Source organism: Lepus europaeus, chromosome 6, assembly GCF_033115175.1.
Source record: "Lepus europaeus isolate LE1 chromosome 6, mLepTim1.pri, whole genome shotgun sequence".
NCBI lineage: Eukaryota > Metazoa > Chordata > Mammalia > Lagomorpha > Leporidae > Lepus > Lepus europaeus.
Genome location: NC_084832.1, coordinates 132,010,676 through 132,076,080, shown reverse-complemented (window position 1 = coordinate 132,076,080; position 65,405 = coordinate 132,010,676). Strand labels below are relative to the sequence as shown.

At 67.3% G+C, this 65,405-nt stretch overlaps 3 protein-coding genes across 15 annotated transcripts in view; 2 read left to right on the top strand and 1 right to left on the bottom strand.

Moving 5' to 3' along the window:
* Positions 1-7,752: 7,752 nt before the first annotated feature.
* On the top strand, positions 7,753-31,294 carry HDAC7 (histone deacetylase 7). 12 transcript variants are annotated; one of them, XM_062195134.1, is made up of 27 exons: positions 7,753-7,806; positions 19,486-19,535; positions 20,103-20,282; positions 21,330-21,520; positions 21,615-21,687; positions 21,835-21,946; positions 22,227-22,342; positions 22,439-22,564; positions 22,797-22,888; positions 22,991-23,101; positions 23,182-23,362; positions 23,470-23,627; positions 23,728-23,901; positions 24,046-24,265; positions 24,800-24,933; positions 25,010-25,130; positions 25,219-25,268; positions 26,129-26,236; positions 26,745-26,800; positions 26,899-26,986; positions 27,586-27,705; positions 27,796-27,893; positions 28,809-28,927; positions 29,223-29,356; positions 29,436-29,520; positions 30,288-30,423; positions 30,506-31,294. In XM_062195134.1, exons 1-27 carry the CDS (start codon positions 7,766-7,768, stop codon positions 30,825-30,827), a joined length of 3,396 nt encoding a protein of 1,131 aa, XP_062051118.1. In that variant the 5' UTR covers positions 7,753-7,765; the 3' UTR covers positions 30,828-31,294. The 12 variants fall into 12 exon arrangements, with proteins under 12 accessions (XP_062051118.1, XP_062051122.1, XP_062051120.1 ...); XM_062195138.1 differs by lacking the exon at positions 7,753-7,806 and adding an exon at positions 7,881-7,944; XM_062195136.1 differs by lacking the exon at positions 7,753-7,806 and adding an exon at positions 8,243-8,300.
* Positions 31,262-36,995, bottom strand: SLC48A1 (solute carrier family 48 member 1). Its single transcript, XM_062195142.1, has 3 exons — positions 36,793-36,995; positions 32,388-32,555; positions 31,262-32,124 (listed from the first exon to the last, which is right to left on the bottom strand). The coding sequence occupies exons 1-3, from the start codon at positions 36,926-36,928 to the stop codon at positions 31,988-31,990; spliced, it is 441 nt and encodes a 146-aa protein (XP_062051126.1). The 5' UTR covers positions 36,929-36,995; the 3' UTR covers positions 31,262-31,987.
* Positions 36,996-55,675: 18,680 nt separating this feature from the next.
* RAPGEF3 (Rap guanine nucleotide exchange factor 3) overlaps positions 55,676-65,405 on the top strand; it is a 14,491-nt gene continuing 4,761 nt past the window's right edge. For both annotated transcript variants that reach the window (XM_062195539.1, XM_062195538.1), the window contains exons 1-17: positions 55,676-56,005; positions 59,527-59,580; positions 59,652-59,758; positions 59,883-60,004; positions 60,103-60,271; positions 60,563-60,647; positions 60,730-60,790; positions 60,859-60,935; positions 61,023-61,169; positions 61,303-61,415; positions 61,605-61,693; positions 61,872-61,950; positions 62,960-63,110; positions 63,180-63,262; positions 63,730-63,769; positions 64,312-64,393; positions 64,585-64,731. In XM_062195539.1, the coding sequence (XP_062051523.1) occupies positions 55,928-56,005; positions 59,527-59,580; positions 59,652-59,758; positions 59,883-60,004; positions 60,103-60,271; positions 60,563-60,647; positions 60,730-60,790; positions 60,859-60,935; positions 61,023-61,169; positions 61,303-61,415; positions 61,605-61,693; positions 61,872-61,950; positions 62,960-63,110; positions 63,180-63,262; positions 63,730-63,769; positions 64,312-64,393; positions 64,585-64,731 (1,684 nt within the window). In that variant the 5' untranslated portion in view covers positions 55,676-55,927. The remainder of the gene's footprint in view (positions 56,006-59,526; positions 59,581-59,651; positions 59,759-59,882; positions 60,005-60,102; positions 60,272-60,562; positions 60,648-60,729; positions 60,791-60,858; positions 60,936-61,022; positions 61,170-61,302; positions 61,416-61,604; positions 61,694-61,871; positions 61,951-62,959; positions 63,111-63,179; positions 63,263-63,729; positions 63,770-64,311; positions 64,394-64,584; positions 64,732-65,405) is intronic.

The following is a 65,405-nucleotide window of genomic DNA, read 5'->3' as shown; positions in this document are numbered from 1 at the left end:
CGCCGATACAAAGCCAGGAGCCAGGAGCTTCATCTGGGTTTCCCATGTGGGTGCGGGGGTCCAAGGACCCGGGCCATCCTCCACCACATTCCCAGGCCACAGCAGGGAGCTGAATCAGAAGTGGAGCAGCCGGGACTTGAACTGGCACCCATATGGGATGCTGGCACTGCAGGCAGTGGCTTTACCTGCTACGCCACAGCGCTGGCCCCAGGAAGGCAGCAGTTTCTGTGGCTCCTCCCCCACCTCTGTCTCCCACCAGGCTCCAGGTCCCTGCTGCCCTGGCCCCTCACCTCAGGTAACCTGACCACAGCGGCTCTTCTCCCTGCCTCCACATGCTGCTCCCAGCACCTGGAGAGCCCTGAGGATGGGCAACGCCTAACCCCACACAGGTATACACACACGCTCACACGTGACATGCTTACAGACTAACACAGTGCTCACACACTCATACACACAAGCACATGCATGCTCACATGTACATATTCACATACACACAGTCACATGCAACACATGTATGTTCACATACATATATGCTCTCACATGTGGCCATACACAACCCCCACCGTGCTGTCACACACCCACACGTACACGCATACTCACACATGCATGTATCCAGGTGGTGGGGGCTGCAGGGAGGGACAGCCTGCGGGGCTGAGGGCTCTGGAGCTTCCTGCTCTGTGAGGTCGCTGCACCCCCTGAGGCTGACAGCCCCCCAGAGGCTGAGTTCTGGGCTGGGGCAGTGGCTGGGCGCAACGTGGACCACCCCGTCCCAGCCACTCCCCCAGAACCATTGGAGGAGTTGGTGTGGGGGCAGGTGGGACACTGGCTGGGGGGAGGCACTGGGGGACCCCCGGCAGCTGGAGCAGAGGGTCCGGCGCCTCTTGACTACCACTGAATTGCAGGCCAGTGATGAAACCATGGCTTCTGTGCCATGCCCACACCCCGGCTGCGGGCTGCCTGGACGTGGGGTCCACATAGGGCTGGGTTCCCGTAGGGGTGGTGGAGGGGCGACAGGCGGCCGAGCCGTCTGCACATCCCCTAGGCTCCTTGGTGACCTTACTGTGGCCACTCTCACCAGGGTCGGTTCTCTGGACTGTCCTTCCAGGCCAGGCCACGACCTGGACCTCAGCAGAAGCAGGGGGGAGCACCAGCAATCCAGACAGGGACCCTGGGGCGAGCATGTCCCTCAGCTGTGGAGGACCTGGGCTCCAGGCCCTGCACGCGTGCAGTGGAGGCTCCTTAACTGGTCACAGCCGTTACCTGCCTGGCTGCTTCCTGTCGGGCCTCCCACCGTGCGTGGCGTCCCGGGGCATACGCATAGCTGTCTACATGTTTCTGCCAGCTGCAGGGGTTCTGTGTGCAGGAACCCGATTCTCGTGACGAGGCCGAGCCTGCGGCGCTCAAACTGGTGTCCGTCCCGGCTGTAGGTGACACATCCAGGTCAGAGTGCGCGGAGCAAGGCGTCGGACAAAGCCAAGGGACAGGACGGAGCCTCCTAGGGCCCAGTCCCCTGGTTTCAGAAGTGCTCCGACCAGATGGCCAGCGGCGCCGGCGGCTGCCCGTGTGGGCTGGCTGCTGCCGTCCTCCTGGCAGGTTGGAAAGCACTGCCCCTGCAGCAAGAGCAGACGGAGCCTCTCTGCACCTGGGCCCCGCCCTGCCCCCCCGTGGGCCTCGCTGGGAACCCCTCCTCCCCTGAGCGCCTCAGACCACACCTGTCCACTGCGCCCCACACTCCCTAACTGAACGCTTCTGGGGTGGGGGAAGAGAGGAGGGAGGAGAAGGCCAGTTCTCAAGGGAGCCCCGACTCTTTCCTTGCCAGTCTGTGCGGTAGCACCCTCACCGGGGCCCCTCCAGCTGCTGAGCCTGTCCAGCAGGGGGTGGGGCAGGGTCAGTCTCAAGCCCGAGGGGCCAGAACCTGGCTGACCGGAACCAAAGCTGCCCTCGCCGGGCCTCAGAGACTTACTGTGAAAGGAGCACGTACAAGATTGTCTTGATGACATGCTGAGACGATATTTTAGATAGATCAGGTTAAACCAGCACACTGTGAAAATGAATTTCCTCTATTTGGGCTGTCGTTGGTGTTGGAACTAGAAAATTTAAAGTGGCTTCTGTCGGACAGCGCAGGTGCTGCCCACCCGGCCGACGCAGCCAGCAGGTACAGCACAGCCTGGCACAGCCCTGGCCCAGGGTGCATCCCTGGCTGCCTGGACTCCCCTAGGCCACTGAGCTGCTCTTAACTCCGCCCACCTGGCCCTGGATGCTGTCCAGCTGCCTGGCAGAGGGGTCCTGTACCAGCCCTGGTAGGCCCACCAGGCCCCTCCATCCTCCACCTGCAGGCCATGGGGGAATCAGTCTGGGCCTGGGTTCCTTCCTGATCCTGCCTGGGAGAGGAACAGGAAGGGCCGGGGGGGTGGCAGGCACAGCCGCGGAGTGCACTTCTGAATCCCAGCTCTCCCTTGAGGGGCCACAGAGCAGAGCCTGGGCTGCCACTCCCTGTCCTGGCCCAGCTGGCTCCACCTCTCCAGGTTTTGGCTGGGATCCCAAGGCCCTAGGCACAAGGGGAGGGGCCTCTCCTACTTTCCCAGCCGCTGCCACTGCCTCTTCCTGTTTTGCTGAAACTATGGCTCTGCACCCAACAGGGAGGGGACACTGGGGAAGGCCCCGCCCTCCCCAGAGGTCACACTCCCCGTTATTTATGGCCCCAGCCCTCTCCTCCCTCTGATGTCACAGCTGCGGCCGTTGCTCAGGGATGCAGCCAGATGTGGCTCAGGGCAGATGTGCATTCCCGGGCCGGCCCAGCCCCCGCCCCCCGCCCCGTCAGGCTGAGACACTTCTGTGGGGTCAGGCGGGCAGCAAGGTGTGGTGAAGAGGGGACACCTGCCGGGCCAGGCAGGCGTCTCAGGAGAGAACCGAGAGTGTCCTCTGCATCCAGACTGGGGGCGCTATGGACGGGAGTGTGGGTCCCCCGTTTCTCCTCCCCTCCTCCCTCTTCTGGGAAATCACGGGAGGGGGGGTTCTGGATGTGGAGTTCCTTACGAGAACAGCGTTATGGGACCTAGCAGCCCCCTCGGTGCTGCGCCCAGGGAGAGGCCTGGGACCCCTCCTCCAGGGTCACTGAACAAGCGCAGAGGCTGCAGGTGCACGTGCTGCTCTGCTTTCTGGGCTTGCGTCCTCGCTCCACCGTCCCAGAATTCAGCTTCCTGAAAAATTCGCGTTTTATTGCCCCTCTTCCACACAGAGGCTTTGTCTGTCGGGCACCTTCCCTCGAGAGCCGGCACTGCTTCCCAGGGCAGGGCAGCTGCCCCCTCGGCTGTCTCCTCCACGCCAGGCCCTTGACCTGCGTGGCAGGTGGCACCCTGCTCCCAGAGCTGACAGTGGGCCGTGGTTGTGCCACCGAGGACGAGCTGATGAAGCCAGGGTGCAGGCAGGTGCCTCGGGCCTTAGCAGCGACCCCCACTCAGCCACTGCCCTCAACCCCAGCTCACTCTCACCCCCGGCCTCCCCAGGGGAGCGGGTGTTCAGGAGCTCCTGAAAGTGCCTCTGCCACAGGGCAGGGTCCCGCCTGCAGGCAAGGTGGCCAGGGGCAGGCCGTGTCTGTGCTGCTGGCGTGCCCAGGCCGGGCCTGAAGCCAATGGTGGACACAGCGTCCCTGCAGGGGCCGGCGGAGCGAGACAGTGCGAGCCCCTGCAGAGAGGTGCTTTGTAACCCAGGGGAACCGGTACTCATTCAGGATGAGCAGGTGGCTTCCCACTCTCAGCTGGCCTGGAAGCTGCGTCACAGGACAGCCACAAGCAAGTAGTGAAAGGGAGTCTGATGGTGGGACTGAGAGGCTGTGGGTGACGGGGACCGGGGCAGGTGTGGGGGACTCTGTGGACCAGGGACTCTTGCCGCTCTGGGGGTCGGTGGCCATGAGGGACCTCAGCGGACGGGGCAGGCGGTTCCCATCAGAACAGGAGGCCAGCGTGCCTGGGGTTTCCCTCACAGCCTAAGGGGCTCCGCACTTACCTTGGGGTTGGAAGGGGTAGGGCTGAGGCCCTTCCCTCCCCCAGCCCTGCCTGCCCGCCCCCTCCACTCTGCCACGCCCTGCCCACCTGGAATGCCCCCCTCCCCACCCCCGTCACATTTCAGAGCTCCTGCACGGCCCAGCTGTGCTCGCTCCACCCTGCACATTCTGCCCTGTGTGCTCAGCTCTCAGGAGTAACAGCCTCGTAGGGCTCAGACCACATCTGAGGGCCACCCGGCAGGGGCTCTCAGGGTGGCTTGGTTTCCCCAATGCTTGCTGGCCCACCTGGGCAGGAGCTGGGATTGTGTGTGTGCACCCATGTGTGCATGTGGGGTGTGTGTGTACATGTGGGGTATGTGTGTGTGCATGTGAGGTATGTGTGTGCATGTGTGTAGGCATGTGCATGTGGGGGCATGTGTTTGTGTGCATGTGTGGTGTGTGTGCATGTGGGGGCATGTGTGTGGGCATGTGGGGTATGTGTTTGCATGTGGGGTATGTGTGTGCATGTGTGTGTGCATGTGCATGTGGGGGCATGTGGAAGGGTGTGTGTGTGCATGTGTGTGTATGTGTGTGGGCGTGTGTGTGGATGTGTGTGTATGTGTGCATGTGTGGGTGTGTGCATGTGTGTAGGCATGTGGGGTATGTGTGTGCATGTGTGGGGCATGTGTGCATGTGTGGACGTGTGTGTGCATGTGTGGGCATGTGTGTGCATGTGGAGTGTGTGTGCATGTGGGGGCGTGTGTGCATGTGGAGTATGTGTGTGCATGTGTATGTGCATGTGGGGTATGTGTGTGCATGTGTGTGTATGTGTGTGGGCGTGTGTGTGGATGTGTGTGGATGTGTTTGTGCATGTGGGGGTGTGTGTGCATGTGGGTATGTGTGTGCATGTGTGTAGGCATGTGGGGTATGTGTGTGCATGTGTGGGGCATGTGTGGGGCATGTGTGCATGTATGTGCATGTGGAGTATGTGTGTGCATGTGGGGGCGTGTGTGCATGTGTGGGGCGTGTGTGCATGCGTGTGCATGTGCGTGCATGTGGAGTATGTGTGTGCATGTGTATGTGCATGTGGGGTATGTGTGTGCATGTGGGGGGCATGTGTGCGTGCATGGGCGTGTGTGTGCGTGTGCATGTGTGTGCCTGCGCACAGGCCCTCTGCAGCTGCAGTACTTCTCAGGATGGTAATTCTGCGCCAGTGCTGGGAGGGAGGGAGCGAGATGTTGGTCCTTTATGGGGCAGGAAACTGACATCAACGGTGACCCAGAAGGCCAGGATAGCACGGGCCTGGAACCTGAGGTGGGCACCCAGCTCGGGCTGGGCCTGCAGAGCAGACTCCTGGCATCTTTGTCCTTAGGCCAAGAAGACCCTTCCTGGGCTTCCCACCCTCCATCCTGGCACAGCGGTTCTCTACATGCCCCCACCACAGACGCTCAGGGCTGCAGGTGTCTAGGGCAGCCGACCACAAGGGAAACCACGCCAGCTCGGCTGCCTGGGAGCGGGGGCAGGGAAGGTACTTGCTCCCCACCTGCCCCTGCCCCACGGTCATCCCCCTCCCACCTGGGTCGGCTGCCCAGCCCAGAAGGCTGTGGCACATCTTTGGCTCTGAGATGCTAGGTGTGGGTCTGCTTGCCTGCACCCCAGGGCCCTCCAGCCGCTCCCAGAGCAACAGCACAGCTCTGCTGACCATGCTGCTCTGTGCGATGCAAGAAACCTGAGTGGGGACCACACACCAATGCTGGCAGGACTGCCAGGGACCCAGCTTCTCAGTGGCAGGGCCCCCCAGCGTCTGGGCCCATGGGGACGACCCACGTGGGCTCCCATCAGACACCCGGGTGAAGTCGCCTACCAGCTGGGTGGCCAGGGACAAATCACTGCTGCAGGGGGGCAGATGCAGTGAAAGGGCCTTGAAAAGCGGGGGGGGGGCACCCAGAAGCCTAACTGCCCTCCTTGCTCTACTTCTGCCAGGTCCCCTGGAAGCCTTTGGAAATCCTGGTACCCGCACGCCCCGAGTCCTGGGAATTGGCATTGACCCCACGGAGCTCTCACCCCGGCCTTGGACAGTGAGCAGCTTCTGTCTGACCCCGTGGGGAGTTCGTGAGACCAAGTACAGGCTGGGGCAGCCCTGGGGTGCAGAGTGCCGCATGGAGCAGATGCCGCTGGTCAGGTGTGCAGCTGTGGCCAGTTCTCAACCGTCACTAGTGCTCACGGGCACGACAAGGGACGTTGTTAGGAGCAGATGAGCGCTGTGTGTCCAGGGGACAGCGTGGGGCAGTGGGACGTACACACTGGGTACTGGGCAGCCAGCTGCAGGAGGAAGAGGCAAAGGAGGCAGTGGAAGTCAGGCGGGCCTGGAACTCCTGGGGGTGCCCTGGCGCCTTTTCCGGGCAGGCTCTCGAAGCTGGGGCAGGTCCCTCGGGCCCAGCTCTTGGCAGGGTGTCTAGCGGGGCTCCCCACGTACCCAGGGTGCAGGCAGGAGAGGTGGCCCGCACTCCGTGTCTCTGAGCATCCTCTAGCAGGGAGCCTGTGGCCTGCAAACTCGTGGAGGACCTGCGGCGGACGGGGGTTCCTGGCTGCAGGCCCGTATGTGCTTCTCTCTGCCTGTATGGGGGCAGAGAGTCCAACAGGCCCCCGGGGGACCCTCACTGTTCAGCTCACTGAGAACTCACTGACCAGGCTCAGAGGAAAAAGGAGGTGCACACGGAGGCTGGGCATGGTGTGGATACAGCGCAGGAGTGCCGGGGTGGTGGGCAGCCGGCGCGAGGCAGGGTCTGCATTAACCTAGCAGCTTTTGGGAGGGGGTGACCTGCTCTGAGGTCACTTCTTAGGGCAGTGGGGCCAACCGGGAGGTCCGTGACCCTCATAGCCCATGTGCAGTGTGACCCATGGTGCGAGGTACTCCCATGAGTGTTCTGGCCCGGGAGCCAGAAAAGCATCCTGGAGAAGTTGGTGTAGGCTCAGCCTCTGGGGGGGGGGGGGGGACTGGGGAGCTGCTGAGCAAGCCCATGTGGGCGTGGGCATGGGCGTGGGCGTGGGCAGGGTCCTGCACCCGCCTGTGTGAGAGGAAGGCCTCAGAGCTGGGAGAGGAGGCTGTGGACCCTGTTGGTTGTAGAGGCACCAGGGAGGGAACTGAAGAGGGTACCCTGGGAGTGCCCAGGGAGTGGCAGATGGTGTGGCCGGGGCCAGGTCTCCAGTGCTCTCGGCCGGCCTTGCCCTCCTAGCCCACTGGGGAGGACGCTTGCTCGCCATCGGATCTGCCTCAGTCTCTCCTAAAGACATTGGCTGGGAGGCAGAATAGGTCCCTGGATGCTGCTCCCTGCCTTCCAGGGGGTGGCGTCTCTGGCCATAGGAGGGCGGGGGCGCAGACCTCTACCCTTCCCAGGGTCCCTGGGACCCCCACTGATGACTGGCAGCTGACCAGGCTGTCAGCCTGCCCCAGGAGGGGCCGTGGCAGTTCCCTGGCCCTTGACCCCTGGACCTGACTTCTCTGTAGCAGGGAGGAGTGTGGGGGAGGCGGGAAGGGCCGCGTTTATTAGCCAGGGAGGGCTGGAGGCGGCTGCATTCCGACCATCAGACTGGAACATTTCTGTGATCCGCTGTAATGCACTGGGGGACACTGGGCGCATTGCTGGAGTTTGACTCATAGGGACCGGGAGGGGAGGGCGGGCGAGGGGGAGGCAAGGAAATCCCTGGAGAAATTTCCTTTAAAAAAAAAAAAAGGAAACTTTCAGAGCGCGAACCACCCCCACCTCTTCTAATGGGAACAGGATGGGCCCTTGCTCTCCTCAGCAGGCTGGGGTGCCGTGGCGGTGAGGAAGCTGGGCAGTGATTCAGAGCTGCCCGGGCCACTCTTTCGAGGCCGGGCGCGCGCGTGGGAGCCCTGTGGACCCCGCGCCCGGCCATGGGCTCCGCGCGCGCCGCCAGCCCTGCACGGAGAGACCCGCGGGGTAGGCAACCCGCAGGGGGCGCGCGGGCCGGGGTGCACGGGACGCGAGGCCCAGGGCGCAGGGGGCGCGCGTGACCGGCGCGCGGGCCCAGGGTGCAGGGCGCGTGGGGCGGCGCCGCGCGGGCGCGGGTTTCCGGGACCGCGCGGGCCGGAGCGTCCCGGGCCGCCCCTCCCCTCGCGCTCGCAGCCGCAGATAAAGCGCTTCCTTCCATTGTCACCGCGCCCGGCCGCCGGCTGCCAGGGCCCGCCCGCCGGCGCCCTCCCTGCTCGCGCCTCCCGTCGCCGCGGCCTCGGCGTCTGGCCCCGCCCGCCATGCGCCCCCCGCTCTGAGCGCCCGGCCCGACGCGCGGCCCGCGGGTGAGTACCGGGCCCGGCGCTCCCGCGACTGCGCCCCCGGCCCGCACCCCGCCGGGCTCCGGCCGCCGCCGCCGGGCCGGTGCTGCGTCCCCGGGACGCAGGCCTGCCCGGCACCCACATCCGCCCGCCCTGGCGGCGGCGGCGGCGGCCGAGGGAGGGGCTGCGAGCTCGCGCCACGGGCCGCGGTTCCCGGAGGGCGGTGCCGTGGCGGGAGGTGGGCAGCGCGCGGGTTCAGGGCAGGACCCGCCGAGCTGGGGCCGGAGCCCAGTGCCGCATCCCGCGGAGCCGGGCGGGGCCTGCTCGCATCCTTGGGTGGGGAGAGCCGTGCCCCAGAGGGTCCCGGGCTGGGGGCGGGGAGGGCTGTGGAGCATGGGCCCGCGTTCTTGCTCGCCCGCTGGCCTGAAGACACCTGTGTCCAGGTGAGCTGAGGAAGGAAGGCGGTGCAGGAGCGCAGGAAGGTGCGGCCCAGGCTGTGGACTGAGGGGTGGGGACAGGAAGCGCCCCCCCACGCCGCGGGGTCTGTGGGTGCTGGGGAGAGTGAGGGCGGGTGCGGATCTGGCAGCTGGGTTCTCTCCGTCCGGTTGCTAGGCCTGGGGCTGGGACAGAGCCCGCTTGGGCCTGGAGGCCTCCAGCAGCCCTGTTGGCTTCCCTGCGGCCGCTGCTTGGCCTGAGCTGGCCAGCCATTGCTCCCCATTCCCCTCCCTGCTGGTTGTCTACGCCAGGGGCCTCCCAGCCTCTGCATCTGCTGCAGGTTGGACTCTGCCTGCTGGCGTTTGGGTGAGAGCCGCGTATTGGCTTTGCACCCCCTGGGAGCAACATCTGGACTCTTCTAGTGTGGCTTCCACTTGCCCGACCCCTGGAGCCCTTCGAGTCCCTCCCTGAGGCCTCCCTGAGGCCTGGACATCCCGCCCTGTCCCGTCCCCGTCTGCTGGGGAGCTTTCCAGTTACTTCTGAGGGAAGCTGAGGTGTCCAGGGGGCCCGGACTGCAGCCAGCTCCTGGGCCTCTGGTACCTGTCCCTGTCCTGGGCCAGTGGCCTCCAGGTCTCCTGCTGCGCCCCCGGGCAGGGAAGCTGCCTTCTGGGCCAGCGGCTCCCTCTGACCCTGGTGCTCAGGGGGAGGGGGGCTGACCGTCGCTGGGGGAGCGAGGACCCTCGGTGGCATCTGAGTGTGAGGGTCCCCTGGGCAGGTGGGCAGCTCCTGTGTGGGCGAGGACCCTCTTGCCGTGGGCGTGCCTGCCTTCTGAAGAGCTGGTCATCTTGAGGCTGGCAGAGGCCTGAGCGATGACCTCATGCAGGGCCCAGGGTCACCCAGCAGGGCCCAGGCCTCCCACCTCCGCTGGGCCTGGGGCAGGGCCTTCTGTGCTGTGTGCGTGCTGGACTCATTTCACGACATGGGCACTTCCTCTGGGCAGGAAGCTTGGATTTCCTGTGTGTGGGGGGCAGTGGGGATTAGAGGTGGGGGGCTCAGCTCTGGGCCATCCCTGAGTGGTTTGCAAACAGTGAGCAGTTCCTGCCCAGGAGACAGGAAGGAGGCCGAGTGGAGGGGCTCAGGCTGTGCTAGGGGTGGGGGCGGCGGGCAACCCAGCAGGAAGCCTGGTCCGCAGGTGACCCTGCCGGGTATTGTGTCTCCTTGTGCTATTTCCCCCGTTGCTGTGGCAACCTCCCTGGGGGCCCAGGCCTTGGGGCTGCAGGAAGGTGCCCCCAGACGGCCCTTTCCTCAGAGGTCCACAGACCTGACCCCTCCCTGACCCTTGTGGCTCCCGGGGACCAGGGCCTGAGTAGGCCCTGACTTCAGGGGAACAGGGGCAGGGAGGCGGTGCCACACTCTGGGACAGCTGGCCACTGGCCTCGGAGTCTGCTGCCCAAGGGGAGGTGGACAGGGGCTGCTGGCGGCAGCGCTAGAGGACAGCACAGGCAGGAGACGTCTGTGTAGTGTGGGCTTCTGTGTGCTGGGCCCCGGGCTGTGGCCACACGCGTGGGGGTTCTGAATGGGTGTGCATGTCACCTGCAGCGTGTGGGGAACATGTACCTGCTCCGGGAGGTGTGTGCCTGTGCAGGAGTGGCTTCTTAGTAGAGGTCCAGATGGTGGCTTTTAAAGCACTGTGTCACCTGTGGTCCAACAACACATTTCCTGGGGTCGTGCTGGAAACCACCTCCTGCCACCCCAGTCCACTCAGTCCAGACCCACTTTGTCTGCAGGGCTTTAAATTTTTATTTATTTTTGCTAAAAGGCAGAGAGAGAGCAAGCGGGCGCTCTTCCATCCACTTGTTTTTGCCCTCAATAACCAGGGCTGGGCTGGGCCAACATGAGGCGCTGGGAACTCCAGCTGGGTCTCCCGCGAGGGTGACAGGGACCCAGTGCTTGCGCCGCTGGCTGCTGCTTCCCGGGGTGTGTGTTAGCAGGGAGCTGGAAACAGAAGCGGAGCGGGGACCCAAAGCCAGGCTGTGTGGCCGGGAGGCGGGCATCTTTCTGGAGCTCCCAGGGCTTGGAGAGGAAGGAGCAGGACGGCACTCATGTCTCCCAGGACCTGGCCGGTACGCGGTGCTCACCCACACGCCCCCCGTGGGTGCTCGACGTGAGGGCAGAGCCCTGGGCTGGCCTTGGCACGGGGGTCTCGGCCGCCGCCCCGACCTTGCTCTTTCTGTTCTGCTTCTTCCTCCTCGGGAAATCCTGGAACTGCCGAGCCTCAGCCCTGAAGGTCAGTGCTGGCAGCCAGGGAGACCCAGTGCCTGAGGCAGCCTTGCACATACGGGCGGGTGGCAGAGAGGCCTGGCCGGCCCCGGCCGCGTCCACGCTGGTGCACGGACAGCAGGAGCCAGGTGGGATGAGTGGCTGCACACTGTGACAAGGCCTGGGAGAAATGCACTTCGCGGAGAGGGTGGCCGGGACAGCCCCTCACCGCCTTCGGAACCCTGCTTGGAATCCACCTGCCCCCTGTGGGGGACCTGGGCTGGGAGGGGCAGAGTTGCCTGTCTCCTGCCTGGCCCGGAGGGCAGCGGTCTCCTGTCCATGGCCAGAATCCAGCCTGCCGTATCTCTGGGGAGTGAGCTCCAGGCCCTGTGGCCATGCAGCATGTCGGGAGGGAGGTGCCTTCCTCCGGAGCCCCCGGTGTGGCCCAGCGCGACCCTCCTCGGCTTCACTGCCCTCCCACTCCATTCCCTTCCTTCCCTGTGCCGAGTCCCTCCGCTCTGGCACTGGCCTGGCAAGGACGGGGGGATCAAGGCTTAGGGGGACCGTGGGCCCTGGCAGAGGGGACAGAGCCAGAGAGGGCTGAGCCTCCCCTGGGGTGACACCGAGATCAGAGGGGCACCAGGGTCTGACTCAAGGCACTGGTTGCACATCAGCTGGCAGGAAGTACTTCCTCAGGCCCACCTGCGGCCCTGCCTGCGCTACGGGGGCCCTGCCCCGGCTCCTGCGTCTCCTGCCTCCGGCTGGCTGCGAGGCCCCTGCCGTAGGCCTGCAGGCTGGCTGATCCGCGCCCCTGCCCCGGCTCCTGCGTCTCCCACTTTCCCGGCTCCCGCCGCCAGCCCTGCAGCGGGGCTCCCGCAGGGGCCCCCACCTTGTCTGCACACCATTTCCTTTCCCCTGTTGCCCACAGGGATTGGAAACCCCGGTGGTCAGGGCCCGTGGGCCTGGAGGCCTGCGTCAGCCATGGGGAGGATGAGGGGAACCCCGTTCCCCTTTCGTCAGCCCTGCTCTCAGCTCAGCCCGTTCCCAGGAGCCTGAGGTGGCAGGGACAGAGGGCAGGCTGGGAGCGGCGGGCGGGGGCCTTGGGCGGTCTGGCTCTGGAGTCTTCACCCAGCAGGCCTGCGCGGCCCGGGCATCCGCTGCACGCTCGGGGCGTTCAAGTGCGGAACGACAGGCTGGTGGCACCCGGTTGGTGCAGTGGTGGGGGCTGGAGGGGGGAGCCCCAGGCAAGCGGGGGTGAGTGGAGGGTTAAAAATAGCAGCGGCCGGGTTTCGGTTGGCAAATGTGGAGGTGGGCGGGCGGTGTCTGCCTCCCCGGTCCCCTGAGTCACCCAGGGCAGCACCCCACACCCACCCCGCCCCACGGAGCAAGCAGTCCAGGGGCGTGTGACGGGGGAGGGGTGAGTGGAGGGGCACGTGCCCTGCCAGGCCAGTGAGCTGGGTTTGCCGACCGTGGGCCGTCACAGGGGCGCCCGCTGTTCAATAGCCCTCACCCAGGCTGTGGGGAGGCCTCTGCCCAGACCCTGGGGCCGCTAAAGCTGTGCCCACTGCAGAGTGCCAGGAGCCTCCCCCAGCCCCGAGACCTTGGCAGGCCCCTGTCTGTCCTGCAGAGGCTGAGGGGCTGGGGGCAGGTACACTGCCCTCTGTGCCTCAGTGTCCCCAAGAGCCACGTGGGGAAGACTGGAGGAGATGAAGTCGGCCAGGCCAGCTCCCAGCCTGGCGGGAGTGAGTGCACGCTGGGCCCATCCCTGCTGTCGGTGTTGCCATTTGTAGTTCTGAGCCGGGAGTGGGGAATGCTGAGGACGGAGAGCAGACACTGGGCCCAGCCCGTTCTCAGAAAGAAAGCAGGCCACACTCTCTGCTCCAGAGTCCTGCACCCACGAGAGCCCGGCGCGGCGGGTGGGCGCCTGCTCCTCCACACCCTCCCTTCCCAGGGAGGCCGGGCAGGGGGATCCTCGCCAGCTGGGGAGGGGTGGGAGGTGGGCACTCCCAGCATGGCGTCTCCGTACACAGTGGACAGGCATTTGCTGAGCCAGTCCTGCTGGGTGTCTAGCCCGTCCAAGGCCCTCAGCTGGACCCAGGGGACGCAGGGTGCTGGGTGGGTGGACGTGGCTGGAGGGTCACGTGGCCTGGTTTTCTGCCGCCTCTCGGGTTGTGACTGTCGCGTGTGGGCTCCTGCAGGTGGTCAGAGAGCAGCATGTCCGCCCTCACCACAGGGACGCTTGCCCTTGCTACTCTCGCCACGGAGGCCCCTGCACACCTGCAGGTTCCCGTCTCACCCAGTGCCCGCCTAGCTGTTGTCCTAGCATCCAAGCTGGGGAGACCCCTGCCAGGTGTCAGGGGCAGCTGTGGCTACAGATGGAGTCAGAACACCCGGAGACCCTGCACTGTGGAGTTCTGCTGCCTTCCAGTGACACCAGTTGGGCAGAGGCCTCCGGGTCTCTGTCCCGAGTGAGTGCCAGCATTCGCGGCCTCGGTCGGCCGGGTCTGTGCGTGGCCTCTCCCCACCACTGTCCTGCAGGTGCTGGTGTCCCCGCAGCCCTGCCCCTGCTCGGGCTGCACAGGGCTTCACAGCTGTGTCACTCACGCACAGCCAGGGAGGGCCGTGTGTCACTCACGCACAGCCAGGGAGGGCCGTGTGTCACTCACGCACAGCCAGGGAGGGCCGTGTGTTCTGTCGCGCTGTGCTGGAGGCAGCTCACAGGAAGCAGTGGCGTGCTGAAATGCACACCTGAAAAGAGGGAGAACGCAAGATGAAAAAGGAAGTGAAGGTAGGGGCCGCCTGCTGGGGACCAGGTGGGCACTGCTCCGGGCTCTGTTGCTGTGGACATCTCTGGACAGGGCCCAGACTGCCTGTGGAGCTGCTGGCGGAAGCAGGAGCAAGGCCAGACTCGGAGGCTGAGTGTGAACGCTCAGCCACTCCGCGGCTGAGGCCTCGACATGTTGCCTGCCCTGCCCGTCGCCAGCTGCCGTGAGCTCTGCCAGTCCCAGGGCCGTGGCAGCCGGCAGTGCGGCGCAGTCTGGGTCAGTGCCATTGCTGGCTCCTCTCTTAACAACATGGCCCCGTGAGTGTTGTCTCGGCCTGGCTGAGCAGCCTTGGGGGTGGCGCATCCCTGGCTCACCCCACAGCCGCGAGGAGGAAGCTTAGACTGGTGGGAGTTGGGTGCATGGGGAGCCAAGGCCCGGCAGACGAGGGCCCAACAAGGAGCCGGCGGACTTGTGAGGCCCTGGAGGGGAGAGGAACCTGCAGACGCAGCCCTGGGTGGCAGGTGCTGTGCCTGGCTGCAGAGAGGGGCTGCTGGCCCGAGGGGGCAGGGCGTCCCAGGCAGAGCCTGGCATACCTCATACTTGCCCCACGTTGCCACTGGGGCCACAAATCTTGCCTGCTTGGAATGTTTTCATGTGGCAGGAAAGAGGGTGGTAGTGAGACGTCGTGGTGAACTTCCTGTCGTAGGGATTGGAGACGCTGGGGGGCAGATGTGGACTTGGCTCTCCCAGAGCTGCCAGGGCCTGAGGACCCCAGGGCCCCATCAGCCTTCAGGGGGCAGGAAGCTGGTGCGTGGACGTGGGCCCTGTGGGTGCCACTGAGAACCAGCTGGGCCCTGCGCATCCTTGGGCAGGTAGTGCAGGCCCAGGAGCCAATGGCCTCGGGCCCCAGCCATGTCCCCTTCCAAGAGGGCGGCCCCCCGCGGCTCTGGGGAGCCGTGGAGCGGCCTCTCCCTTCCCCACCCCCCCAGCACGAGCTGCCGCTGCCATGGTTACATCTGCTTCCTGTTTGATTCATCTCAGCAGAAGGCGGGCGCAGCTCCGGCTCGGCCCCCACTCCGTGGAGCTGTTTACAGCAGCCGCGTGTGGGATTCCCAGAAAGAGACTCCAAACCGGACGTCCTGCGGCTGCAGAATACCCAGGTGTCAGGAGCTAAAAATAGCTGCCCAGCGGTGGCGGGGACAGGGGCGTGCCCACGGCCTCCTGCTCTGGGGCGCACAGCCACCCTCTGCCTCTGTGTTCTGGGCGCTGTGGATGCCCTGGTTAGATGGCCGGCTGCTCACCTGCCCACTGACCTCTGCCTGTGCCACAGACGGGTGGTGCCCGGGGGTGGAGTACGGCGGGGGGCGCTTGTGCCCAGAGCCAGACAGGCGGACGTGGTCTCTCCTTAAGCGGCCGCCCCGTGCCCGTGCATGGCTTGGGCACTGTGACCTGGGCCGTCGTGTTCAGTGGTGCTTGGGGCAGACCTCCCAGGTGCCCCTCGGCCGCAGCAAGGCCTCCGTGGGGCTGGCTGAGTTCCCCGTGTTTGCCGGATCCCACGTGGGGCCCATGTCGGTGGCCATGGGTGGGTTGTGGCTGTGCGTAGAACCCAGCTCAGCCCCTCTCCAGTGAGCCTGGGCAAGGTAGGGTCGCTGGACCTCAGTGCGCTCACCTGTGTGGGGGCTTGAAAACGAACTGGCTCAGAGGCTGATGACCAGCGTTAGGTGAGTTAGCAAGTGTGAGATGCTTGGAGCAACGCACACGGGAAGTGTGAGCTCACACGTGTTCACATGGAAGAAGGGAGGAATCCAGAGGTGGGCGCGGCGGGGGAGAGAAATGCGGGCGCAGCTGAGGGGAGTAGAGTGGGGAGCAGGCTCGGAGGCTGCGGAGTCGGGGGGGGGGGGCCCGCTGTGCCCCTCAGCTGCTCCTGGGACTCCTCCCCGCTGTCCCTGCTGGTCTCTGTCCTGCCAACCCCAGCCCTCTGTGCAGCCCCGCCCACGGGCCCGTGTAGGCTGCTGAGCGGTGGAGAGAATCCCTGGGAGGGTGCACGGGGAGCGGTGGAAAGGGCTGGTGCCGGGAGCCCAGGCGGGAGAGAGCCCTGTGCTTTGTGCACAGTGGGCTCTTGGAGTCCTCGTCATGTCTGCACCTGTGTACCTCTTAACTTTCCCTTCGAGGTGCGGGGCCGAATTCGAAACTCCTTGGGAGGGAGAGCCAGTTTCATTGGTTTCCCTGTCCCTTCAGCCCCTGCTCTGGCTGCCCATGGAGGTCCTGTCTGCCTGCGCTTGCTGTCAACCTCTTGGTCTTGTCCCCACTGGCCTGGCCCAGTCTGCCTGGGCTGGTGCCAGCCTGCTGGGTGGCTGTGACCAGCTCCTGCCCGCACCTTCCCTCTGAAGCCCCCTCAGCGGAGTGCGTGACCAGACACCTGGAGGAAGAGCCCCTCACCAGCCCTCCTGCCCTCCCCCCAGCCCTCGTCTGCCTCTCTCCATGTTCTTGGTTTATTCTTGAGTTTTCTGCTGGCCCCGTGAGGTGCTGGGACTTGCGGTGAAGGACCCAGGCCCTCCTGCTGCTTCTGTTCAGGCTGGAAAGGGAAGGGGCCGCCGGGCACAGCGGGAGGGCTGCACGGGGAACCTTGGGGGGCCTTGAGGAGCCTTGGGGGGCCTGTCCAGCCCAGAGCTCGGGCAGAGCTGTGGCGTCTGTGACTGTGCCACAGGTGCCAAGGGTGGGGCAGACCCCCTGGGCAGAATTTCTGGGGGGTCTGGTTGTGGAGCAGGCCGGGTGGGTCCAGGTGCCGGGCCAGGTAAGCTGCTTCTTGCTAGGCTGTAGCTGTTTAGAAAAATGGCAGACATGGGGCTGCTCCCTAGCCTGCAGAGTGCAAAGCCTCCTTGATCCGTTTCCTCCTCTGGCGGCTGCCTTCACCAGCTGCGGCCAGAGAGGGGCAGGAGTGGGGTGCAGGGCTGTTGGGTGCTGTCACCTGCACGGGACACACCGCCACCTGCCCCAGGCCCCGTAGAACGCGCTGGCCTCGGCACGGAGCCAGGGCGGGTGCAGGAGTGTAACCCTGCCGGGAGTGGCTGTGGAAGCCCTGCAGCTTTCTGAAGGGTACGGCACAGATCCTCCCCACCAGTCCTCCCTTTGGGGCCTGGCAAGGAGCCACACACAGTTCAGGGCCATTACCCCTTCTGTGCAGTGCAGTGTCCAGCACCAGTGGCCACCAGGGGCGAGGCGTGGAGAACCTGGGCCTGTTCTCTGTGTCCGTGCTGCTGGCCAGCCTGGGCAGGGGACTGATGCCTGGCATGGCCCCTTGGGACGTCCCCAGGAGTCCGGTCCAGAAACCTGTGCTGGGTGAGCAGACCCTGCAGGACAAAGAGGAGTTTCTGGGAGAACCCAGGTGGGTCCCTGCCCCAGGTGAGGGTGCCTGTCCGGGTGAGGTTGCCTGTCCCAGGTGAGGTTGCCTGTCCCAGGTGAGGGTGCCTGTCCCAGGTGGGTGCCTGTCCGGGTGAGGGTGTCTGTCCCAGGTGAGGGTGCCTGTCCGGGTGAGGGTGCCTGTCCCAGGTGGGTCCCTGTCCCAGGTGAGGGTGTCTATCCGGGTGAGGGTGCCTGTCCCAGGTGGGTGCCTGTCCGGGTGAGGGTGCCTGTCCCAGGTGGGTGCCTGTCCGGGTGAGGGTGCCTGTCCCAGGTGAGGGTGCCTGTCCGGGTGAGGGTGCCTGTCCCAGGTGAGGGTGCCTGTCCCAGGTGAGGGTGTCTGTCCGGGTGAGGGTGCCTGTTCCAGGTGAGGGTGCCTGTCCCAGGTGGGTGCCTGTCCCAGGTGAGTCCCTGTCCCAGGTGAGGGTGCCTGTCCGGGTGAGGGTGCCTGTCCCAGGTGGGTGCCTGTCCGGGTGAGGGTGCCTGTCCCAGGTGGGTGCCTGTCCGGGTGAGGGTGCCTGTCCCAGGTGAGGGTGCCTGTCCCAGGTGAGGGTGTCTGTCCGGGTGAGGGTGCCTGTTCCAGGTGAGGGTGCCTGTCCCAGGTGGGTGCCTGTCCCAGGTGAGTCCCTGTCCCAGGTGAGGGTGCCTGTCCAGGTGAGGGTGCCTGTCTGGGTGAGGGTGCCTGTCCCAGGTGAGGGTGCCTGTCCCAGGTGGGTCCCTGTCCCAGGTGAGGGTGCCTGTCCAGGTGAGGGTGCCTGTCTGGGTGAGGGTGCCTGTCCCAGGTGAGGGTGCCTGTCCCAGGTGGGTGCCTGTCCGGGTGAGGGTGCCTGTCCCAGGTGAGGGTGCCTGTCCCAGGTGAGGGTGCCTGTCCTAGGTGGGTGTCTGTCCCAGGTGAGGGTGCCTGTCCCAGGTGGGTGCCTGTCCCAGGTGAGGGTGCCTGTCCCAGGTGGGTGCCTGTCCGGGTGAGGGTGCCTGTCCCAGGTGAGGGTGCCTGTCCTAGGTGGGTGTCTGTCCCAGGTGAGGGTGCCTGTCCAGGTGAGGGTGCCTGTCTGGGTGAGGGTGCCTGTCCCAGGTGGGTGCCTGTCCCAGGTGAGGGTGCCTGTCCCAGGTGGGTCCCTGTCCCAGGTGAGGGTGCCTGTCCAGGTGAGGGTGCCTGTCTGGGTGAGGGTGCCTGTCCCAGGTGAGGGTCCCTGTCCCAGGTGGGTGCCTGTCCAGGTGAGGGTGCCTGTCCCAGGTGAGGGTGCCTGTCCCAGGTGAGGGTGCCTGTCCTAGGTGGGTGTCTGTCCCAGGTGAGGGTGCCTGTCCCAGGTGGGTGCCTGTCCGGGTGAGGGTGCCTGTCCCAGGTGAGGGTGCCTGTCCTAGGTGGGTGTCTGTCCCAGGTGAGGGTCTCTGTCCCAGGTGGGTACCTGTCCCCAGTGAGGGTGCTTCTCCCCGGTGAGGGTGCCTATCCCAGGTAGCTGCCTACCTCTGGCACAAGTGTTCTTGGGGCTCACCGACCCCGAGACAGCTTGGTACTACATCTTCCGGGTGGCCAGGAGAGACTGTGTGGATCTCATGTCCAGAAGGGTGTGAGGTAAAGGTGGGTGCTGTCGGTGGGCCTCAGGTGGGCAGAGTTGGAGAGGAGCAGTGGTGTCTGCGGGTGGTCAGCGTCTCTCCATGTCTAGCACTGCCCACAGGGGTCTCCCTGGCTTCTGTGGCTCAGATCCACAGTGCAGCCACCGCTGTGTCCCTGGGGTGACTTCAGGGTCCGAATGGGTCAGGGGTCTGGGAGGGGCTGCTGCACAGAGAAAGACTGCATCTCAGGGGTGCAGGGGGAGCTGGGTGGTCTCTCGCAGAGGAAAAATTGGGTCTCGGGTGCAGGAGGCAGCTAGGTGGTCTCTTGCAAAGGAAGATTGCCTCTGAGGGGTGCGGGGAGGGGCTTGTGGTCTCGCAAAGGAAGTGTTGCATCTCAGTTACGTGGGGGGGGGGGCTCGTGGTCTCTGGTGCAGGGGAGAGGATTGTGGGGTGGCAGTCCAGGAGGGTCCTCGGGCTGTGCTGTGCATTCTGGCTCCCACCAGCTCTGCTCTGACCACCAGGCCCTGCCCAGTCCCTCTCCCTCCTGGCCTCTCCCTCAGGCCCTGCCTGTTTCCTGCAGGCTGTAGGGGCCTGGCCCGGCCCCCAAGGGTGATGGTATCTGACCACACTGGGGCCGCTGATGTGCGAGCCTGATTCTGCAGGTGGATCAGGACGGGGAGGGCCCAAATGAGATTTGAAGAAAGGAAGGGGAGGCCTCACCAAGTGGGGGCCCACAAGGGATGCAGGCTTTGCACCCCCACCCCGTCCCTGCCTCTCACTCTGTCCTCTCTCTGCAGATGGGAGCCAAGTGAGCCAGGGCCCACTACTCCAGTGCCCCCCAGCACAGGTAAGAGGCAGTCTGAGGGAGCCCAAGGTGGGAGATGAAGAGGAGGGGTGTAGGGGGGCAGTGGCAAGAAGTTGGGGGAGGGGAGGAGCCAGGGGTCAGAGAAGCAGGGGATGGGGAGCCAGAGGAAGGAGGGAGCCCATGGGAGGGGAGGAGTTGGGGGGGATCAGGAGAGCCAGGGATGGGGGGTGGTGGTGGGGAGCCAGGGGAAGGAGGGAGCTGGGTGTATGCAGGAGCCAGCAGAGTGGGAGTAGCTGTGGGTGGAGAAGTGGGGAGCTGTTGACAAGCCACAGAGCTGAGAGGCTGGGGTCCCGGGGCTGGGGTGGGGTGGCCCAGTGCCCAGCAGAGAAAGGAAGACAGGGTCCTCTTGTCCTGGTGGGCCAGTGAAGCAAGAAGGACAAGGACGCCGGTGATGGTACGCAGACCCCTGTCCGCCCCGGGCCCTGGGCAGCAGGTGTGCGGGTTTGTCCACGGCTGCAGCCTTCCCAGGGGCAGCCCCTGTGGGAAGGAACGACTCCTCCTGGTGACACGGTGCTCCCTCTTCTCCCTACTCCCTCCCTGCTGGCCCAGGACATGCCAGGGGGCTAGGTCTCTACCGGACAAGGCCCGCCTTGCCTTCACTGCAGTCCATGTCCCCCCGAGGGCCTGCTCAGTGCAAGATCCCAGCCTGGCGTGCGGCGACCCCACGCGGCAGAGAGCATGGAAGGCAGGTGTCCTCTGCCCCCGTCGGGGCCGGCCAGAGGCCTACAGGCAGGTGCGGGTCAGGTGACGAGTGAGAGGGAAGGGCAGCGGTGGCCAGGGAGAGGAGCCTGAGCCTGGGGCCGCGCGTATCGGGGGTCCCTGCTCTCCTGGCCTCTTGTGCAGCGCTGGACATCACCCCAGAAAGCCAGGACAGCGCAGCCTGGACAGGGGCCTTTCCTGGGCACGAGCGTGCTGGTCTCTGAGACCCTGGCTCAGCCGCAGGACCCTGCAGGGCCCCTCCCAGCTCAGACTCTCTGCTGTGGCTCTCACAGTTCCCCTCTTCCTCTCCCGAGAAGATACAAGAGCAGGGTGTGGCCTGGGCAGGTTGGAAGCCGTTCCCATCTGCCCCTTGTTGGGTGACCTTGGTGTTGCATCTGGGTTAGCAGAATGAGACTGGGAAGATGGGCTGGCCCGGAGCTGTGTGCCTGGACCCCTTGCTGCTGGCCCTGCAGCCCAGGCTCAGAGGATGGTCTCTGGCTGTCCCAGCTAGGGGGCGCCCGGTGTTGGGACCCTGAGGGAAGCCTCTCTGAAGGCTGCCCACTAGTGCCGTCGTGCGTCCAGCCTACCCCTGCCCCCAGTGTCGCTGCTGGGCTGGCCTGGACCTGGCCTGCTGGTGCTTATGAGTAGTCCCCGTACCTTGGCAGGAGCTGGGCCCAGCCCTGAGCTGGTGTGGGAAGTGCCCACAGGCAAGCCCCTGGGCATGGGGACCAGGAGACCTGTGCTGGGGACAGGGCTCTGCAGCCCTACGGGTGGCCGGGGCTATCACCTCTTCATCCCGAGACCCGGGATAGATGGGCAGGGGAGCACGCTGGAGCAGAGGGCCCGCTGGCCTGCCTGGCTACCTGGCACGTTCTGCAGTCCCGGAGCAGGGGGGCAGCTCGGGTCTCGATTCAGATACCACCGGCTCTGGCTTGCGACTGCGCTTGGGGACAGTGGATGGGCAGCACCTGCCTTGTGGGACCCCGGGGAGGCCCAGCGGAGCAGGCCCCGGAGGGTGTCGGTTGCTGTGCAGCAAGCCCCGCAGGGCCACCTGAGGGCCCCCTTCCCTGTCCCCAGGCTGCCCCACGCCCTGCACGGACACGCCCGGTCCTCAGCGGCAGCCCATGGACCTGCGGGTGGGCCAGCGGCCCCCCGTGGAGCCCCCGCCGGAGCCTACACTGCTGGCCCTGCAGCCGCCCCCCCAGCGCCTGGGCCACCACCTCTTCCTCCCGGGCCTGCAGCAGCAGCGCGAGACAGAGCCCTTGAGGGTAAAGATGGAGCCCCCCCACTGCACCCCTCCTGTCCCCTCCCCTGCCCCTCCCGAGCTGCCAGCCCCGCCTACCGCTCTCCATGGATGTGCAGGTGCCGGCGTCACAGGGGCTGCGGCAGGAGCAGGAGCTGCGGCAGCTTCTCAACAAAGACAAGAGCCGGCGCAGTAAGGACGGACACGGCCGTGAGGGCCCGCGGGAGCTCCTGGCTCTGCCTGGGCTGGGACTGGGGGCCTGGGGCTCGGCTCTGGCCTGGGCAGTGGCAGCGTGACCCGTCGCCCAGCCCCGCCCTCTCGTGGCCCTCGGGCCTGCAGGTGCCGTGGCCAGCAGTGTGGTGAAGCAGAAGCTGGCAGAAGTGATCCTGAAGAAGCAGCAGGCGGCGCTGGAGAGGACAGCCCACCCCAACGGCCCCAGCACCGCCTACAGGTGACCATGTCCCGCCGGCCTCGGCTCCTGGGTGCTCCCGGCCGTGCCGTCCCCTTCTCCTCCGCGGTGGCCCCTCACCCTGCCCCCAGCTTCCTTCTGCACATGGAGCCCCTTCTCTGCGCCTGCTGCAGGGGACAGACAGCATCCCCCAGGGGCCTGCGCCCTGGCCCACGCTGGCCACTGCCCACGCTGCGCGGCCCAGCCCTGCGGGGGCCCTGCTCACGACCCTGCTGTGCAGAGCCAGGGCTGCGCCTCCGATGTGCTGTGCTGCTCTCCACAGGACGCTGGAGCCCTTGGAGACGGACGGGGCCACCCGCTGCCCACTCGGGCGCTTTCTGCCCCCTGTTCCCAGCCTGCCCAGTGACACCCCTGAGCACTTCCCCCTGCGCAAGACAGGTGAGCTGGGCAGACCACAGAGCCTGCAGGGGCAAAGGCCAGGGGGGCTAGGCTGGGTGGGGCTGAGCAGCTCTGTGCCCCCACCCCACCCCTCAGTCTCTGAGCCCAACCTGAAGCTGCGCTACAAGCCCAAGAAGTCCCTGGAGCGCAGGAAGAACCCCCTGCTCAGGAAGGAGAGCGCCCCCCCCAGCCTGCGGCGGAGGCCGGCCGAGACCCTGGGAGGTGAGGGCCGCCGGGCTGGGGCTGGCCTTGTCCTTGCCTCCCTGCCGCGCCCATGGGCAGGGCTGTGCGTTGGGCTGAGTGACATCTGCTCAGACGCTGTGGGCCAGTGGGGCACCCTCACCCCCTCTGTGGGACAAGTCCTGGCTGCAGAGGCTGCCTACCGGGGTCGGACGGCTCCCAGGCGTGCCCACACCAGCCTCTGACCGTGCTGCCCTTTCTCCCTGACCCCCAGACTCTTCCCCCAGCAGCAGCAGCACGCCTGCGTCCGGCTGTAGCTCCCCCAACGACAGTGAGCACGGCCCCAATCCTGTCCTGGGCTCCGAGGTAAGGCCTAGCGTGGCCCCCTTCCCTGGAGGACAGTTCTGGGGCTGTGCTGTCCCCCTGGGGGAGCAGTGCCAGGGCTCCTCACCCTGCTCCCCACGGCAGGCACTCCTGGGCCAGCGCCTGCGGCTGCAGGAGACCTCTCTGGCACCATTCGCCTTGCCGACCGTGTCCCTGCTGCCCGCCATCACGCTGGGGCTGCCAGCCCCTGCCAGGGTGAGTGGCGGCCCCCCCATCTCAGCCCCCCAGGGGCCCCGCTGTCTGCCAGCACCCCCAGGACCTCTGCTCTCCCCTAGGCCGACAGCGACCGCAGAGCCCATCCGGCTCTGGGCCCTCGGGGGCCTGTCCTGGGGAGCCCCCACGCTCCCCTCTACCTGCCCCAGGGCCTGGAGCCTGAGGCTGGGAGCACCCTGCCCTCTGGCCTGCAGCCGGTTCTCCTCCTGGACCCCTCGGCGTCTCGCGGCCCCCTGCTGACAGGTGAGTCCCCTGCCCACGCTGGGGAGGGCCCTGCTTCCCACACCCCAATATCCTGGCTTCCTCTCTGCCTCACGCTTACCCCTTATGCCCCACCCTGTTCTTTCCAGTGCCCGGCCTTGGGCCCCTGCCCTTCCAGTTTGCTCAGTCCTTGATGACCCCCGAGCGGCTCTCTGGGTCAGGCCTCCATTGGCCGCTGAGCTGGACCCGCTCAGAGCCCCTGCAGCCACACCTGGAGCAGCTCAGACCTCACCTGCAGCTGGCTGAGGTGAGCGCAGCAAGTGATGTTGAGGGTGTGCCTACCTGGGCTCTGAGGGCAGAAGAGGGCCTCCCCACACCAGCTTCTCAGCCTGTACTTCCCTCCCCAGAGGCCAGCCAAGCCCAGCGAGAAGCCCCGGCTCCGGCAGATGCCCTCAGCCGAGAGCCCCGGGACAGAAAGCGGTGGGGTGCGGCAGGGAGTGGACAATGGCCTAGAACACAGGGAGCCAAGCCACGGGCAGCCAGAGGCCAGAGGCCCTGCCCCACCTGCAGGCCCCCGGCAGGTAGGGTCATGTCTGACCGGCTTGGAATGGGAGGGCGAGAGGGCACCAGTGGTGCACAGCTCCAGCACATAGGGCCATCTGCCAGACCCTCAGGCCACATCCTGCAGTAGCAGGTGCCACAGGTGCTGAGTCCCCTTCCCTCAGGTGCTGCTCTGGGAACAGAAGCACCTGCCTGGACCCCCACCCCTGGGAGGCACAGGGGACTGTGTGCTGCTTCCTCGGGCCCAGGGCGGGCACCGGCCATTGTCCAGAGCTCAGTCCTCTCCAGCGGCGCCTGCCTCGCTGCCAACCCCGGAGCCCGCCAGCCAGGCCCGCCTGCTGTCTAGCTCAGAGCTCCCTGCCCGGACCCTGCCCTTCACCACAGGTGAGAGGGAGGGGCTCGGGTGCACTCCTTGGGGTGCAGCAGGACTTGGCTTGGCTCGTAGGGGGTGGCCAGAGGGTGGAGGTGGTGCCTCGGGCCAGCGTGAGCAGCCCAGTGGGGAAAGCGTGGCACTGCCGGGCTGCAGCCTGCCAGGGATTTTGAAAAACGCAGGAAGGCAAAAGATGGCACAAACAGTTGCCCTCCTGAATTCTGCCACACTTGGGCCCACGTCCACGTGCCGGAACTGCGGATGAGGTGCTTGGGAGGCCCTGTGGCCCCCGTACTGTGCACGCTTCTTGCTATCACCGGTCTCTGAGATGGAGACCCTGCGGTGGCCTCCTTGGTCTGTGGCCGAGGTTTCTGGTGTTCCCTGGCCCCTCTGGGCTGTGCTCATAGGGCCCTCCTCTCCAGCTGACCTGGGCTAGAGGTCCCTGTGGCTTCTGAGCCCCAGGTGTGGGACGTCCTTGGGGCTCCTGCGCCTCGGGGCGCTAGGCAGGCAGATGTGGCCGTGCCAGCTGCGATGGGTGCTCCTGGCAGGGCTGGTCTACGACTCCGTGATGCTGAAGCACCAGTGTCCCTGTGGGGACAGCAGCCGGCACCCCGAGCACGCCGGCCGCATCCAGAGCATCTGGTCCCGGCTGCAGGAGCGAGGGCTGCGGAGCCGGTGTGAGGTGAGGCGGGGTGGGCCTGGGGCCGGCGGCAGGGGTGGGGGTGGGAGCAGGGGCTCAGCGCCCTGCCCTTCCGCAGTGTCTGAGGGGCCGCAAGGCCTCCCTGGAGGAGCTGCAGTCGGTGCACTCGGAGCGGCACGTACTGCTCTACGGCACCAACCCGCTGAGCCGTCTGAAGCTGGACAATGGGAAGCTGGCAGGTAGGGCCCTGGCCGTCCCCTGCCCGGCCACCCCTGCCCGCCGACCCCCTCGGCTGCCCCCCTCCTCACAACAGTGCCCCTCCCCCAGAGCTCCTGGAGCAGCGCATGTTCGTGATGCTACCATGCGGCGGGGTCGGGGTAAGTGTGCCCAGCGTGCGTCCTCTGACCCGGGCCCAGCCTCCCTTCCCGCCCGAGAAAGGGGTTTGGGAGGTGCCCCTCATGGGGCTCCAGGAGCCCAGACAAGATCCCAGGTCGGTGGGCTGCCCGGCGTGGCCGCGGTGTGCCCAGAGGGTGCTGCTGACGCCCCCCTCGCCCCAGGTCTCAGCCCTGGCGGCTTTGCCCCCTCCCCCTCGCCCTCGGGGTGCCCCGGCCTGGCCTGTGAGGTGGAGCCCTCTGGAGTGGGGTGCCACCGAGCGTCCTGCTCACCCCCACCCCTGCCCACACTTTCTGATTCCCAACTGTTGTGCTTCTGTCTCCCTCCCCCTCTCCCTCTGTCTCTTCCTCCAGCCTCTTGCGACTGTCTCTGCCTTCCTGGCCTCTCTCGGTCGGCCTCGCCCTCCCCATCTCCCCACCATGCCCCCGGCCCCTCCCTAGCCTTGAGGCCCAGGGACTGGGTTTGGGGGCCTCCTGGCCTGGGCTAGGGGCCCCGAGTGGAAGACAGTGGTGCAGATGGCCCCTCCGGCTCCGACCGTCGGCAGGGCCTGAGCAGAGTCAGCTGGGGCCTAAAACCCCCCCGCCCGGCCCAAACCCCAAGTCCCGCCCAGGTAACGCCACGCCCCTCTCCCCTCCTCGGGGAGGCTGGTGTGATGCTGCCACTGACGCTGGGCGGACAGCTGGGAAGGAGCCCTGCTGGGGCTGGGGGCACAGGAGGCCATGCCTTTGGGCGGTGGGGCCCTGGGGAGGCAGCACTGTCTGCCCGGCTCCCTGCCCCTGGGGTCCTGGACCCTGGCCGCCGGGGGAAGCCCGGCATGATGCGGGCCCCGGCTCTGGCCCCGCAGGTGGACACTGACACCATCTGGAACGAGCTGCACTCCTCTAATGCGGCTCGTTGGGCCGCGGGCAGCGTCACTGACTTGGCCTTCAAGGTGGCTTCCCGGGAGCTGAAGGTAGGTGGCTTGGGATACAGGAGGAGACCCAGGCCCCAGCCCTCACCATCCTGGATGCTGCCTCTGGGTGCCAGGGACACAATGGGCTCAGGGCCAGGGTGAAATCTGCTCTCCCGGGCACCCTGGAGCTGTGACCCCGGACCCTCGGCATCCAGGGGCTCAGGGTCCTGCCAGCCAGGATGCCGTGGCACTGCCTGCCGTGTGCCCGCTTCTGCCCAGCACGGAACTGCTCTGGGCTGCTCACCCCATGGGAGCTCAGCCCGAGGCCACGCCCCAGGGGCCAGGGGCCTTGGTGCTCACACGGCTCTAGCACCACCCTCCCTGGTGAGCCAGGGACAGTGTGGCTGGAGTCCCACCACAGCCACAGCGGCGTCCTGGAGGTCCCGGTGGGTGCCAGCTGCAGAGCGGTGACAGCCAGTGCACACGGGCAGGGTCTCCGTGGTGCTCTGAGAGTGGAGGAAGGGCCAGAGGAGCTGGTGTCCCCACACGAGGCTCCCTCTCTTTCCAGAATGGCTTTGCTGTGGTGCGGCCCCCAGGACACCATGCGGACCACTCCACGGCCATGTGAGGCCTGGGGGCGGAGGCGGGGGAGGCGGCTACCAGAGGGGGGTCCTGGGAGGGAATAGGCAATGAGACCTCCCTCCTCCCCCACCCCCCACCAGGGGCTTCTGCTTCTTCAATTCCGTGGCCATCGCGTGCCGGCAGCTGCAGCAGCAGGGCAAGGCGAGCAAGGTCCTCATCGTGGACTGGGTGAGTGGGGCTCCGAGCCCAGAGGGCGGAGCCCACGCCTGGCTTGGGGGTGTGGCCCGCTGCCTTGCTCTGCACCAGGGCCCCAGGCCTCGGTTTCCCCGTGCGGGAAGTCTGGGTGACGATGATACTCATATCTCTGTGTCGGAGGCCAAGAGACCCTGGACCGTGGCTGCCCTGGTGCCTGCTCACGGGGCCACCTCAGCACCTTGTGTGGGGCTGGGCGCCGCTCCTGCCACGTCCACCCTACACATGCTCTCCTGGAGGCCTGGCCCCTCCCAGTGCTGCGTGTGGTCACTGCCCTACCGTCAGCAGACACAGAGGTGGCGGGCACAGAATGTGCGTCACTCGGGTGGGCTGGGGGGCCTGCAGCCGTGCGTGGAGCGGAGTGGAGACGTGTTTACTGTGGCGCACGCCTCGCGATCCAGACAATTCTCTCCCAGTGCGCGTGTCCACGGCTGCCCGCTCACACTGCAGAGATGTTTCTTTGCCCCTGTATGCGCGGCGGGGCGGGGGCGGGGGGGGGGGCACGTGTGGAGAGAGGGGCCTGGCAGCCGGCCGCCGCCAGCTGCCTGGGGCCTCACCACTGGCCTCCCACACAGGACGTGCACCACGGCAATGGCACCCAGCAGACCTTCTACCAGGATCCCAGCGTGCTGTACATCTCTCTGCACCGCCACGACGGCGGCAACTTCTTCCCAGGCAGCGGGGCCGTGGACGAGGTACCGCACGAGGCCCTGCCGCCGCCGCGGCCCTCCCGGCGTGCAGAGGGTCGCAGTCCTTCCTCCCTCACCCCAGGTCCTGTGTTCCAGGTGGGCGCTGGCAGCGGAGAGGGCTTCAACGTGAACGTGGCCTGGGCTGGAGGCCTGGACCCCCCTATGGGGGACCCCGAGTACCTGGCTGCCTTCAGGTGAGCGCTCTCGGGGCCTCCACTTTCCCCAGTGGCACTGGCGGGTGGGGAGCGAGCATCACTCGGCCTGCCCCCCACCCCGTCACAGACACAGGCAGCCCTGCAGGGAGACAAGAGTGAGGTCAAGGGCATGTTGCGAGGTCACTTTGCTGAGCCTGTATGGGTGCACGTGGCCGCGGGCAGGGTGTGGTGAGCGACTGCCGCCTGGACGGAGCAGCCAGGTCTCCTGGGGTGACTTAGCAAAGGCCGCTGGAGAGGAGGACCGGGGAGCACATCTCCAAACACGCCCCTGGGTGTCCTCTGCAGGAGCCCCAGGTTTGGGCTGGGGCCGGTGGGCACAGGGGAGCCTGTGGGAACAGGCTGACCAGAACCTCAGAGGGACTGGGCACCAGCCAGCTCTCAGGTCACTACCAGCGAGGGTTCAGAGCATTTGAAGTCCCTGAGGCCCAGTGCTGGAGCCCAGCTCAGCTGGCCTGAGGCTGCCCTACCCAGTCCTCCCCAGCTGTGCACATACCACATATACACACACGCCAGGTACATGCAAACCACGCACATCACAAGCACACCACACACGACCGTGTCATGCATACGCCATACACACATACCATGCACATGAACACACTGCGTGCACACAGCCTGCACGGGAACACACCACGCCATGCACACACGCCCCTGCACATGAGCACACTGTGCACACACCCTGCACATGCCCCTCCTGTTTCCTCTGGCACCCTCTGCTTGGCTCCTCTCTGCCCCTTGCTCGTTAACTGCTCTGGGAGGCTGAGTCCCGAGGTGTGCCAGGGATGTGGGTGCTGAGGTGGGGGCACAGGGCATGCTGACGCTGCGAGGAGCAGGGGTGCTGGGAGCAGGACGCCCACAGCCCTGGGCACTGGCCCCGTTCTCTCATCTTCACAGGACGGTCGTGATGCCCGTCGCCCGGGAGTTCTCTCCAGACCTGGTCCTGGTGTCGGCAGGGTTCGATGCGGCTGAGGGCCACCCTGCCCCCCTGGGTGGCTACCGAGTCTCTGCCAAATGTAAGGGGCCCGGCCAAGGTTAGGTGCTGGGAGCAGGTGGGCTGTGCGGGCTGGAGCGTGCTGCTGGCCCTGCCATGGCTCCTGCTCCAGCCCCAGGGTGTGAGGTCCAGGGGAGGAGGTGGAGGTGGTCCTCAGAACAGAGGCCACCCCCGGAGAGCAGGGAGGACATGGTGTGGCCTCGCTCCGGCCTCCCAGCGCCCTGAGCCTTGGGTGGAGCTCTGGGAGCCTGCGGGTGCCCTCGAAGGCAGAGGACAGCCACACCCGCCACCCTGCCTGCCTGCCTCTCCCTCCCCAGGTTTCGGGTGCATGACGCAGCAGCTGATGAGCCTGGCAGGAGGCGCCGTGGTGCTGGCCCTGGAGGGCGGCCATGACCTCACGGCCATCTGTGACGCCTCAGAGGCCTGCGTGGCTGCCCTGCTGGGCAACAAGGTGGGCGGCCCCCATCCACGCTCCAGGTACCCAGAAGGGATGGGGGTGGGCAGGGCGGCTAAAGGGCTGCTCTATGCAGGTGGACCCGCTTGCAGAAGAGGGCTGGACGCAGAAGCCCAACCTCAACGCCATTCGCTCCCTGGAGGCTGTGATCCGCGTGCACAGTGAGTGGGGCCAGGGCACCTGCTGAGCCCACACCCGGGGGAGCCTGCTGTGCCCCAGAGTCACCCTGCAGGTGGCCCGACACATAGGTGTCCTCCGAGCCCTCCAGATGGAGCCCGCGGTGGCCTCCGTAGGGCAGAGAGCAAGCTGTCCCAGCTCTCACCAGTCCTGGGCCAGGGCCAGCCTATAGCAACACTCAGGCCCAGCTACAAGGCCCAGCTCCCACCACTCAGCCCTGGATGCGAGGGGCCCAGGCCTCCGCCTGTCGTTGAATGACCTCTCCGTTTGGAAAGCACCTTAAAATTCAAGTTCATCTCAACAACGCCAAGTCCTGAGCCATTGATGCAGAGACCCAGGGGCTGTGCTAGGGGTGCAGAAATGGAGTGGGTACCCCATCCGGGTTCAGGACCTGATGACTTACTGGACCCTCCGCTGGCCCGGCCTTGCACTGTTCCTGTCGATGTCCACGATAGTGGGCAAGATGAGTGTCCCCTGGTCCCAGGGGACGCAGAGTGGCTGGGGTGAGGCTGCAGGAGGCAGACCCTGTGCACTCAGGAGCCCTGCCTCTCTGGGGCCAGCAGTGGCCTTTCAGCCCAAGTGGTGAGGGAGAGGCAAGGCCCTGAGGCACCAACACAGCCACCCTGGTCAGGGCTGGGGGTAGGGGTGGGGATAGAGGCTGGTGGAGTGCTGACCCTGAGCCGAGGACATGCTTGCCACTCCCCTGGCCCAGGCCCCTGCCCCCCAGCCCCTGATACGCTTCCTGTCCCAGGCAAGTACTGGGGCTGCATGCAGCGCCTGGCCGCCTGCCCTGGCGCCTGGGTGCCCAGGGGCCCGGGGACCGACGCAGAAGTGGAGGCTGTGACCGCACTGGCATCCCTCTCTGTGGGCATCCTGGCTGAAGAAAGGTAACAGACCCTGGTCCTGCATCCCCAGGATCCTCCCAGCCTGAAGACCCCAGAGCCCCACGTGGTAGCCCCTGGCCTGCAGCCTCGCCTCCCCCACCCTGCCACAGGCCTACAGAGCAGCTGACGGAAGAGGAAGAACCCATGAACCTCTGAGGCGCCAACGGCTCTGCTGCCTACCCTGCCCTGCCCCTGGGACCTGGACCTCTCCCAGCCTCTGCTCCCAGGTCCCTGGAGGGCCTGGGCCAGGAGGGGGCAGAGCAGACCCCAGCACGCCTCAGGACGGAACGGAGGACGGGCTGGGGCCCACCCATAACCACTGTTCTCACCCTGCAGGCCCCAGACTGCACACAGCCCCACGCCCCACGCACAAATGTGAACTTGGCCTCGGCCGGGAGCCCCTGTAGGCTCTGTAGCCTGGGGGCCCCGTCCCTGGGGGAGAGCCCTCCCATCTCCGCACCGTGGAGCCCACGGGTGCCCTGGGAGCTTTGCTTCCTGACCCAATGGTGCCAAACCTTCATCTCCCACAGGAGCACAGCGCAGCCCAGGGACCCTGTGATCTGGGGCCTCCCCTGCCAGCTGCCACTCCTGCCCCACTGGGCTGGCTCGGCTGAGGGCGAGGGGGCCTCCCTGCCATCTTCAAGGCTTTCGGGGTCTAGGCTTGGGTCCAGGAAGGAAGGAGTGTGAGTGTGAGAATGTGTCTGAGTGTGTGTGTGTGTGCGCGCATGTGTGCACAGGCACCGAGCGTAAGACAGTGAGTCTGTGTGTGGTGTCTCCCCCACTATACCCTGTGCATGTTTTTGTAAAAAAAAAAAAAAAAGGAAAAATGGAAAAAAAAAAATCTGAACAATAAATGTTTTATTTGCTTTAAAAACGCCTGTGAGAGGACCGTGCAGTTCTGAGCCGCGTGCGGGCTGGGCTGCAGCCCTTCAGGAGGAGCCTGTTCTCCACCTACCTGGCCCTGCTGCCCGCCCGTGAGGACAGGAGGCCGCACCAAGGGAGGGAGCCCTGCCTTCGCGGCTCTGGGCCTGCCCGGCCTTTCCAGGCCTGCTCCTGAGCCTGCAGCAGCTGGGCAGGGCCTCGAGGTGGGGATGGCGTGACCGGCGTGACAGCGCTGCAGCCCTGGGCACGGCCCCTTCCCGAAGGTCTCCGCCCCGCGAGAAACCAGGGTCAATCCAAAGGGCCGGCGCAGTGACCACAGATAAGGCAGCGCTGGGGCAGGGCCTCCACGTGGGAGAGGGCGGCGGCGGGGCAGCCCCGTAGTGGAGGGGCAGTGAGGGGCGCGGTGCAGGGAGCAGGTGTGGGGCAGCAGCACTGCCCCCCGTGCCCCCCGGGCAGGCGGGTGCGAGCACACGTGTGTGTGAGGCGAGTGGCACGCCGGCCCTCGGGAGGGGGCTGCTGACAGCCCCCAGGGCGGCGGCCGGGGCAGCAGGCCACAGGGTCCCCACCCCACCCGTCACACTTCATCAGTGTCACGGCGGCCCTGAGGCAGGACCCCGCCCCCACGCCCCTCGTCCTGAGACCTGTTTCCTGCCAGAGTCCTGGGTGCCTGCCGGCCCCATCCAGGTCAGAAGTCGCTGAGGATGCTGATGTCGGCGAAGTCCGCCCGGTAGCGGTGGGCGTACAGGCCCAGCAGGAAGGCCCACTTGAAGGAGATGCAGCTCCACACACACGACAGGTAGTAGCCGCCGGGGTCAGTGAGGCCTGCGGGGGAAGCGCCCGTCAGAGCCGCGCCGGGGTGAGGCGGCTGAGCCTGCAGGGCTGCCGGGGGCGCGCAGCACGGGGCAGGGGGCCACTTTCCGTCGCCGCCACCAGGGGGCGCGGCTCCCAGCTGCATGCTTCTCACCTCCCTGACCACGGCTCTCCGCAGCGACCCGGGGAACCTGGCCCGGGGTGCGAAGAAGCCCCAGAGCCCCAGGGTCACCTCCACCTGCCCTGCTCCCCCGGGCCCCGGGGACGGCCCTCACTCTGGTGTTGGGTGATGGCCAGCGCGAGGAAGGTGCAGAAGGCGGCCACGGAGACGGTGGCGAAGAGAACACCCACGAAGAAGAAGCCACGAAGCCCCTTGAGCCAGGTCCTCCAGTAGTCCTGCTTGTACATGATATGCGTCACCAGCACCCAGAGCGCCAGCACACCTGTGGGACAGGCGCGTCAGACCACCCAGGGTCCACAGTGCCAGCACCCCTGTGGGACAGGTACATCAGACCACCCAGGGTCCACAGTGCCAGCACCCCTGCGGGACAGGTGGGTCAGCCACACAGGGCCCACAGTGCCAGCACCCCTGAGAGACCACCCAGGGCCCATGGTGCCAGCACCCCTGTGGGACAGGTACATCAGACCACCCAGGGCCCACAGCGCCAGCACCCCTGTGGGACAGGTGGGTCAGCCACACAGGGCCCACAGCGCCAGCACACCTGAGAGACCACCCAGGGCCCACAGCGCCAGCACCCCTGCAGGACAGGTACATCAGACCACCGAGGGTCCACAGTGCCATCACCCCTGTGGGACAGCTACGTCAGACCACCCAGGGCCCACAGCGCCAGCACCCCTGCGGGACAGGTACGTCAGACCACCCAGGGCCCACAGCTCCAGCACCCCTGTGGGACAGGTACGTCAGACCACCCAGGGTCCACAGTGCCAGCACCCCTGCGGGACAGGTGCGTCAGCCACACAGGGTCCACAGTGCCAGCACCCCTGTGGGACAGGCGCGTCAGACCACCCAGGGTCCACAGTGCCAGCACCCCTGCGGGACAGGTGCGTCAGCCACACAGGGTCCACAGTGCCAGCACCCCTGTGGGACAGGTGCGTCAGACCACCCAGGGCCCATGGCGCCAGCACCCCTGCGGGACAGGTACATCAGACCACCCAAGGCCCACCCACAGCGCCAGCACAACTGAATGACCACCTAGGGTCCACCATGCACGTATACCTGAGACGCAGACCACCCGGCACCCACAGTGCCAGCACACCAGAGAAACAGTCAGGCCACCAGGGCCCACAGTGCCAGCACCCCTGCAGGACACTGGGAGATCACCCAGCCCCCAGCCCTCCAGGTCCACCGGGCCAGGCGTATCTGGGAGAGGCCGCTGAGACAGCAGGCCTCGGTCACTGGTAGCCGGTGTGCACACAGAGCCACAGGCACTCATCACTTCCTAATGGGGTCCACGCAGACACCAGCTCCCGCCGCCGTCTCCTGTTGTTCTGGACAGTGTGGACTTCCCTAAGCCGTCCCTACTCCGGCACTCTGCACCGCCACCCTCCAGCTTGCCAGCGTCCTGCTGTCCGCTCATTTGGTGGGTGCTGACGAACGCCAGGCGAGCAGAATCTGCTCTGAGTTTCCCGACTTGTCCAGCCCGCAAAGGGGTCCTGAAGGGGAAAGTGTGGGGGGCCGCGGTGGCCCCACCTGCTTCCTGGGAACTTCCTGTCCCCAGCCCCCCGCCTAGTCTCAGGGTCCCCACCTGCACAGCAGGCTCCTCCAGAGTGGGAGGCTCCCAGAGCCACCGGGCAGGTGCCTGGCCTTCTTGACCTTGCGCTGTTCCCTGTTTGCAGCCAAGGGCGGCCGGGTACCCCCCAGCCTCTCCTGGGCCTGCCCTCTGGGCCTGGGTGGGCACCTCCCCCAGGCACGGCTGCCATTCAGCCGGTACAATTCAGCTCTCGGTGCCAGGCAGTGCCTGGTGGCACAGCCCTAAGGCTGAAACAAATATGGACTCCATTGCCAAGGGCCTGGGGCAGGGCAGCTGCAGGCTCCCGGCTGGCTCTGGTCCTGGGCCACACAGGCTGCAGGCCCAGCAGCCTTCCAGATGCCAGTGTGGTCTCTGGCGAGGGCCAGACAGTGAGACGGGCGCCCGACACCATCTGCTGCCCTGCTCTCTTAGGCCAGGCAGCCAAGGTAAGGGCATCGGTCAAAGTGGCTGTCTCTTAACATGCCTGAAATGGCCCACGGTCTTAAGAAGTCGGGGAAAGCAGTCACCACGGAGCTCAGTGTCACGCCAGGCAGCCTTTGAGGGACATGGTCCCACGGGAACCTGGGCATGGTGCTCCCACGGCGCCAAGGGGGTGGGCCCAGGGCTCTGCACCAGGAGGGCTGCTTCCCACCCTGACCCCCAACCTGCCTTGGGGCTGGGGACTTGGCACGTGGGTCCTGCCACCCTGCAGGTCAGGGAGGGCCACTCGGGCATCTTTTCATGGCTGACCACGAAGGAAACACCAGCCCAGGCTGCTGGGCGTACCTGTGGCCTCCGTCCCCAGAAGTCTGTCCCAGTGCTGAGAGTGGAGTACCTGGCTGGTTCTCAAAGGTCCTGGGGATGAGGCTGAGTGCCACTGGGCACCTGCACCAGGCCCTGTCGGGGACGGGCCCACCAGCTCCTCCCCGCCCTGTCTCCTCCTGCCACAGGGGCTGGAGTCGGGGAGCTTTCCCCCTAGAAGATTCTGGGAGCCAGCTTCAGAGACAAATGAGGTCAGAGTACTCCTCTGTGACTCAGCAGTTTCTGGGTTAGGAAATGCTGAGACGGGGCCCCCGAGGACGCCAGCTCAGCCCACCGGCCACGCCCCAAACTCCCGTCCCTGTCCCCCCCAGTGAGTAAAATGCCCTGGGACTCCAGGAAGCCCAGTCTGCACAACTTGGGTGAAGCAGATGGGTGCCCAGGACCCCCTGGCTGCAAGACCATGCCAGCCCTCGTGCTGCCTCCCCCTCACCTACTTCAGGGGCCCTGCTGAGTTCTGGGCTCCCAGCCGGCTGGCCAAGGGCACGGTGGTCCAGACACCCCTGGGAGCCCGGCCGAGGTGAGGAGGTCAGAGGTGCTGCGGGGAGCCCAAACGGAAACCACAGACAAGCAGGACGGTGCCTGGGTCAGGGACAACCCAGCCCTTGCCCTCTCATGGGGGAGGAGAGGCCCCGGGCTCCCTGCCGACAGCTCTCGAGGGAGGCACACGGAGCAACGCGAGACCCTGGGCAGGAGTCACGTCCCCCTGTCCCCAGCCAGGAGGGCTCTGCCCACAGGGCACACAGCCCCGGAGCTGCTCCCGGTGACTCAGCAGCTTCTGCCTAGGGAAGTGCCTGTCCGTGCAGTGCTCACGAGCCGGCGAACCTGCTGACTCCTCATCCCCAAAGAGGAAGCCTGCGGCCGGCTGCAGACCCCATCTGCCCACCGCCGCGCGGTCTGGCTCTCCCGTGCCACCTCCAAGGCTCTGTGCAAGGACGCTCCCCTGCTGGCCTGCCTCAGCCCGCAGAAAGGGCAGGGCCTGGCCAGGCAGGGCGGGCACAGGGAGGTGCCACACCTCAGCCCTGGAGGGAACCCAAGCTCCCGGTGGCTTCTCCCCCATGCCACTTACACAGATGAGGAAACAGGCCCAGGAGGCACCCGCATGCCCGGCAGGCTCCCCTCAACCTCCCCCGGGTGGGCCCCTAACCGTCCCCCTTCTCACAGGTCCCAGCACCCATAGGACCCCGGTGCTGCACTGGGTGCAGAGGGGGAGGGGAAGGGAGCGAGGCTCCACGGGAGTGAGCAGCCCCAGGCGCCCAGTATTTCTCTTGGAATTGCTCGGCCTGGGCCTTTACAGGCTCCTGTAAGGTGGGACCACCCACCAGTTCCTGCTGCGACCTGCGAGGGCCATGAGGAGATGAGGGTTTCCACCGCAGGCTCTTTGGGCTGAAGGCTCTGGGGGTGGGGATCAGGTCAGCGGGTGTCAAAGTGTCCCCTCACCCACATTTCTTCTGCACAAGCCGTGCAGCCCTGGGCAAGCTGGTCACTGACTGCGTCTCCGCCCCCGGACCCGTGAGGCCGGCTCACTGACGACACCCACCTGGAGGGGCTCCCGTGCGGGCCGAAGGAAGTTAGGGACGCAGGGCACTGCAGGCCCCACAGAGGGCAGCTCCACCGCGAGTGCCAAGGTGCACAGCCGAAGGCCTCGCTCGGAGGCCGCAGCCGGCGAGGGCTCCTAAGCCCTTCGGCTCCCTGCTGAACTCCGCTGGCGCTGTGTCTGCGCCGGAGGTAGGCGGAACGACTGCCGGGGGTCCCCCAGTCCTCTCCCTTCCCCAGCACCCCGCACTAGATGCAAGGGGCGCTGGAGGGGTGGGGGCCGCCCAGAGCCAGCGTGCGGGCGAAGCCCTGAGCGTGGAGGGGCGCCCCGCTGAGGGTAGGCTGAAGTGAGCGCGGCGGCAGAGGGGTCCGGAGGGGCGCGCCCGGGAGGCCAGCGGGCAGGGGACCCTGGGCGCGCAGCTGATCCGGACGGCACCGGGGACGCCCAGACCCTGGCCCCCCGGGCCAGCAGTGCAATTGCGCGTGTTCGGCCGCAGCCCCCAACCCTTCCCACTCCCGTCGCTCCCGGAACCGCGGACGGAGCCCGCCCCGTGTCCCCAGCGCCCCGGGGTACCTGCGAGCCCGCCCATGGCCGCGGTCGCCGGCTGTCTGTAGACCACGGTCCAGACGAGGAAGATGGAGAAGCCGGCTACCGAGCTGACGCCGGCGTAGGCGGCGCGGAGGCCCAGCTGCAGCCGCGTAGGGGCCATGGGCTGCGGCGCGGCGTGCGGAGGCGAGCGCTGCGGGCGCAGGTGCAGGCCCTGCCGGGCCCGATGGCCCTGCCCCTCCCCGCCCCGTCAGCGGGGCCCCGCCCCCTGCAGGCCCCGCCCCGCCTCGTGATCGTAGACACGCCCCTCCAGGACCGGCCCGCCCCGCCCGGCTCAGGCCCCGCCCCGCCCTCCCAGGCCCCACCCCCTGTCCCGCCCCCGCCGCGCCGAGCCCCAGCTTCGCAGAGCGTGGTCTTTTGGGGGCTCCTCCTTCACCCCGCATCAGGACAGCCGTGCTTTCTTGGAAAATGCATGTTATGAAAAAACCATGCATTAAGTTTCAAAAATTTTTGCAGCGAAATAAACTTACCTTGTATTCTGTTTTTTTTTTTTAAAGGTTTATTTTTATTTATTTGGAAGAGTTACAGAGAGAGGTAGAGACAAAGTCTTCCATCCGCTGGTTCACTCCCCAGATGGCCGCAACGGCCGGAGCTGCGCAGGTCTGAAGCCAGGAGCCAGGAGCCTCCTCTGGGTTTCCCACATGGGTGCAGGGGCCCAAGGACTTGGGCCATCCTCCACTGCTTTCCCAGGCCATAGCAGAGAGCTGGATCGGGGGAGGAGCAGCCGGGACTTGAACCTCTGGCCGCAGCGCCGGCCTGTATTCCTTTTAAATGAACTTTGAGTCCCCGAGGTATAAGCCAGCTTGGTGGTGAGTGCTGCTCTGTTAACTGCTTTCGTTTATTCAAGAGGCAGAGAAGGAGTGACCCCACCGGGTCACTCACTAAATCCTGGCAAGTGCTGGGGCTGCACCTGGCCAAAGCCAGGAGCTGGGAGCGCCTCCCAGGTCTCCCGTGGGAGCGGCGGGAGCCAAGTCCTGGGCCCACACCACCGCCTCCGGGCTGTGCAGCTGGGCCGCACGCGCAGGCGCTCTGACGGCATGCGGCCTCCCACGGGCGAGCTGCATAGGTTCCACCTGGACCCCTCACGCGGGCTCCCGCGCCCAGAGTCCTCGGCACACCGCCGTGGGCTCCTGACTGCAGCACTGAGCCCCAGCCGCCCTCAGCACCCGAGGGTCCTACAGTGCCGCGCGTGGCGCCCCTGTGCTGCCCGGGCGGGAAGTGAGAGCTGCGGAGGCAGGCCCAGGCCCCCAACTGCTGGCCACAGGAGCCGCCCTGGCTGCGCTGAGAGAAACCACCGCGGGTTCGGCTGACTGCACACAGACTGATGGCTGCAGCCCTGCAGGTCGGGAGTCCAGGTACCGCCCTCCCTGGACACTCAGGTGCCCCTGCCTTCTCCTCCTGTGCCCTCTTCCTCCCTCTGCCCTCCCTCACCTGGAATGCCGGTGCTGTGCGGTGTGGGCCAGGCCTGTCCACGGCAGCTCCAAGGGTCTGGCACTGTGGTAAATCCTGGTGGCACAGGCGAGTGTGTGTGAGGTCAGGGGTTGCACCCAGGCACAGAAGCAGAGTGTACAGGGCATGCCTTACCTCGCTCACCTAGCCACCCCCCCACGGCATTTTGAATTTTGGAGAGTTGTAATGCGAAGGCATTTTTGTGTTCAAGATTATTTATTTGAAAGTCAGAGTTAAGGACAGAGGAAGAGACAGAAAGAGAGGTCTTGCATCTGCTGGTTCATTCCCCAGACGGTCACAATGGCCAGCTTGGCCCGACCAAAGCCAGGAGGTTCGTCCAGGTCTCCCACACAGGTGCAGGGGCCCAGGAACTTGGGCCATCTTCCATTGCTTTCCCAGACCATAGCTGGGAAAAGCTAGATCAGAAGTGGAGCAGCTGAGACTCAAACCAGCGCCCATATGGGATGCCGGCACTGCAGGCGGTGGCTTTACCCGCTATGCCTTGACACTGACCCAAAGAAGGGATTTTAACACCATGAGCTCAGCCCCAGGCCAGCCCTTCTGCAGGGGCTTCTGGACAACACCCCCGGCACTGCGTGCAGTGGTCAGTGGCCCACAGGGGGTGACAGGCTCAGGACACCGGGTGGCTTGAGGCCGCAGTGCTGGATGGGGGACTGGGAAGGCATTGTGAGCTCTGGGAAGGCCGTGCTCCCCACGATGCCCAGCAGGGATGCCGGGATTGCATCCTGAGGACGTGGGCTGGGGGAAAGGCATGGCAGGAGCTGTCTGTGAGCAGACACAGTTCCTGGACTCAGATTACTGAGTCCCCAGCGTGGTGCTGCCAGGGTGTCTGCCTGGCAGTGCTGTAGCCATGAGAGGGCGCGGGTGAGTAGCCCAGGTGTTACCACGCCTTCAGGGCCTCCTGTCACAGATGGGTGCCCGGGTGCAGACTCTGTGAAGCACCAGGGATGGCTTAGGTGATCCGTGTGGGTGATCCTGTGCCTGGCTGGGAGACTGCCTGCCTAGCCCATGCAGGAGGTTGGAGGGCGTGGCACACCATGCCACCGGGGACGGCCTGACTGCTGGCAGGAGCCCCAGGCACATTCCCCGACCCCTGCTCCCTGTTGAAGGGCCCTGTAGTTGCCAATCAGGTAAACAGCTCCCCGTGTGGCCCAGGCCCATCAGGACCACCTGGGAGGCTTCTAGGCACTGACCTTCAAGCTGAGTGGAGAAGCACAGTGGCGCCGAGGCACAGTATGGGCTCTATCCTGCAGAGCGAGTGTTGCCCTGAATTAGCTATGCCCCCTCTGCGGGCCCTGTAAAAGGTGTGCTTGATTGTTACTAAACAGACTTGTTCGCCGAAACTTGTCTCCGGTGCTTCTTGTCGAAGAACGCCATCGCCCCACCGTTCCAACAGTGCGGGCCTCCCAGGACGAGTCCACACACTGGGCATTGGGTCCCCCACCCGTAAGAAAGACCTGGATTGCTCTCGGGTTCCTGGCTGTGGCTCTGACGAGCGCACTTGGCGAGTGGTCGGTCTCTCTCTGTTGGTGGAGGCCTTGGGAATGGAGAAGAAGCACTGGCTTTTGGAGACTCAGAGGTGAGTTGGGCCCCAGCTAGGCAGACCTGAAGGAGGGCAGCAAGGCCACCGTGAGGGGCCCTGGACGTGGCACTGGACGTGAGCAGGCCACAGCAGTGGGGGCCCGGGCGGCACAGGGTGGAGGCCAGGCTGACCCCTTTCTTAGTCGGCTTCAGGCTGAGCTGGGGGCCCAGGTGTTGTCCTGGGCAGGTTCCCTCCACTCAGAGGGGCCCACACAACTGCCACCAAGGAGTTTGCACCTGTTCTGCCCCGGGGTGACCCCGTCACATGTGGCTCCAGAGCACATGGAGTGTGGCTGGCGTGACTGCACCACTGAGTTTTTGATTGTACTTGATTTTTATTTTAACCTGAGTAACTGCTTGTGGCAGTGGAGAGATGAGGCTCAGATGCCATAGGGTTGTGCCAGAGACAGCTGTGCTGAGATCCTGCTGTGAAAGCACTGACAGGCGGGCCTATAGGACTGCAGTGCTGGGGCTGGGCCAGACTGGAGCCAGGAGCTTCATCCAGGTCTCACACGTGGGCGCAGGGGCCCAAACACTTGGGCCATTAGCAGGGAACCAAAGCAGAAATGGAGCAGCCAGGACATGAACTGCTACCCGTACGGGATGCCGGCACTGTAGATGATGGCTTTACCCAGTACCCCATAGCTGGAGTGATCGGAAGACAACATCCCGGACACAGCAGTTCCCTGCTTCAGTCCCTCCATGGCTTCCGGAAGCTCTTAGGGCAAACTGACCCTGCTCACATTGCCTTGGCACTGTGTACACCGTGCCTGACCCTGCCCTGGGGTTTTGTACTCTGTCTGGGAAGGGTCTCCCCCCAGCACCTGCCGCCCGGGAGCCCGCCTCTCAGGGCAGTCACCTTGCCCTGATTGCCCTGGGGCATTTGCAGGTTCACCCCTCAAAGTGCCACACACCAGGAGGCTGCTCCGTCCATGGTGAGCCGGGGTGGTGGCCACCCTGTAGCTGCCTCGGCCTGTGTTCCCAGGCCCTGAGGCAGGGCCTCCCACAGGTCACTGTTGTCCAGGAACCCCTGAGCTGGCCCCACAGGCAGCCTTCCTCAGCTATGTTGCAGGCTCAGCTGTGCCGCGGCTGAACCCTGGTCCATGTGGATTCAGCAGCCGAGGTCACAGTGCTCCCAGATGTCGGACCCTCGCCAGCAAGGGTCCAACGCAGTTACGACACGGTCACTGTTCATCCGTTCTCAAGGAACTTCTACTTGTGGGGGCAAAAGGAAAGTGGGGAGAGGAGAAAAGAAGAGGAGGGGCCGTGGCGGCGGCGGCGCCCCCGCCCAGATCCCAATGTCCCTTTAAGCTGATATCGTCCAATCAGATGAAAGGGCGCGTACAGTCTCAGGTCGAAAGTTCATCTGTTTCACCTGGTTCTTCCTAGTTGTTTATGCAGAGTCCATTCTGTTTCATCTGTCTCACCTGGTTGTTTTCGTAGGCCTTGTGGTCGACCGATTGCTGCAAGCTATGCAGATGAGGAGGTTCTCACAGGTGGCCAGCCTGCGGTTCCCCACACCCAGTCCTTGTGCAGACCCCTGCCCCAGGGCCCTCCAGAGCTCCACGCTGAAGGCCCTGGCCAGGTCCCGAGGCCATGCCTGACGCAGGTGGGATCCCTGCCCCTCCCCAGCCCACTGGGCCGCTTTGTCCCCTTTCTGAGGCTGGGCCTGTGGACCACAGAAGAGAAATATTGCCCTAGGAAGCAGGGCAGCTGGCTGCTGGGTGAGCCCCTCCCTCCAGGGCTCCAGCCTTGGCCTGGGGAGGCTTTTCCCCAGAGCTGCAGCCTTCTGCCCCCAGAGGGCGCTCTCTGCACAGCCTGGGGACCCTCGAGGCAGCAAAGAAGCCCAGTGCAAGCTGCAGGTTAGGTCCCAAGAGCTCCCATAGCTCCAGGGGTACAGAGAGCCAGGAGGAGGGGCCAGGCCTGCCTGGGCCATGGTGAGCCCTGGCAACCTCCGACCCCTGCCCTGAGCCCCCCATCCTGAGCGCTGCTGCTGGGTGGGCAGGAGTGGGAAGACGTGCAGAGCACCTAAGATGGACTTGATCCTGGGGCCAGCGGTACCTGCCCTTTGTGTGGGGTCTGGGGGCTGGGTTTATGGATTCACCATGAAGGCTCTGAGGGTTCAGTGGCCCAGGGGGCCCCGAGGGAGGAACAGGCAGTGAACTTTGGGGTGCGGAGAGGGGGGGCAGGCCTAGGCAGGGGAATTCATTTCAGGGTTCAGGCCATCCTACAAGGTGTTCTGCACCCCACTAGAGGCGCAGCCCCCATCTCTGGGCCTCCCCAGGTCTTTGACCAGGTCCTCTCAGGAGGGAGTAGATGGGCAGTGGGTCTGGTATCAGGGTAAGCATAAGGCAAGGTGGCCACTCGGGGTGGGAGGCCGGGCTCCCTGGGTGCTGGCGCCCACACAGCCACACTCACGCCCACCCTGGAGAAGCAGAAGCTCATGGCAGGTGACACTGCCCGGTGGTGACCCAGCCCTGCCCAGCAGGATGGACTGTTCTCTGTCGCCCTGGCCTGCAGTCCCCCCCCAGCTGTGGCCCCACAGCCCTGGCAGGAGTGGCACAGGGGCGCTGGCTGTGGCCTGTTTGTCCTGGGGAGAGCTGGCTGTGCCCATGGACATTCCAGCACCCGCCTCTGCCCCCCACCCCAGGAATGAGCAGGGAGGGGATGGGGGAACTGAACTGGAACCATGCACAGGAGAAGTAGCCTTCTGCGAGACACAGCCAAAGCAGAGTCCAGATGAGGATCCCTGCACTGTCACCTCAGCCCCTGGCCGCTGTCGACCAAGCCCAGCAGACAGGAGCCCCGGGAAGGGCTCGCCAGCCCTCCCACCCCTTCAGCTGGGTCTCAGAGCCAGTGTCTGAGTGCCCTCTTTTGTGGTTCCTCGTCGGCCTCTACATTTAGTCTCACTTCAAGTCCACTGTCCATCCCAGCCGAGCTCAGATGCATGGCAGGGCTGGTGAGCAAGGCCTGCAACCCAAAATGGGACAAGCAGGAGGTGACCAGGAACAAGAGCTATCGCTGGGTGTGGTCCTAGCTGGCAGCAGCCAACTCCCCACTGTCCACTTTGCCTCGAAAAAGACTCTAGGTGCAGGTGTGGGCTCAGGTGTGCTTTCCTGTGTGATGCAGGCACAGGTGCGGGCTCAGGGGCCGTTCCCGCGTGATGCCGGCCCTGGGTTTTGGTGCGGGCTCAGGGGCAGTTCTCATGTGATGCCGCCCCTGGGTTTTGGTGCGGGCTCGGGGGCCGTTCCCGCGTGATGCCGGCCCCGGGTTTTGGTGCGGGCTCAGGGGCAGTTCTCATGTGATGCCGGCCCTGGGTTTTGGTGCGGGCTCAGGGGCCGTTCTCGTGATGCCGGCCCTGGGTTTTGGTGCGGGCTCAGGGGCCGTTCCCGCGTGATGCCGGCCCCGGGTTTTGGTGCTGGCTCGGGCCGTTCCCGCGTGATGCCGGCCCCGGGTTTTGGTGCGGGCTCAGGGGCAGTTCTCATGTGATGCCGGCCCTGGGTTTTGGTGCTGGCTCGGGCCGTTCCCGCGTGATGCCGGCCCCGGGTTTTTGTGCGGGCTCAGGGGCCGTTCTCGTGATGCCGGCCCTGGGTTTTGGTGCGGGCTCAGGGGCCGTTCCCGCGTGATGCCGGCCCCGGGTTTTGGTGCGGGCTCGGGCCGTTCCCGCGTGATGCCGGCCCTGGGTTTTGGTGCGGGCTCAGGGGCCGTTCCCGCGTGATGCCGGCCCCGGGTTTTGGTGCGGGCTCAGGGGCCGTTCCCGCGTGATGCCGGCCCTGGGTTTTGGTGCTGGCTCGGGCCGTTCCCGCGTGATGCCGGCCCCGGGTTCTGGTGCGGGCTCGGGGGCCGTTCCCGCGTGATGCCGGCCCCGGGTTTTGGTGCGGGCTCGGGGGCCGTTCCCGCGTGATGCCGGCCCCGCGTTTTGGTGCGGGCTCGGGGGCCGTTCCCGCGTGATGCCGGCCCCGGGTTTTGGTGCTGGCTCGGGCCGTTCCCGCGTGATGCCGGCCCCGGGTTTTGGTGCTGGCTCGGGCCGTTCCCGCGTGATGCCGGCCCCGGGTTTTGGTGCTGGCTCGGGCCGTTCCCGCGTGATGCCGGCCCCGGGTTTTGGTGCTGGCTCGGGCCGTTCCCGCGTGATGCCGGCCCCGGGTTTTGGTGCGGGCTCAGGGGCCGTTCCAAGTGATGCCGGCCCTGGGTTTTGGTGCGGGCTCAGGGGCGGTTCTCGTGTGATGCCGGCCCTGGGTTTTGGTGCGGGCTCGGGGGCGGTTCCCATGCGATGCCGGCCCTGGGTTTTTTTGCCTGCTCAGGGGCAGTTCCCGTGTGATGCCGGCCCCGGGTTTTGGTGCGGGCTCAGGGGCCGTTCCAAGTGATGCCGGCCCTGGGTTTTGGTGCTGGCTCGGGCCGTTCCCGCGTGATGCCGGCCCCGGGTTTTGGTGCGGGCTCGGGCCGTTCCCGCGTGATGCCGGCCCTGGGTTTTGGTGCTGGCTCGGGCCGTTCCCGAATGATGCCGGCCCCGGGTTTTGGTGCGGGCTCGGGCCGTTCCCGCGTGATGCCGGCCCTGGGTTTTGGTGCGGGCTCAGGGGCCGTTCCCGCGTGATGCCGGCCCTGGGTTTTGGTGCTGGCTCGGGCCGTTCCCGCGTGATGCCGGCCCTGGGTTTTGGTGCGGGCTCAGGGGCAGTTCCCGCGTGATGCCGGCCCCGGGTTTTGGTGCGGGCTCAGGGGCAGTTCTCATGTGATGCCGGCCCCGGGTTTTGGTGCGGGCTCAGGGGCAGTTCTCATGTGATGCCGGCCCTGGGTTTTGGTGCGGGCTCAGGGGCCGTTCTCGTGATGCCGGCCCTGGGTTTTGGTGCGGGCTCAGGGGCCGTTCCCGCGCGATGCCGGCCCTGGGTTTTGGTGCGGGCTCAGGGGCGGTTCCCGTGCGATGCCGCCCCTGGGTTTTGGTGCGGGCTCAGGGGCGGTTCCCGTGTGATGCCGGCCCCGGGTTTTGGTGCGGGCTCAGGGGCCGTTCCCGCGTGATGCCGGCCCCGGGTTTTGGTGCGGGCTCGGGCCGTTCCCGCGTGATGCCGGCCCCGGGTTTTGGTGCGGGCTCAGGGGCCGTTCCCGCGTGATGCCGGCCCCGGGTTTTGGTGCTGGCTCGGGCCGTTCCCGCGTGATGCCGGCCCCGGGTTTTGGTGCGGGCTCGGGGGCCGTTCCCGCGTGATGCCGGCCCCGCGTTTTGGTGCGGGCTCGGGCCGTTCCCGCGTGATGCCGGCCCCGGGTTTTGGTGCTGGCTCGGGCCGTTCCCGCGTGATGCCGGCCCCGGGTTTTTGTGCGGGCTCAGGGGCCGTTCTCGTGATGCCGGCCCTGGGTTTTGGTGCGGGCTCAGGGGCCGTTCCCGCGTGATGCCGGCCCCGGGTTTTGGTGCGGGCTCGGGCCGTTCCCGCGTGATGCCGGCCCCGGGTTTTGGTGCGGGCTCAGGGGCCGTTCCCGCGTGATGCCGGCCCCGGGTTTTGGTGCGGGCTCAGGGGCCGTTCCCGCGTGATGCTGGCCCTGGGTTTTGGTGCTGGCTCGGGCCGTTCCCGCGTGATGCCAGCCCCGGGTATTGGTGCGGGCTCAGGGGCCGTTCCCGCGTGATGCCGGCCCCGGGTTTTGGTGCGGGCTCGGGGGCCGTTCCCGCGTGATGCCGGCCCCGGGTTTTGGTGCGGGCTCGGGGGCCGTTCCCGCGTGATGCCGGCCCCGGGTTTTGGTGCGGGCTCGGGGGCCGTTCCCGCGTGATGCCGGCCCCGGGTTTTGGTACTGGCTCGGGCCGTTCCCGCGTGATGCCGGCCCCGGGTTTTGGTGCTGGCTCGGGCCGTTCCCGCGTGATGCCGGCCCCGGGTTTTGGTGCTGGCTCGGGCCGTTCCCGCGTGATGCCGGCCCCGGGTTTTGGTGCGGGCTCAGGGGCCGTTCCAAGTGATGCCGGCCCTGGGTTTTGGTGCGGGCTCAGGGGCGGTTCTCGTGTGATGCCGGCCCTGGGTTTTGGTGCGGGCTCGGGGGCGGTTCCCATGCGATGCCGGCCCTGGGTTTTGGTGCCGGCTCAGGGGCAGTTCCCGTGTGATGCCGGCCCCGGGTTTTGGTGCGGGCTCAGGGGCCGTTCCAAGTGATGCCGGCCCTGGGTTTTGGTGCTGGCTCGGGCCGTTCCCGCGTGATGCCGGCCCCGGGTTTTGGTGCGGGCTCGGGCCGTTCCCGCGTGATGCCGGCCCTGGGTTTTGGTGCTGGCTCGGGCCGTTCCCGAATGATGCCGGCCCCGGGTTTTGGTGCGGGCTCGGGCCGTTCCCGCGTGATGCCGGCCCTGGGTTTTGGTGCTGGCTCGGGCCGTTCCCGAATGATGCCGGCCCTGGGTTTTGGTGCTGGCTCGGGCCGTTCCCGCGTGATGCCGGCCCTGGGTTTTGGTGCTGGCTCGGGCCGTTCCCGCGTGATGCCGGCCCCGGGTTTTGGTGCGGGCTCAGGGGCAGTTCCCGCGTGATGCCGGCCCTGGGTTTTGGTGCTGGCTCCGGCCGTTCCCGCGTGATGCCGGCCCCGGGTTTTGGTGCGGGCTCAGGGGCAGTTCCCGCGTGATGCCGGCCCTGGGTTTTGGTGCGGGCTCCGGCCGTTCCTGCGTGATGCCGGCCCCGGGTTTTGGTGCTGGCTCGGGCCGTTCCCGCGTGATGCCGGCCCCGGGTTTTGGTGCGGGCTCAGGGGCAGTTCTCATGTGATGCCGGCCCTGGGTTTTGGTGCGGGCTCAGGGGCCGTTCTCGTGATGCCGGCCCTGGGTTTTGGTGCGGGCTCAGGGGCCGTTCCCGCGTGATGCCGGCCCCGGGTTTTGGTGCGGGCTCGGGCCGTTCCCGCGTGATGCCGGCCCCGGGTTTTGGTGCGGGCTCAGGGGCCGTTCCCGCGTGATGCCGGCCCCGGGTTTTGGTGCGGGCTCAGGGGCCGTTCCCGCGTGATGCTGGCCCTGGGTTTTGGTGCTGGCTCGGGCCGTTCCCGCGTGATGCCAGCCCCGGGTATTGGTGCGGGCTCAGGGGCCGTTCCCGCGTGATGCCGGCCCCGGGTTTTGGTGCGGGCTCGGGGGCCGTTCCCGCGTGATGCCGGCCCCGGGTTTTGGTGCGGGCTCGGGGGCCGTTCCCGCGTGATGCCGGCCCCGGGTTTTGGTGCGGGCTCGGGGGCCGTTCCCGCGTGATGCCGGCCCCGGGTTTTGGTACTGGCTCGGGCCGTTCCCGCGTGATGCCGGCCCCGGGTTTTGGTGCTGGCTCGGGCCGTTCCCGCGTGATGCCGGCCCCGGGTTTTGGTGCTGGCTCGGGCCGTTCCCGCGTGATGCCGGCCCCGGGTTTTGGTGCGGGCTCAGGGGCCGTTCCAAGTGATGCCAGCCCTGGGTTTTGGTGCGGGATCAGGGGCGGTTCTCGTGTGATGCCGGCCCTGGGTTTTGGTGCGGGCTCGGGGGCGGTTCCCATGCGATGCCGGCCCTGGGTTTTGGTGCCGGCTCAGGGGCAGTTCCCGTGTGATGCCGGCCCCGGGTTTTGGTGCGGGCTCAGGGGCCGTTCCAAGTGATGCCGGCCCTGGGTTTTGGTGCTGGCTCGGGCCGTTCCCGCGTGATGCCGGCCCCGGGTTTTGGTGCGGGCTCGGGCCGTTCCCGCGTGATGCCGGCCCTGGGTTTTGGTGCTGGCTCGGGCCGTTCCCGAATGATGCCGGCCCCGGGTTTTGGTGCGGGCTCGGGCCGTTCCCGCGTGATGCCGGCCCTGGGTTTTGGTGCTGGCTCGGGCCGTTCCCGAATGATGCCGGCCCTGGGTTTTGGTGCTGGCTCGGGCCGTTCCCGCGTGATGCCGGCCCTGGGTTTTGGTGCTGGCTCGGGCCGTTCCCGCGTGATGCCGGCCCCGGGTTTTGGTGCGGGCTCAGGGGCAGTTCCCGCGTGATGCCGGCCCTGGGTTTTGGTGCTGGCTCCGGCCGTTCCCGCGTGATGCCGGCCCCGGGTTTTGGTGCGGGCTCAGGGGCAGTTCCCGCGTGATGCCGGCCCTGGGTTTTGGTGCGGGCTCCGGCCGTTCCTGCGTGATGCCGGCCCCGGGTTTTGGTGCTGGCTCGGGCCGTTCCCGCGTGATGCCGGCCCCGGGTTTTGGTGCGGGCTCAGGGGCAGTTCTCATGTGATGCCGGCCCTGGGTTTTGGTGCGGGCTCAGGGGCCGTTCTCGTGATGCCGGCCCTGGGTTTTGGTGCGGGCTCAGGGGCCGTTCCCGCGCGATGCCGGCCCTGGGTTTTGGTGCGGGCTCAGGGGCGGTTCCCGTGCGATGCCGCCCCTGGGTTTTGGTGCGGGCTCAGGGGCGGTTCCCGTGTGATGCCGGCCCCGGGTTTTGGTGCGGGCTCAGGGGCCGTTCCCGCGTGATGCCGGCCCTGGGTTTTGGTGCGGGCTCGGGCCGTTCCCGCGTGATGCCGGCCCCGGGTTTTGGTGCGGGCTCAGGGGCCGTTCCCGCGTGATGCCGGCCCCGGGTTTTGGTGCTGGCTCGGGCCGTTCCCGCGTGATGCCGGCCCCGGGTTTTGGTGCGGGCTCAGGGGCCGTTCCCGCGTGATGCCGGCCCCGCGTTTTGGTGCGGGCTCGGGCCGTTCCCGCGTGATGCCGGCCCCGGGTTTTGGTGCTGGCTCGGGCCGTTCCCGCGTGATGGCGGCCCCGGGTTTTTGTGCGGGCTCAGGGGCCGTTCTCGTGATGCCGGCCCTGGGTTTTGGTGCGGGCTCAGGGGCCGTTCCCGCGTGATGCCGGCCCCGGGTTTTGGTGCGGGCTCGGGCCGTTCCCGCGTGATGCCGGCCCCGGGTTTTGGTGCGGGCTCAGGGGCCGTTCCCGCGTGATGCCGGCCCCGGGTTTTGGTGCGGGCTCAGGGGCCGTTCCCGCGTGATGCTGGCCCTGGGTTTTGGTGCTGGCTCGGGCCGTTCCCGCGTGATGCCAGCCCCGGGTATTGGTGCGGGCTCAGGGGCCGTTCCCGCGTGATGCCGGCCCCGGGTTTTGGTGCGGGCTCGGGGGCCGTTCCCGCGTGATGCCGGCCCCGGGTTTTGGTGCGGGCTCGGGGGCCGTTCCCGCGTGATGCCGGCCCCGGGTTTTGGTGCGGGCTCGGGGGCCGTTCCCGCGTGATGCCGGCCCCGGGTTTTGGTACTGGCTCGGGCCGTTCCCGCGTGATGCCGGCCCCGGGTTTTGGTGCTGGCTCGGGCCGTTCCCGCGTGATGCCGGCCCCGGGTTTTGGTGCTGGCTCGGGCCGTTCCCGCGTGATGCCGGCCCCGGGTTTTGGTGCGGGCTCAGGGGCCGTTCCAAGTGATGCCGGCCCTGGGTTTTGGTGCGGGCTCAGGGGCGGTTCTCGTGTGATGCCGGCCCTGGGTTTTGGTGCGGGCTCGGGGGCGGTTCCCATGCGATGCCGGCCCTGGGTTTTGGTGCCGGCTCAGGGGCAGTTCCCGTGTGATGCCGGCCCCGGGTTTTGGTGCGGGCTCAGGGGCCGTTCCAAGTGATGCCGGCCCTGGGTTTTGGTGCTGGCTCGGGCCGTTCCCGCGTGATGCCGGCCCCGGGTTTTGGTGCGGGCTCGGGCCGTTCCCGCGTGATGCCGGCCCTGGGTTTTGGTGCTGGCTCGGGCCGTTCCCGAATGATGCCGGCCCCGGGTTTTGGTGCGGGCTCGGGCCGTTCCCGCGTGATGCCGGCCCTGGGTTTTGGTGCTGGCTCGGGCCGTTCCCGCGTGATGCCGGCCCCGGGTTTTGGTGCGGGCTCAGGGGCAGTTCCCGCGTGATGCCGGCCCTGGGTTTTGGTGCTGGCTCCGGCCGTTCCCGCGTGATGCCGGCCCCGGGTTTTGGTGCGGGCTCAGGGGCAGTTCCCGCGTGATGCCGGCCCTGGGTTTTGGTGCGGGCTCCGGCCGTTCCTGCGTGATGCCGGCCCCGGGTTTTGGTGCTGGCTCGGGCCGTTCCCGCGTGATGCCGGCCCCGGGTTTTGGTGCGGGCTCAGGGGCAGTTCTCATGTGATGCCGGCCCTGGGTTTTGGTGCGGGCTCAGGGGCCGTTCTCGTGATGCCGGCCCTGGGTTTTGGTGCGGGCTCAGGGGCCGTTCCCGCGCGATGCCGGCCCTGGGTTTTGGTGCGGGCTCAGGGGCGGTTCCCGTGCGATGCCGCCCCTGGGTTTTGGTGCGGGCTCAGGGGCGGTTCCCGTGTGATGCCGGCCCCGGGTTTTGGTGCGGGCTCAGGGGCCGTTCCCGCGTGATGCCGGCCCTGGGTTTTGGTGCGGGCTCGGGCCGTTCCCGCGTGATGCCGGCCCCGGGTTTTGGTGCGGGCTCAGGGGCCGTTCCCGCGTGATGCCGGCCCCGGGTTTTGGTGCTGGCTCGGGCCGTTCCCGCGTGATGCCGGCCCCGGGTTTTGGTGCGGGCTCGGGGGCCGTTCCCGCGTGATGCCGGCCCCGCGTTTTGGTGCGGGCTCGGGCCGTTCCCGCGTGATGCCGGCCCCGGGTTTTGGTGCTGGCTCGGGCCGTTCCCGCGTGATGCCGGCCCCGGGTTTTTGTGCGGGCTCAGGGGCCGTTCTCGTGATGCCGGCCCTGGGTTTTGGTGCGGGCTCAGGGGCCGTTCCCGCGTGATGCCGGCCCCGGGTTTTGGTGCGGGCTCGGGCCGTTCCCGCGTGATGCCGGCCCCGGGTTTTGGTGCGGGCTCGGGCCGTTCCCGCGGGATGCCGGCCCCGGGTTTTGGTGCTGGCTCAGGGGCGGTTCTCGTGTGATGCCGGCCCCGGGTTTTGGTGCGGGCTCGGGCCGTTCCCGCGTGATGCCGGCCCCGGGTTTTGGTGCGGGCTCGGGCCGTTCCCGCGTGATGCCGGCCCCGGGTTTTGGTGCTGGCTCAGGGGCGGTTCTCGTGTGATGCCGGCCCTGGGTTTTGGTGCGGGCTCGGGGGCGGTTCCCATGCGATGCCGGCCCTGGGTTTTGGTGCTGGCTCGGGCCGTTCCCGCGTGATGCCGGCCCCGGGTTTTGGTGCGGGCTCGGGCCGTTCCCGCGTGATGCCGGCCCTGGGTTTTGGTGCTGGCTCGGGCCGTTCCCGAATGATGCCGGCCCCGGGTTTTGGTGCGGGCTCGGGCCGTTCCCGCGTGATGCCGGCCCTGGGTTTTGGTGCTGGCTCGGGCCGTTCCCGAATGATGCCGGCCCTGGGTTTTGGTGCTGGCTCGGGCCGTTCCCGCGTGATGCCGGCCCTGGGTTTTGGTGCTGGCTCGGGCCGTTCCCGCGTGATGCCGGCCCCGGGTTTTGGTGCGGGCTCAGGGGCAGTTCCCGCGTGATGCCGGCCCTGGGTTTTGGTGCTGGCTCCGGCCGTTCCCGCGTGATGCCGGCCCCGGGTTTTGGTGCGGGCTCAGGGGCAGTTCCCGCGTGATGCCGGCCCTGGGTTTTGGTGCTGGCTCCGGCCGTTCCCGCGTGATGCCGGCCCCGGGTTTTGGTGCTGGCTCGGGCCGTTCCCGCGTGATGCCGGCCCCGGGTTTTGGTGCGGGCTCAGGGGCAGTTCTCATGTGATGCCGGCCCTGGGTTTTGGTGCGGGCTCAGGGGCCGTTCTCGTGATGCCGGCCCTGGGTTTTGGTGCGGGCTCAGGGGCCGTTCCCGCGCGATGCCGGCCCTGGGTTTTGGTGCGGGCTCAGGGGCGGTTCCCGTGTGATGCCGGCCCTGGGTTTTGGTGCTGGCTTGGGCCGTTCCCGCGTGATGCCGGCCCCGGGTTTTGGTGCGGGCTCAGGGGCAGTTCCCGCGTGATGCCGGCCCTGGGTTTTGGTGCTGGCTCCGGCCGTTCCCGCGTGATGCCGGCCCCGGGTTTTGGTGCGGGCTCAGGGGCAGTTCCCGCGTGATGCCGGCCCTGGGTTTTGGTGCTGGCTCCGGCCGTTCCCGCGTGATGCCGGCCCCGGGTTTTGGTGCTGGCTCGGGCCGTTCCCGCGTGATGCCGGCCCCGGGTTTTGGTGCGGGCTCAGGGGCAGTTCTCATGTGATGCCGGCCCTGGGTTTTGGTGCGGGCTCAGGGGCCGTTCTCGTGATGCCGGCCCTGGGTTTTGGTGCGGGCTCAGGGGCCGTTCCCGCGCGATGCCGGCCCTGGGTTTTGGTGCGGGCTCAGGGGCGGTTCCCGTGTGATGCCGGCCCTGGGTTTTGGTGCGGGCTCGGGCCGTTCCCGCGTGATGCCGGCCCCGGGTTTTGGTGCGGACTCAGGGGCCGTTCCCGCGTGATGCCGGCCCCGGGTTTTGGTGCTGGCTCGGGCCGTTCCCGCGTGATGCCGGCCCCGGGTTTTGGTGCGGGCTCGGGGGCCGTTCCCGCGTGATGCCGGCCCCGGGTTTTGGTGCGGGCTCGGGGGCCGTTCCCGCGTGATGCCGGCCCCGGGTTTTGGTGCGGGCTCGGGGGCCGTTCCCGCGTGATGCCGGCCCCGGGTTTTGGTGCGGGCTCGGGGGCCGTTCCCGCGTGATGCCGGCCCCGGGTTTTGGTGCGGGCTCGGGGGCCGTTCCCGCGTGATGCCGGCCCCGGGTTTTGGTGCTGGCTCGGGCCGTTCCCGCGTGATGCCGGCCCCGGGTTTTGGTGCTGGCTCGGGCCGTTCCCGCGTGATGCCGGCCCCGGGTTTTGGTGCTGGCTCGGGCCGTTCCCGCGTGATGCCGGCCCCGGGTTTTGGTGCTGGCTCGGGCCGTTCCCGCGTGATGCCGGCCCCGGGTTTTGGTGCGGGCTCAGGGGCCGTTCCAAGTGATGCCGGCCCTGGGTTTTGGTGCGGGCTCAGGGGCGGTTCTCGTGTGATGCCGGCCCTGGGTTTTGGTGCGGGCTCGGGGGCGGTTCCCATGCGATGCCGGCCCTGGGTTTTGGTGCCGGCTCAGGGGCAGTTCCCGTGTGATGCCGGCCCCGGGTTTTGGTGCGGGCTCAGGGGCCGTTCCAAGTGATGCCGGCCCTGGGTTTTGGTGCTGGCTCGGGCCGTTCCCGCGTGATGCCGGCCCCGGGTTTTGGTGCGGGCTCGGGCCATTCCCGCGTGATGCCGGCCCTGGGTTTTGGTGCTGGCTCGGGCCGTTCCCGAATGATGCCGGCCCCGGGTTTTGGTGCGGGCTCGGGCCGTTCCCGCGTGATGCCGGCCCTGGGTTTTGGTGCGGGCTCAGGGGCCGTTCCCGCGTGATGCCGGCCCTGGGTTTTGGTGCTGGCTCGGGCCGTTCCCGCGTGATGCCGGCCCTGGGTTTTGGTGCTGGCTCGGGCCGTTCCCGCGTGATGCCGGCCCCGGGTTTTGGTGCGGGCTCAGGGGCAGTTCCCGCGTGATGCCGGCCCCGGGTTTTGGTGCGGGCTCAGGGGCAGTTCCCGCGTGATGCCGGCCCTGGGTTTTGGTGCTGGCTCCGGCCGTTCCCGCGTGATGCCGGCCCCGGGTTTTGGTGCTGGCTCGGGCCGTTCCCGCGTGATGCCGGCCCTGGGTTTTGGTGCGGGCTCAGGGGCAGTTCCCGCGTGATGCCGGCCCCGGGTTTTGGTGCGGGCTCAGGGGCAGTTCTCATGTGATGCCGGCCCTGGGTTTTGGTGCGGGCTCAGGGGCCGTTCCCGCGCGATGCCGCCCCTGGGTTTTGGTGCGGGCTCGGGGGCCGTTCCCGCGTGATGCCGGCCCTGGGTTTTGGTGCGGGCTCAGGGGCGGTTCCCGTGCGATGCCGCCCCTGGGTTTTGGTGCGGGCTCAGGGGCGGTTCCCGTGTGATGCCGGCCCCGGGTTTTGGTGCGGGCTCAGGGGCCATTCCCGCGTGATGCCGGCCCCGGGTTTTGGTGCTGGCTCGGGCCGTTCCCGCGTGATGCCGGCCCCGGGTTTTGGTGCGGGCTCAGGGGCCGTTCCCGCGTGATGCCGGCCCCGTGTTTTGGTGCTGGCTCGGGCCGTTCCCGCGTGATGCCGGCCCCGGGTTTTGGTGCGGGCTCAGGGGCCGTTCCCGCGTGATGCCGGCCCCGGGTTTTGGTGCGGGCTCAGGGGCCGTTCCCGCGTGATGCCGGCCCCGGGTTTTGGTGCTGGCTCGGGCCGTTCCCGCGTGATGCCGGCCCCGGGTTTTGGTGCGGGCTCGGGGGCCGTTCCCGCGTGATGCCGGCCCCGGGTTTTGGTGCGGGCTCGGGGGCCGTTCCCGCGTGATGCCGGCCCCGGGTTTTGGTGCGGGCTCGGGGGCCGTTCCCGCGTGATGCCAGCCCCGGGTTTTGGTGTGGGCTCAGGGGCCGTTCCCGCGTGATGCCGGCCCTGGGTTTTGGTGCGGGCTCAGGGGCAGTTCCCGTGTGATGCAGACTGGTAGGGTGGGTTTCAGATTTCCCAGAAGCTCCCTCACCCACAGTGCTGTCGAATGAAGCAGATTCCTTCCTGGCTCCCACACACTGCACAGAAAGGATGGGCTGAGGCTGCCCGCAGAGCCAGGGCAGGACGGTCAGATGGCCACGGGCTGGCTCTTCTCGCCGCTGTGTGACCTCAGGTGAGGCACTGCACCTCTGTGCCCATTTCCCCCTCGTCCCAGCAACTGCTTTGAGGACACAAAGATGTGTGTGAGGCATCACAGGCAGCTGCAGCGGGCAGTGGTGTCCACCAGACCAGGGGCTGACCGGCTCGGCAGCAGCCTCCAAACCTGCTCCTCTGCACAGGCCAGGTGAAGAAGGCGTGTACGGGGCACCTGCTGCCTGGGGCCGCCTGGGTTCTCGCCCCAGCTCCACCCAAGCCCCAAGTCCACTGGCCAGCTGACCTTGGAAGGTGGCTTTGGAGCCTCAGTGTCCCCACATGTAAACTGGGGCTGTGGCAGGGTTAAATGTGTGGACGCTCTGGGCACAGTGCCAGGGACGCAGCCTGCCCTGCAGCTCAGCAGAAGGGCCACAGGGAAGCACGCTGGTGCCTGGCCTCACTGCCCGTCATCTTCCACAATGCTGTGGCAGGGCCAGCAGGGACAGGAGCGGGGACCCTCCCCTGCAAGACCTGCTGCCCAGGCAGCTGGCCCGCCCACTCCTGCTCCCACCGGGACCCACGCCCCTCTGCAGATTCCCAGAGCTCGGCCCTGGGTTTGGATCTGCGCACATTCTTGTTCAGCCTCGGCTTCTGGCCAGCGGTGTCTGCACAAGTCGGATTCCCGGTCCTCGCCAGCAGGACCGCATCTGGACGTGTGTGGATGGAGCCCGCACCTGGACACACGCGCTGCGCGGTACACAGCAAGACGGAGATTCCAACCCCAACTAAGGAGAGCGAGCATCCCTGGGGCAGGGGCGGCTGCGGGCGCGCTTTTCCTGAACGGAGCACGGTTCCGGCAAGCAGGAGTGGGGCGGCGTCGGCGCCGGGCCCCGGCAGCGACGCCAGCCGTGGCCCGCGGCCGGTACCTGCGGGGCGCGAAGCCCTCCCCCTGCCCAGCAGCGGCGGCACCCGTGCGGAGCGCCGCCTTCCTCTCCAGCTCCCCGCTGCGCCAGGCGCGCGTCTGAGGACGGGAAGCGGCCCCCGGCCCGGATTTCCCGCGGGTGGGGCCGCCGTGACTCACCCCCGCCCCGTTTCCTTGTTTGCGTTTCTCCTCCAGGCCACGTGGCGGCCAAGATAGCACCCCGCACCCTGCCCGGCCGCCCCCTCCCACCTGGGCGGGGCGCCTTCGCCCGCCCCCGGAGAGGGGCCCAGGCTCTGGGCTCCTGGGCCCGGATGGCTCCGCGGGGCCGGCAGGACCCCGACCCAGCTGTGGCCGCGCACCGGGAGGTCCCTGAAGGTGGAAGGGGGCCGGACGGGGAGGAGCCGAGGGGCGGGCGCAGCGGACGCCCGCAGCCGGGAGCGGGGGCACAGGCGGGGCCGCCGGGTCCCGGGCGTCCGGCAGTCCCGGGGCTGGAGATCGCGGCGTTCCGGCGACGGGGACCGGAGGAGTCCTCCTGCACCCCGCGCACGCAGGGGCGGTGCTTCTTGCTGACCCGCCCAGCGCTTGGAGGAGGTGGTTCTGCCGGGCGGTGAGGCCGCGGTCCCGCCGCTGCTGTCCATGGCTGTCCACCTTCCTTCTCAAGTCACAGGTGGGCTGCTCAGGTGAGAGCCGCCGGCAAGTGGGCCGAGCCCGCGGCGCAGGTGGGCGGCCTCGCTGACCTGGCGCCGGAGGCGTAGCTGCTCGACGCGGTGCGGAGGATGCGCCGGCCCCGGAGCTGCTCCTACCAGCTGCTGCTGGCGCACGGGCGCCCCGGACGCGTGCAAGGGCTTCGCTGGGTGAGCACGGCGGAGACAGGGGCTGGAGGCCGGGGCTAGAGTGGCCGGGCGGTCCCTGGCCTGCTGGGGGAGTGCAGCAGGCTGAGTGCACGTGCGCCCGGGTGTTCCTCGGCGCCCGGCTCAGGTGCACGGAGGTGTGGGCCGGCCGGGCCAGGTGGGATAGGTGAGCTAAACTGTGGCCGATCTCCCTCACGAGCCCCCGCACCGCCGGGCTCTACTCTTCGGGGTGAAGTGGTCCCCTGGGGTCCTGGCCTTGGGGGCTGGGGCGGAATCTGAGACGTGTGGAGCCTCCGAGGCTGTGGAAAAGTTCCCTGGAGCTGCAGGAAGGAAGGAGCCAGCAGCCGGGAAAGGAGGGGCCCTGAAGCTGCCTTGCAGTGGGGATGGGGGTGGGAGCAGAGGGCACTGCCTCCCGCAGCCCCCTGAGTGGAGCACCGCCCCCCCCCCCCCAGCCCTCTGTGTGCCATACCATGAGGCTCAGGGAAATCAGGCTTGCTGAGGGGTCCCCAGCCCGGCTCTGGGCCTGGCAGGAGCTTCTAGGCCTGGAGCCACCCGGCTGGAACCCTGCCTCCCTCTGTCCCGCCCAGGCTATAATTACTTGTGCATTTCCTGTCCCCTTTCCAGCCATGGACTCAAGGTAGGGTGGGGGCAGGTCAGGTGCGGGGGACTGTGAGGTCAGTGGCCAGCCTCCTGGGACCCAGAGCCTGGGAGGGGCTGGAGGAGACTGCCAGGCTGCCTCCTGACTGCCCCCAGCCCTGGAGTTGGATCCCCCCCTCCACCGGCCCGTGCGTGGGGCGGCCGGAAGGGTGGGGTGCGGGCTGCTGGGCTGTGAATGGGGTCAGAGGCACAGAAATGAGGCCCTTCCCTGCCAGGTGCTGGGACTGGAGGAGGGGTGGGCCTGGAGGGAGCTCAGAGGTTGAGGGCCAGAAGCACTGACCGCCCTGTGTCCAGAGACGCCCCTGAGCGACGGGCTGGGCTGGGTCAGGACCCAGTGTCCGCACCTCTCACAACCGGTTGATGCCTTCAGTTCTGTGGGGCTGGGGTGAGGTGGAGCTCAGGAAGGCAGTGCCCGGCAGGGGCGTGAGGCCTGCAGGCGGCTTTCTACTCCTGCTGAGACCAGGGAGAAAGGGGTAGAGGCTGGCCTGGCAGAGGCCGGGGAGCAGCTGCAGAAGGGACCCTGGATGGCAAAGGTGATGGGGAAGGGTGCAGGGCAGCCTGGAAGGTCCTGCCTGCCATGTGGGGGCAGGGCAAGGTCAGGGTGCCGAGGGGAGCCCAGTGCGCTGCCCTTGAGTGACTTCTGGGGGAGTGGCCCTGTTCTCCAACTCAAACCCTAGCTCCATCCAGCTGTCCTCACAGTTAGGGGGGTGGGATTGCATCCCGGGCACCCTCGCAAGTCCTCCCAGCAGCCCCATCAGATTGTCCCCATGTAATGGATGGGAAGGTGGAGGCACAGAGGTGACAGGGCCATGGCTGCAGAGCTGCACTTTGGTCCTGGCGGCCTGGCTGCAGGATCCACCACGCCGTGCTGCTCCTGCTGCACAGCAAGACTGGCCCAAGGCGCCCCTGCCCCTTGCTGCCTTCCCCATCAGCCTGGGGTCTGAGCCATGGCCGGAGGGAGCTGGTCTGCGGGGTCCCCACACCAAGCAGCTGTGCTGGTGACAAGGAGAGCGGGGTGGGGGTGGCCAGCGGCCCTGCCAGTGCGCAGGAGCACCCGAATCGTCCATGTCTGGGAATGAGAGGGCAGGTGGACGAGGACCTTCCCCTCAGCCATGCCAGCTGCTTCTCTCTGACTGCGGACCCTAGTGCGTGTGGGCCCCCATGGTGCAGCATCCCGTGCTGTGTGGATTTAGCAGTGCCCCTCGTGAGATAAAAAAGGATGATGGCGCCCTGAGCGTCTGCACACAGTTGCTATGTGCAGGCGCGGCTCCGTGCGCTTGGTATCCTCGCCTCATTTGATGCTTAGGATGACCCCGTGGGATGGGCACCAGGCACGCTTCCCACACCCTGAAGCACCAAGAGCTTAAATGATCAGCACACAGCCACCTGGTCAGGTGGGCAGGGAGCTGTGCGGGAGAGGGGATTCGGACCCAGGTGTCTGGCCCCGGAGCCACACATGGGACCTCTGCTCCCACAAGCAGCCCTCTCCCCCCAATCCTAGAATGTTCCCAAGTGCCTGGATGTCCTGGGGGCCCACAGGGTCTGATGCCAGGCAGTCTTGCATGGTGTAGCTCACGGCTTCCCCGGGATGCACCTGCTCCGTGGAGGGAGGAGGTGGGCACCAGGGGCAGGGGAAGGCTGTGACGCTTGGCTCTCCTGAGGCTGGAGGAGGGGCACAGCCCCAGGTTCCTTTCCACAGCTGTGGCACTGGGGCAGCGTCAGAGACCTCATTGGGCAGGAGGACCTGATTTCTGGGGAGTGGAGTGACTGCCTGTGGCTTCAGCTCCATGCGGCAGAGTGGGAGGGGTGCCTTAAGGCCCCGTCCTCTACCCCAAGCGCATGACCTGGCTCCTCTGCTCCAGTGCCCTCCTGGCTCAGAACAGTGCCAACAAGGCGCTGCTGCCGGCACCTGGGCTGTGGGCACCTGGTCATTTCGTCCCGGACAACAAGGAGTCATTAGCTCTGGGCACAGGCCGGGCAGCATTCCTGCCCTTCCTCCCTCCCCCGACTCCTCCTCCTCCTCATTTCCTGTCCTTGAGTCTCTAGGGCTTTGTGTCTGGCACTGGCCTGGGCCCCGTGACCCCGGCAGGGATACCCTGGGGACACCTGGGGACTTCCGCCCAGCCTCCGGCCAGGCGCCTGCGCACACCAGGCCTCGGGCCCCTGCCTGGGCCGTCAGTGGCCCTGTGCTTGGAGTCAGAGCCTTGCTGTGCCCCCAGCTCTTAGCCGCGTCCTTCTCGGGTAACGAGAGGAATGGGAGGAAGAGAAAGGGGCAGGTGCGCCGGGCACCTGCAGGCAGACTGTCCATCGTGGTCCCCGGTGGGTGGCGCAGTTACTCGGGCCCCTCACCCCCACCTCTACTTCCCCGTGAGCCTGCTTCACATCTGCTGCTCAAGTGCGCTGAGCATGACAGCCGAGGAAAGAAGGGCCTTGGGGGGCCCTTTCCCCCCAGAGAGGGGCGCTGCCTACTCGCTGCATAGCCTCGGTGACAGCCACGCTCCCTGTCCAGACACCCGTCTGGCCCTCCCCAAAGCCCGCTGTCAGTGTCATGGGGTTCTTGCAGCTTTTGTAGATGAGGATAGGAGGCCGGGGGAGGTGGAGCCACCTGCCGGGGCCGGGGATCGGGCCTGGGACCCCAGCGCTGGAGCTGGTTTCCAGGCCTCTGCTGCTGCCCACGGCAGCTCCATCGCTTCCTCCTGCAAGAGCCCTGGATGCAGGAGTCTTGCTGTGGGTGCTGGGGAGGCCCCTGTGAGTGCCATGTGGACGCCTTGGGCTGGGGGCCGGGCACAGCTGAGGTTGACGGGACGAGAGGCAGGGTCCAGGAGTGGGGTGAGGCCGCGTACCGATGCCCACTCTGCTGCCCTCAGACGCCGCTCACCACCAGCCAGGAGTCCCTGGATTTCAGCGGGAGCCTGGAGCAGGTAGGAGCACGGGTGGGGAGTGGGGGCCGCAGGAGGGGCGCAGGCCTGAGCCAGCTGTGCCCCCCTCCCAGGCCTCCACTGAGCGAGTCCTCAGGGCTGGGAAGCAGCTGCACCGGCACCTCCTGGCCGCCTGTCCGGGCCTCATCCGTGACAGGAAGCACCACCTGAGGCTCTACCGGTGAGCAGGGTTCCTGCTGCCCCTGCCCAGGCTATTCAGGCCCGGGGGCCGGGCCAGCGGCCAGAGGCAGACCCAGCTGTGGGCCTTGCTTGGCTGCGGCCCTCTGACGGGCCTCGTCCCTCAGGCAGTGCTGCTCCGGCCGGGAGCTGGTGGACGGGATCCTGGCTCTGGGGCTGGCGGTGCACTCACGGAGCCAGGCTGTGGGCGTGTGCCAGGTGCTGCTCGACGAAGGCGCCTTGTGCCATGGTGAGCCCTGGCGGGGGCGGGGCTGGCAATGCAGGGGGCCCCGAGGCCCACACAGCCTCAATGTCCTCTCCTCCTCTCGCCTGGGCCTCTGTCCCTAGTGAGACACGACTGGGCCTTCCAGGACCGCGATGCTCAGTTCTACCGGTTCCCTGGGCTGGAGCCGGAGCCCGCCGGCAGGCCCGAGGTGGAGGAGGATCTGCTGGAGGCTGTGGCTCTGCTGGCACAGCGGGGGCCTGACGCCCTGCTCACCGTGGCCCTTCGGAAGCCGTGAGTGGGGATCCCTCACAGCGGCCCCTGGGGAGGAGCTGCCAAGGGGAAGGAGCCGGGGTCTCGGAGGGGCCTGCCCCTGTGTGGTTGGGAGGGGGTGGGCTTTGGAATCCTGGGCAGGTCAGATTCCAGCAGGGCCAGCTTCCTCCCCTATGGAGTGGGCGGGGATCAGAGGGCTGACGTGAGAGCAGCGCGAGGCCATGCGTGAAGGCCCCTGGCGCGCCCGGGAAAGGTCAGCGGAGGCACTGGCTGGCCTCGCGTCACCCCCTCGCTTCCTGTGCTGTGCCACAGCCCGGCTCAGCGCACGCACGAGGAGCTGGAGCTCATCTTCGAGGAGCTGCTGCACATCAAGGCTGTGGCTCACCTGTCCAACTCGGTCAGTGCAGCCCTCCCCGCGTCGGTCTCTGTCCCCGCCTCGCCTGAGCTGGCCGCACTGACCGCCCCGACCCCGCCCACAGGTGAAGCGCGAGCTGGCAGCCGTGCTGCTGTTTGAGCCGCACAGCAAGGCGGGCACTGTGTGTAAGTGGGGCTGGGCCCTGGGGCCTGGAGGGTGGCGGGCAGCCGGGCCTGACCCATGCCTCTTGCAGTGTTCAGCCAGGGGGACAAGGGCACCTCGTGGTACATCATCTGGAAGGGGTCCGTCAACGTGGTCACCCATGGCAAGGTAAGCCCCGGCTTCGTCCTCCCCAGCAGGGCCTCTGCGGGCCCCGAGGCTGCTGCCCCCCACCCTTCCCATGTGTCCTGGCTGCAGGGGCTGGTGACCACCCTGCACGAGGGAGACGACTTTGGACAGCTGGCCCTGGTGAACGATGCCCCCCGTGCGGCCACCATCGTCCTGCGGGAGGACAGCTGTCACTTCCTGCGTGTGGACAAGCAGGACTTCAATCGCATCATCAAGGTGCCTCCTTCCCTGGGTGCCTGCCCACGGAGTGGCAGAGCAGGGGAGAAGCCCAGCCGGGCCTGGTGCTGGGCGAGGCGTAGGCCGGGCAGCTGGGGTCGGGAGGACAAGGCAGAGTGGCTCTGTTCTCCAGGACGTGGAAGCGAAGACCATGCGGCTGGAAGAGCACGGCAAGGTGGTGCTGGTGCTGGAGAGAGCCTCCCAGGGCGCCGGCCCTGCCTGCCCCCCAACCCCAGGCCGGACCCGGTACACAGGCTGCCCCCCCACTCCCTCCCTTCTGGTGAGGGAGGTGCCCCTGAGTCAGCCTCGCCCCACCCCCAGGGGCCAGGCTGGTACACTTGGGCAGGGCAGGTGGCAGCATGATTGATGTCTGCCCCCCTGGGGTGGGGGGAGTGGAGGCGGGACGTGGCCAGTGCAGGGCCCACCTTTCCCCAGGTACACGGTGATGTCCGGCACCCCAGAGAAGATCCTTGAGCTCCTACTGGAAGCCATGCGGCCCGATTCCAGCACCCACGACCCCACAGGTAGGAGCACTGGGTGATCGGTGCAGCCTGGGTCCAGGCCACTGCAGGGGAACCTGGGACCTCAGCTGGTCCAGAGAGCCAGGCCCTGCAGGTACCTTCAGCTCCAGACTGGGGCTGGGGGAGGGTGTCCCACTCGCAGTGCTGGACGCTGAAGCCTCCCACCACCCCTCCCCCCCAGAGACCTTCCTCAGCGACTTCCTGCTGACCCACAGCGTCTTCATGCCCAGCGCCCAGCTCTGCCCTGCGCTGCTGCACCAATATCCTTGCAGCCTGCTGAGGGGTTCAGGCTATGGAGAAGGCACCGTCAACCAGGCTGTGTGCATGTGGGCTGGGCTGGGGCTCTGGGGGCTGCTCCTTCCCTGCTGGGCTGGGGGCTCTGGGGGGCTGCCTCCTTCCCCTGCTGGGCAGGGGCTCTGGGGGTGCTGCCTCCTTCCCCCGCTGGGCGGGGGCTCTGGGGGGTGCTCCCTCCTTCCCCTGCTAGGGCTGGGGCTCTGGGGGCTGCCTCCTTCCCCTGCTAGGGTGGGGGCTCTGGGGGGCTGCCTCCTTTCCCTGCTAGGGCGGGGGCTCTGGGGGGCTCCCTCTTTCCCCTGCTAGGGCTGGGGCTCTGGGGGCTGCCTCCTTCCCCTGCTGGGCAGGGGCTCTGGGGGGCTGCCTCCTTCCCCTGCTGGGCAGGGGCTCTGGGGGTGCTGCCTCCTTCCCCTGCTAGGGCAGGGGCTCTGGGGGGCTGCCTCCTTCCCCTGCTAGGGCAGGGGCTCTGGGGGCTGCCTCCTTCCCCTGCTAGGGCGGGGGCTCTGGGGGGCTGCCTCCTTTCCCTGCTAGGGTGGGGGCTCTGGGGGGCTGCCTCCTTCCCCTGCTAGGGCGGGGGCTCTGGGGGCTGCCTCCTTCCCCTGCTAGGGCGGGGGCTCTGGGGGGCTGCCTCCTTTCCCTGCTAGGGTGGGGGCTCTGGGGGGCTGCCTCCTTCCCCCGCTGGGCCAGGGGCTTTGGGGAGGCTGCCTCCTTCCCCTGCTAGGGTGGGAGCTCTGGGGGGCTGCCTCCTTCCCCTGCTGGGCTGGGGGCTGTGGGGGGCTGCCTCCTTCGCCTGCTAGGGTGCAGGCTCTGGGGGGCTGCCTCCTTCCCCTGCTAGGCCAGGGGCTCTGGGGGTGCTCCCTCCTTCCCCTGCTGGGGCGGGGGCTCTGGGGGCACTGCTTCCTTCCCCAGCTGGGCCAGGGGCTCTGGGAGCACTGCCTCCTTCCTTGGCTGGGCCGTGGTTTCCTTGACGGGTGCCACCTTCCACGCGGAGCCTGCGGGCGGCAGTGAACAGGAACGCAGCTCCTACGTGTACAACAAGAGGCAGCAGATCCTGCGGCTGGTCAGCCAGTGGGTGGCCCTGTATGGCCCCATGCTCCACGCAGACCCCGTGGCCTCCAGCTTCCTCCAGGTGCCTGGGCGCGAGGGGTCTGGCTGGGCCACCTGGGGCTGCAGCCGGCTCAGTGACTGCTCTTCACAGAGACTGTCCGAGCTGGTGAGTGAGGACGTTCAGTTGAGCAGCCTGCTGAGGGGGCAGTGGCCAGAGAGGCGGCGACACCACAGGTGACCCTTGAGCCCAGTGACTGGCACCCCGGCCAGCCATTCAAGGGCACGAGAGTGCTCACTGCTGGGCACCTCCCACTGCGTGCCCCAGCCCCTCCTCACTGCCACACCATCCTCTGGCTCCTTCTCCACCCGGGCACACCTGCTGTCCTCACTTGCTCCATCCAGCTCACTTATTGCTGGAAACCCTCAGTGCCCATCTGTGCCACAGCCTCTGATGTCATCACCGCCTTCCCAGACATTCCCGTAGGGGCGGCTGAGGCTGGGGGTGGGGCTTGGGGGTCCAGAGCTCCCCTGAACCAGTCCGTCCACTCCCCTGCCTCCTTGGAACATCCCGGGAGCCCTGGGCCTGGTTTCTGGCCTGTCTGCCTCCGTGAGGGTGGGCGGGTGGCTCCAGGGTCCAGGGCCTGCCGTTGCTGCCTGTGGGAGCCTGGCTTCCTCCTCTCACCTCCTCTCCTGCCCCACAGGCTGGAAAACGGCTGCGGGAACGCCTCTCCTCAGACCAAGGTACTGACCTGGGCCTGCCGTCGGCGCTGCCGGGATGCCCTGGGCCTTGCTCTGTGCCACTCTGTGGCCAAGCCCCCTGGTGCAGACACGGGGTTCTGGGGTGGCCGCCACCTGGCCGCCTGCCTGTCCCAGCCTCGTGCCCCTTGCTGGGCCAGGCCAGGCTCACCTCAGGGCTTCTGCACCTGACTCAGCCGGGAGCGTCCGCCGCCGGCGCTGCCTGACCCTGGCCTCCTCCTTCCAGCCCTGCTGATCCCCGTGCGTCCCCTGCAGAGCTCCGCCCCGTGGGGTTGGTTTCTCAGCAGGTCGGCCTACCCATGGCCTGTGTGTGGCACTGATTTGTACTGGCAATAGGCAGGGGGAAAGAACACGCACCACACACCCGCCCTACCCTGGGGCCTGCACCGGCCTTCCCGGGCAGGGGTCCGGGTGCTAACACATAGGCAGAGCTGCCAGGTGTGCATGCAGTGCGGCCCCTGTACCTGGCCCCTCCCCTCCTCAGGCACCCACGGGTGTTCACCCCTCAGGCTTTCTCTCCCTCTCAGGCCCGGAACGCACCTGTGTGGCTCCCGGGCCATGACGAGCTCCTGGCCAGCAGCAACTGTGCCATCCGGGCTGGGGACAAAGGTGGGTGCTGGGCCGCGGGGCTAGGAGATGTGCACTCCCTGCTGTCATCGCCTAGTGCGGGTGCCTGGTGTGTCTGGGCTCAGGGCCTCTCCACCCCACAGTGCACCCCAGGCCCCTTCCCCACCGCCTGAGCCTCCAGGGATGGGGAGGCCGGGTGGCCCTTCTCGGCTCAGCCTTGGCCTCTTCTCCAGTCCCCTACGACATCTGCCGGCCCGACCACTCGGGACTGACCCTGCAGCTGCCCGTGACGGCCTCTGTGCGAGAGGTGCTGGTGGCCTTGGCTCAGGAGGACAGCGGGACCAGGGGGCAGGTGTTGGTGAAGGTCAACTCTGCAGGAGGTGAGTTGTGGGCCGGCCCTGGGGGAGAGCGGGCACCAGACCCGAGTCTGTGCTGAGGGCCGCGATGTGCAGGGAGCATGCTTTACCCCAGGTGTCCTCGGGTGGGGCTGCACCTCCCGCGTGGGCGCTGCTCTCATCTGACCCTGGTGACTGCCCAGAGGCTTGTGGACAGGAAGCCGGGACTCGGGTCAGAGTGTGCAGCTGCCTCGTGGGGCCCTCATTCCCTCGGGCACTGTGGACCCACAGCGTGTTAGGGAGGGAAGACGTGCCCTGGCCGGACGGTCAGCCCCATGGCCACAGCAGAGCTGTGTGTCCCAGGCATGCTGCCGAGCCTGAGTGTGCCCAGCAGGCAGAGCACGTGTCCAGCCCTCAGCACACAGGCCTGGCACAAGGCCAGGGCACAGGCTGTGGCTGCACGGCGAGCCCTGCAACCTGGGCATGGCCCAGCCCGGGCAGAATGGGAGGTGCAGGGGACAACTGCCTCTCCCTGCAGGTGGTGAGGCCACCTGTGGGCTCCATCCTGTGAGGCACTGCCCCCTAGTGGCCACCTGTTGAATTGTAGTTGCCCAGGACCCTTTCATTGGGGTTCTATTGCGCACCTGGAGCTTTGGAGGTGCCAGTCTTCAGACCATGATGACGGACAGACTTCAGCAGCTGATATTTTATTACAAACC

What these genes read in the sequence shown, in the direction of transcription:
- HDAC7 (XM_062195129.1), top strand. Translation starts at nt 14,648, where the DNA reads ATGTCCCCTTCCAAGAGGGCGGCCCCCCGCGGCTCTGGGGAGCCGTGG. An exon ending in GCGAGACAGAGCCCTTGAGG is followed by an intron (nt 21,521 to 21,614) that starts GTAAAGATGGAG and finishes ATGGATGTGCAG; the next exon opens with GTGCCGGCGTCACAGGGGCT. An exon ending in AGGTCCTCATCGTGGACTGG is followed by an intron (nt 26,987 to 27,585) that starts GTGAGTGGGGCT and finishes CCTCCCACACAG; the next exon opens with GACGTGCACCACGGCAATGG.
- SLC48A1 (XM_062195142.1), bottom strand. Translation starts at nt 36,928, where the DNA reads ATGGCCCCTACGCGGCTGCAGCTGGGCCTCCGCGCCGCCTACGCCGGC. An exon ending in GGCCATGGGCGGGCTCGCAG is followed by an intron (nt 32,556 to 36,792) that starts GTACCCCGGGGC and finishes CCTGTCCCACAG; the next exon opens with GTGTGCTGGCGCTCTGGGTG. An exon ending in GGCCATCACCCAACACCAGA is followed by an intron (nt 32,125 to 32,387) that starts GTGAGGGCCGTC and finishes CTTCCCCCGCAG; the next exon opens with GCCTCACTGACCCCGGCGGC.